This window comes from Nomascus leucogenys, chromosome 10 (genome assembly GCF_006542625.1).
Source record: "Nomascus leucogenys isolate Asia chromosome 10, Asia_NLE_v1, whole genome shotgun sequence".
NCBI lineage: Eukaryota > Metazoa > Chordata > Mammalia > Primates > Hylobatidae > Nomascus > Nomascus leucogenys.
In genome coordinates, this window is record NC_044390.1 from 1,559,470 (window position 1) to 1,631,558 (window position 72,089).

A 72,089-nucleotide genomic window follows, 5' to 3' on the forward strand; every position below is an offset into this window, starting at 1 on the left:
GAGACAGGGTCTTGCTATATTGCCCAAGCTGGTTTTGAACTGGTCTGCTCAAGCAGTCCTCCCACCTTGGCCTCCCAAAGTGCTGGGATGACAGGCATGAGCCATGGTGCCCAGCCGGTTGACCATGCTTTTTTCTCTCACTGTCCGCCTGCGGGTATGCTGCAGCACTCTCTAAGTTCCCCCCAATAAATGCTCCGGACTGATCCCTCTGGTGTTTAGTGCTTCTTTCTTTGGAATCCCAACCGGCCCAATCTCAGAGTGGTTTTGGGCACTCTCTTGTTGGAATTTCCCTGCTGCCACTTTTGGGGTGACTCTATCTAGTCTTAGGTTCAGTGACACAAAATAAAGGAGTGCAAAAAATTTAATGAAAATCATTTATATAACATAAGCAATCCATATCAACAGTAGCAAAATACACCAAGATACTCCACACATTGCCAGTGTTCTTCAAACTTTCATGAGCACTAGAATCTCCATCTGATTGCTGGCTCACACCTCCTGTTTCTGCGTCAGTTGGTCTGGAGGGTGACCCAAGAATTTGCATTTCTAATCAGTCCCTAGCTGCTGCTGTTGCTGGTTGAAGAACAACATTTTGAAAACGTTTGTCAAAACGTGAAGAGCACCATTCTAATCTTGCAGGGAAAATATGCATATGCGCCTGAGTTCTGGGATCTACGTGTCTGAAGCAGTTAAAATAGATATTCCCCCAAAATAAGTATTTTTCATTGAGCTTTCATCCTGAGATACTTGTTCCTTCATTCCGAGTGAAGTACAGGATTCTCTTTGCAAGGATGAAGTGAGGCTGAGTGAGGCTGTCAAGCAGGTCTGTACAAAGAGTCATCTTCTTATTCCCCCTGAGGGATCACCCCTGCCTGTGTGCTAAGTAGCCGAGAGTTCTCTGCTTTTCTTAACAGCTCCTCAAAAATCCCATTGTGCATGTAAAAGAAGATATACCCAGAGTGAAGCCTCGCCTCCTGCATTTTGGTCTCTGAGATTTCTGATACACGTAGATCGTTGTATGTGAACCAGGCCTGCTTCTGAAAGTCATACACATCGCTGATGTAATGGCCTGAATTTGGGGAGCTCCCAATATGGCTGACAACACTGATGAGTCTGTAGGCCTGGAGAGGATCCCCCATCTTCACGTTTCTTGTGAGTTCCTTGGCTTCACCTCTTGTGTTCTCTGGATCTAAAATGTTTTTGTTTCCTGGGTTATCAGAACCCAGTGCCCCAAGGTGATTCAGGTCAGCCTTTTGAAGTCTTAATTCTGTAGACTGATTGAGGGTCTCCTCTGTATGTTCCTGGGCATTCAGCATCCTAACACCTGGAGGTGGTGCCTGCTGAAGAAATTCCTCTATGATGCTCTCCTCAATACACTGCTGGAGCTCTTCAGCCATTCCTTGGGATCCTTCTGGAATCCTGTTTTCTTTACACTCATAAAAGCCATTGGTAGACTCAGTGACACTGTCAAAATTGAACTCTACGAATGTATTGGTTTTCTCATACTTCTGAAGTTCTGGATGTTGAGGCACCTCTTGAAGATGAACCTCGGCAAGCCTTGTGTCTGGGCTGCTGATCGGCTTCCCTCCATTTTCATAGATCACAGGAAGAGAAATGTCTCCCTGGTCCATCAGTGAGTCAGCCACTGGAGGCTCCTTTTCACCGATTGCCCTATCTCTAAAGTGGACCACTTCTGACTCTAGTGCAGAGCCATTTTCCAGGTCTCTCTGATGCTGCTCTTGGCTTGCTTCTCCACAATCTCTCTGGAATCTTTGTAGGTCGGCATTCTTGTCTGGTTCAATGGGTAGAACCCGGGAATCACTGGATTCTGAGGTCAGCTTCACTGATGGTGTCAATGGGCTGGTGATCTCAGAAACCATCTCCTGAGAGACTTCCAGGACTTCACATTTCCCAACAGGTGCACTACTGCTCAAGGGAAGAGGTGGTTTGGTGCTTTCATTGCAATAAGAAGATAAACTTAAATATCTGGGAATATAAATTTGCTTGTTATTCTTCACCAGCAACCCAGCATTGTTGAAGCTATAGCGTTTCAGATGAATGATAAGGACCCTGGAGAGCCTACTAAATGTATGCCTTGCAACACAACTCTTCTGCTTACACATCTCACAGTTATATTCAAGCTCTTCTTCTCTAAAGAAAAGATCTAAAGAATTCTGAATGGACAAAGGAAGTGGTTCTGCTTCTTGGTGCAGGTTGATGGAGAGATAATTATTAGGTTCTACCTTGAGAGCAGCATGACCACAAGCTTTACAAATAATGGAGAGCTGCAATTCAAACTCAAAATTAGCAACGACAGGGCAAACAACCACTTTGGTGGCAGCACTACCAACATGCATTTGTGGGGATGAATTTTCATCTCCACATTCTTTCCCAGTATTCAAAATGGCATTTAAGTTTCCCATGTCTTCTTTCAGCTGGTCTAAACACTGACCTAAAAACTCATGAGCATCATTCTGCATGTTGCCAGAAAATATTTCTGCAACTGCTGAAATGACTTTTTTAACATTCCCAAGTAATTCTCTCTTGATCGCTGTACTACAGAAATCTTTCAAAGCAAGCAGCTGGGTCAAGGTCATAATAAGAGCCTCAAAGGGAATATATTCCCATGGGACATCTTGAGTGAGTAAGTCATCAGCAAAAGATGGAATTGCAAATAGCGATTGTAAAATTGCATTCATGTAACAGGTGTTTCCCAAATTGGGGAACCCTTGCTGCAGTTGCTCTGAATGAGAGTCAAGAGGCACCTGGGCTTTGTTGCATCTTGGGTCATCCTGGCTGTGCTCTGGTTCCAGTGGAGATGCCAAACCATTTTTGGCATCGAGAGTCTGAGGTGCAAGAACAGTCTCATCTAGGTTAGGATTTCCATTACAGTTGGTCTTAAATGAAGGCCCGAGTTTCAAACCTCTATCTTTTTCTAAATCCTCTAAACTTGATGGGTTCTTCCCATTGCTTTGTATATATTTCAAGGAATCTGTCTTATATTTCTTGTTTGGTACAGGGTTATATTCCTTCAGAATGTGCTCATTTGTCTGTAGATCAGATGATAGTGTGTTTTTCCCCTTCCCACCTTGATTTTCTAATAACCCCTTTTTCACATGTGTTGGTGATTTTGACATAAACAAAGGCATCTTCTGATAACTTGGTTGGTTACAAATGCTGTAAAATGAAGTTTTGTCAATTTCCTTCAGCATATTCCTGCTTTCAAACACACTCCAATCAGCATCAGATTTCATGGGTTGCTGACATTTGTTTTGCTGGATTATGTCCAGGAACATATTCAACTGTTTAGCATCTCTGTAGGATAATTTGTCAATAAACAAGAACACATTGTTTTTCAAAGTTAAATGCAGGTGACTTTGTCTATTTTTACAATGTCTAAGGACCACACTTCTAATGTTATTACTCAGCTGAAAAACTCTTATAAATTGTCCAGATTTGAAAGTGACCACCAGTTTAGTTTCCTTTTTTCTTTGCACTGTTTCAATGAGAGCTTCTTTCAACTTAGTCATCCCAGTCCTCTGGCTCCAAATTTGGATGAACCCATGTACCTTTAGAGATATCATCCTTTCTTTATGTAACCTAAAGAAGAAAAGCACACATGCATTTTAACCAAGAATATATTAACGGTTATATTTTATGAAAAACCTCATCCACATATAATAATGATTTATTTTTAGTCTTCTTATGCACTAAGTAAAATACTCTTTTGGAGTACTACTTATATCTGAAGCTATGCCAGTTCTCTAGAAGACATAGACTGAGGCACACACATTTTCAAGGGAGCTGTTAGGCGAGAAAGAACATACAAATGGCCAACAGAGATATGAACAGTTGCTCAGCGTCACTGCTCATCGAGAAAATACAAATTTGGTTAGGCATGGTGGCTCACGCCTGTAATCTTAGCACTCTGGGAGGCCAAGTGGAAGGATCACTTGAGCCCAGGAGTTCAAAACCAGCATGGCATCACAGGGAGACCTCATCGCTACCTAAAATTTTTTAAAATTAAAAAAGGGGAGGGGCCGAGATGACCAAATAGGAACAGCTCTGCTCTGCAGCTCCCAGCGAGACCAATGCAGAAGGTGGGTGATTTCTGCATTTCCAACTGAGGTACCCAGTTCATCACATTCGGACTAGTTGGGCAGTGGGTGCAACCCATGGAGGGCGAGCAGAAGCAGGGTGGGGCATTGCCTCACCTGGGAAGTGCAAGGAGCCGGCACCTCCCTCCCCCAGCCAAGGGAAGCCATGAAGAACTGTGCTACTTGGCCGGGATGCTACGCTTTTCCCACAGTTTTTGCAATCTGCAGATCATGAGATTCCCTTGTGTGCCTACACCACCAGGGCCCTGGGTTTCAAGCACAAAACTGGCCAGCTGTTTGGGCAGACACCGAGCTAGCACCCCAGTGGTGCCTGAAACCCCAGTGAGACGGAACCATTCACTCCCCTGGAAAGGAGGTTGAAGCCTCCCCATTCCCATGGAGCCCAGCAAGCTAAGAACCACTGGCTTGAAATTCTCACTGCCACTGCAGCAGTCTGAAGTTGACCTGGAATGATGAAACTTGGTTGGGGGAGGCGCATCCGTGATTACTGAGGCTTTAGTAGACAGTTTTCCCTGGATGGTGCTAAGGAGGGTGGGAGGTGTGGACTGGGCAAAATTCACCACAGCGTGGCAAAGCAGCTGTGGCCAGACTGCTTCTCTAGATTCCTCCTCACTGGGCAGGGCATCTCTGAAGGAAGGGTAACAGTCCCAGTCAGGGGCTTACGGATAAAATTCCCATCTCCCTGGGACAGAGCACCTGGGGGAAGGGGTGGCTGTGGGCACACAGCTTCAGCAGATTTAATCTTTCCTGCCTGCTGGCTCTGAAAAGAGCAGCTGATCCTGATAAGAGGGATTTTCCCAGCACAGCACAACAGCTATGCTAAGGGACAGGCTGCCTCCTCAAGTGGGTCCCTGACCCCGTGCCTCCTAACTGGGAAAGAACTCCCAACAGGGGTTGACAGACACCTCATGCAGGAGAGCTCTGGCTGGCATCAGGCTGGTGCCCCTCTGGGATAAAGCTTCCAGAGGAAGGAACAGGCAGCAATCTTTGCTGTTCTGCAGCCTCTGCTGGTGATACCCACGTGAAAAGGGTCTGGAGTGGACCTCCAGCAAACTGCAGCAGACCTGCAGAAGAGGGGCCTGACTGCTAGAAGAAAAACTAACAAACAGAAAGCAACAACATCAACAACAACATCAACAAAAAAGACCCCCACACAATAACCCCATCCAAATACCATCAGCCTCAAAGATCAAAGGTAGATAAATCCACAAAGATAAGGAAAAACCAGCACAAAAACGCTGAAAAATACAAAAAACAGAATGTCGGCCGGGCACGGTGGCTCACGCTTGTAATCCCAGCACTTTGGAAGGCCGAGGCGGGCGGATCACGAGGTCAGGAGATCGAGACCACAGTGAAACCCCGTCTCTACTAAAAATACAAAAAATTAGCCGGGCGTGGTGGCGGGCGCCTGTAGTCCCAGCTACTCGGAGAGGCTGAGGCAGGAGAATGGCGTGAACCCGGGAGGCGGAGCTTGCAGTGAGCCGATTGCGCCACTGCACTCCAGCCCGGGCGACAGAGTGAGACTCCGTCTCAAAAAAAAAAAAAAAAAAAAACACAGAATGTCTCTTCTCAAAATGATCGCAACTCCTCTCCAGCGAGGGCGCAAAACTGGACAGAGAATGAGATTGACGAATTGATAGAATTCAGAAGGTGGGTAGTAACAAACTACTCTGAGCTAAAGAAGCATGTTCTAACCCAATGCAAGGAAGCTAAGAACCTTGATAAAAGGCTACAGGAACTGCTAACTAGAATAACCAGCTTAGAGAGGAACATAAATGACCTGATGGAGCTGAAAAACACAGCATGAGAACTTCGTGAAGTATACACAAGTATCCATAGCCAAATCAATCAAGCAGAATAAATGATATCAGAGATTGAGGATCAACTTACTGAAATAAGGCATGAAGACAAGATTAGAGAAAAAAGAATGAAAAGGAATGAACAAAGGCTCCAAGAAGTATGGGACTATGTGAAAAGACCAAACCTACGATTGATTGGTGTACCTGAAGGTGACAGGGAGAATGGAACCAAGTTGGAAAACACACTTCAGGATATTATCCAGGAGAACTTCCCCAACCTAGCAAGACAGGCCAACATTCAAATTCAGGAAATGGAGAGAATACCACAAAGATATTCCTCGAGAAGAGCAACCTCAAGACACATAATTGTCAGATTCTCCAAGGTTGAAACAAAGGAAAAAATGTTAATTGTCAGATTCTCCAAGGTTGAAACAAAGGAAAAAAATGTTAAGGGCAGCCAGAGAGAAAGGTCAGGTTACCTACAAAGGGAAGCCCATCAGATTAATAGTGGATTGCTCCAGAAACCCTACAGACCAGAAGAGAGTGGGGGCCAATATTCAACATTCTTAAGCAATTTTCAACCCTGAATTTCATATCCAGCCAAACTAAGCTTCACAAGCAAAGAAGAAATAAAATCCTTTACAGACAAGCAAATGCTGAGGGATTTTGTCACCACCAGGCCCACCTTACAAGAGCTCCTGGAGGAAGCACTAAATACGGAAAGGAAAAGCTGGTACCAGCCACTGCAAAAACACACCAAAATATAAAGACCAATGACACAGAAGAAACTACATCAACTAATGTGCAAAATAACCAGCTAGCATCATGATGACAGGATCAAATTCACACGTAACAACATTAACCTTAAATGTAAATGGGCTAAATGCCCCCAATTAAAAGATACAGACTGGCAAACTGGATAAAGAGTCAAGACCCATTGGTGTGCTATATTCAGGAGACCTATCTCATGTGCAGAGACACACATAGGCTCAAAATAAAGGGATGAAGGAATAGTTGCCAAGCAAATGGAAAGCAAAAAAAAGGATGGGTTGCAATCCTAGTCTCTGATAAAACAGATGTTAAACCAACAAAGATCAAAAAAGAGAAAGACGGGCATTACATAATGGTAAAGGGATCAATGCAACAAGAATAGCTAACTATCCTAAATATATATGCACCCAATACAGGAGCATCCAGATTCATAAAGCAAGTTCTTAGAGACCTACAAAGAGACTTAGACTCCCACACAATAATAGTGGGAGACTTTAACAACCCGCTGTCAATATTAGAAAGATCAACAAGACAGAAAATTAGCAAGGATATTCAGGACTTGAACTCAGCTCTGGACCAAGCAGACCTAATAGACATCTACATAACTCTCCACCCCAAATCAATAGAACATACATTCTTCTCATCACCACATAGCACTTATTCTAAAATCGACCACATAATTGGAAGTAAAACACTCCTCAGCAAATGCAAAAGAACGGAAATCATAACAAACAAGCTCTCAGACCACAGTGCAATGAAATTAGAACTCAGGATTAAGAAACTCACTAAAAACCACACCATTGCATGGAAAGCCCGGCTTCACCACTTACTGCTTTTGTAACACTAAGGCTGAAACTCAACCCTCCTGAGTCTTGCTTTCACATAAGTGAAAATGGGATGGCAACAGTAATAGCGACTTCTTAGGATAAGTCATTGGGTTAAAACGGCTCAAAATTAACTGTCAACATCATATTCCTATTGCTAATTCTAGGAATATATTAAACTACAGGGATATCTCATATGGAGAAAATTAAGGCTCCATCATGGGAGGAAAGGGAGTTTAGTGACTTTTATTACAGGTTGATTGTTTGTTGTACTACATCACTCTATATGATGCTCCTGAATGACTACTGGGTAAATAACGAAATTAAGGCAAAAATAAAGAAGTTCTGTCTGGGTGCGGTGGCTCACACCTGTAATCCCACTTTGGGAGGCTGAGGCAGGTGGATCACTTGAGGTCAGGAGTTCAAGACTAGCCTGACCAACATGGTGAAACCCCGTCTCCACTAAAAACACAAAAATTAGCTGGGTGTGGTGGTGCATGCCTGTAATCCCAGCTACTCTGGAGGCTGAGGCAGGAGAATCGCTTGAACCTGGGGGGCAGAGCTTGCAGTGAGCCACGATTGTGCCACTGCACTCCTGCCTGAGTGACAGAGTGAAACTCTATCTCAAAAAAAAGAAGGAAAAATAAAAATAAAAATAAAGAAATAAAGAAATTATTTGAAACCAATGAGAACAAAGGGACAATGTACCAGAATCTCTGGGACACAGCCAAAGCAGTGTTAAGAGGGACATTTATAGCACTAAATGCCCATATCAGAAAGCTGGAAAGATCTGAAATCAACACCCTAACATCACAATTAAAAGAACTAGGGAAGCAAGAGCAAACAAATTCAAAAGCTAGGAGAAGACAAGAAATAACTAAGATCAGAGCAGAACTGAAGGAGATGGAGACATGAAAACCCTTCAAAAATCAATGAATCCAGGAGCTGGATTTTTGAAAAGATTAACAAAATATATAGACCATTAGCCAGCCTAATGAAGAAAAGAGAGGAGAATCAAATAGACAATAAAAATGATAAAGGGGATATCACCACTGATGCCACAGAAATACAAACTACCATCAGAGAATACTACAAACACCTCTGTGCAAATAAACTAGAAAATCTAGAAGAAACGGATAAATTCCTGGACACATATACCCTCCCAAGACTAAATCAGGAAGAAGCCGAATCCCTGAACAGACCAATAACAAGTTCTGGAATTGAGGCAGTAATTAATAGCCTAACAACCAAAAAAAGCCCAGGACCAGATGGATTCACTGCTGAATTCTACCAGAGGTACAAAGAGGAGCTGGTGCTATTCCTTCTGAAACTATTCCAAACACTAGAAAAAGAGGGACTCCTCCCTTTATGAGGCCAGCATTATCCTTATACCAAAACCTGGTAGAGACACAACAAAAGAAGAAAATTTCAGGCCAATATCCTTGATAAACATCAATGTGAAAATCCTCAATAAAATACTGGCAAACAGAATCCAGCAGCACATCAAAAAGCTTCCACCATGATCAAGTCGCTTCATCCCTAGGATGCAAGTCTGGTTCAACATATGCAAATCAATAAATGTAATCCATCACATAAACAGAACCAATGACAAAAAAACCATATGGTTATCTCAACAGATGCAGAAAAGGCCTTCGATAAAATTCAACATCCCTTCAGGCTAAAAACTCTCAATAAACTAGGAATTGATGGAACATATCCCAAAATAATAAGAGCTATTTATGACAAACCCATAGCCAATATCATATTGAATGGGCAAAAACTGGAAGCATTCCCTTTGAAAACCCACACAAGGGTAGGTGTGGTGGCTCACGCCTGTAATCCCAGCACTTTAGGAGGCTGAGGTAGGCTGATCACCTGAGGTCAGGAGTTTGAGACCAGCCTGGCCAACATGGTGAAACCTGGTGTCTACTAAAAATACAAAAATTAGCCGGGCATGGTGGCAGGCGCCTATAGTGCCAGATACTCGGGAGGCTGAGGCAGGAGAATCGCTTGAACCCTGGAGGCAGAGGTTGCAGTGAACCGAGATCTCGCCACTGCACTCCAGCTGGGGAGACAGAGCAAGGCTCCGTCTAAAACAAAACAAAACAAAAAAACAAAAAACAAAACAAAAAAACCCCCCAAAAAACAGGGAGTAAGGAAAAGGAGTAAGATGGCGAGTTGTTGTGCTAGCTAATTAGCAAAACCGAGGTGGGGAGAGAGACAGAGAAAGGTAAATATGAAGAGTAAAAAAAAACCATGAAGGGAAATACATCTCAAAACACAAACAGGTTTCAGAAAAAATAAAAAATATCTCTCTTAATTTGCTCCCTCCCCTTACTCATTTGCCCATTTCTCTCCAGGCAGTGAGGAATGCCTACTTCCTTCCAACATTCCAGTTTCAGGAAAAGCAGTGAAATCCCAATGAAACCAACAGAAAAAATTGCCCTTTGCCTACTCACAGTTCTTTCCGAAGAAACTTGAGTCAATTTATGGAAGTTTAAGCTTTGGAGAGCTGTCCATGGTCACAACTGCAGGCAGAGCCCTGACTGCCACGGCTGTTACTAGAAAGAAACAAAAAGGTCAGACTCCTGAAACTGAGCTTTATTTAAAAAGTCTGCACATAATCCCAACCATCTTTCGTGTTAATTTATTGCATTATATCTTAGAAACTGGGAAAACCAACCTTCCTCCAAAGTCTTTTACGTTAATTCAATCAGGGAGAAAACCTGGTATGTTAATGGGATTATCTCTAAATGCATTCCTAAAATCGCCCCTCCCCAATTACACAGATTAGATTAATATATCAACTGACCTCACATTCATTGGTTTTCTTGAAACTCTGCCACAACCAGACCTTCTAACAACATTTGTTGCTTGAGAAACCCTATACTTTATGGGTCTCTAATTTAAAGACTAGTTCTGACTTTGCTCACCTAGAACTTTAAGCATCTTTATTTTTTTCTTGTTACAAAGAGGCACTACAGAGAGGATGCATCGAGATCACACATTGTACATTCCAACTTCCAGGATTCCAAGCCCGGCTTTACCACTTACTGCTTCTATAACACTAAGGTTGAAACTCAACCCTTCTGAGTCTTACTTTCACATAAGTGAAAACGGGACGGCAACAATAATAGCGACTTCTTAGGATAAGTCACTGGGCTAAAACGGCTCAAAATTAATTGTCGATATCATATTCCTATTGCTAATTCTAAGAATATATTAAACTATAGGGATGCCTCATATGGAGAAAATTAAGCTCCATCATGGGAGGAAACGGAGTTTAGTGACATTTATTATAGGTTTATTGTTTGTTGTACTACATCACTCTATATGATTTACATGCCTTAATACAATTTAATTCTGCAAGTGACCATATGATATTCAATTTTATTACATTTAACGTAGTAAGAAAACTGAGGTCCAAATACATTATTAATACATTAAGGGACTTTTAGGAGTCACTCAACTAAAGAAACAGGGATGTGTAATCAGAAATGGCTGCTGTTGATGGGTGCCCACATTTCTTCAATGTAGGGCATGAGCTACACTATGCCAAACCCAGCAAACCATGTGGGAAGCAGAAAATCTTCCATGATTATTATTAATGTGTCCTCAGTTTCCTGAGAGATCCTAACATCATATCTAGAGTGTCCAGAAAAGCCCCTCCATTTCATCCTGCTGCTGCTGATAAATTAGTGCCTCTTTAGGGAAACTTCACCCTCACTGGGCCTTAAATTTAATGAAAGGAGGAATCACAAAAATTAGAGATCATCAGCTTTTCCCTGAGCTGAGTTCAAAAGACAGATAGGCTTCATCATTTTCATTTTGAATGCATGCTCTTTTCTGAAAATGCCAATATCCAATGCCACAGAAAACAGAAAACTATCCCTCAAAATAAAAACCCAGAATCAGGATTTTCGAATTTACAATTCAACCTCATAAAGGGTAGAAGATGAAATTCCCCTCATCACGATATCTGACAATATCTTTAGGGCATTAAGTTTAGACAGACTCCTTCCAACACTTGTACACAAACACACACACACACACACACCATCACCCAAACAAGCAAACCTTGAATGCAACTTACAGTTTGAAGAGCTGTTCCCGGTGAGTGGATGATAATTCTTTTTTCAGAAATGAGATCTTGCTATGTTGCCCACGGTGGTCCCAAACTCCTGGCCTCAATCGATCCTCCAGCCTCAGCCTTCGAAAGTGCCTGGATGACACTCCATAGCGGCTGGAGGCGAATGATGAAAGTTGAGTCTGACAGTGATTATGATGTTCCGACCTTTTATTCCCAGGTGGCTCCACCCATATCACGGGTTTTTCCAGGACATTCGTTTCTTGATTAACTTATCTCTGCGTAAGAGTTTAAACTATTTGTCTAGAAAAGGCTAGCTAGTGACCTATTTTACTTTATTTCAATTTGTAATTTAAAACTTTTATTTAGAAATTATTGCAAATATACATAAGAATTGCAAGATTAGTAGAAATAACTTATATTCCCTTCACCCAAATTTACCAATTGTGTATATTTTGCCACATCTGTCTGCTTTCTCTCTCCCTCTTTTGATGTTCGATCTATCTATCTATCTATCTATCTATCTATCATCTATTTTTTAATAGAGACGAGGTCTTGCTATGTTGCCCAGGTCTCGAACTCCTGACCTCCAGTAATCCACCTGCCTCAGCCTCCCAAAGTGCTGGGATTACAGGCATGAGCCACCATGCCCAGACAGATGGTCAAGTCCCTTTTATAAAATGATATACTTTTACTCCAATTAATGTTTACCTGTTTTCCTTGCAGTAACCATGCTTTTTGTTTTATATATATATACACGTGTATATATGATATATATAAGTGTATATATAACATATATAAGTGTATATATGATATATATAAGTGTATATATAACATATATAAGTGTATATATGATATATATAAGTGTATATATAACATATATAAGTGTATATATGATATATATAAGTGTATATATAACATATATAAGTGTATATATGATATATATAAGTGTATATATAACATATATATGTGTATATAACATATATAAGTATATATATAAAACATATATAAGTATATATAACATGTATAAGTATATATATAACATATATATAAGTATATATAACACATATAAGTATATATATAACATATATAAGTATATATAACATATATAAGTGTATATATAACATATATGTGTATATATAACATATATGAGTGTATATATAACACATATAAGTATATATAACATATATAAGTATACATATAACATATATAAGTATACATATAACATATATAAGTATACATATAACATATATAAGTATATATAACATATATAAGTACATATATAACATATGTATAAGTACATATAACATATGTATAAGTATATAGATAAGATATATATATAAGTATATAGATAAGATATATATATAAGTATATAGATAAGATATATATATAAGTATATAGATAAGATATATATATAAGTATATAGATAAGATATATATAAGTATATAGATAAGATATATATATAAGTATATAGATAAGGTATATATAAGTATATATATAAGATATATATAAGTATATATATAAGATATATATATAAGTATATATATAACATATATATCCTACATTTTCAACAAGTGTAACAAATGTGGATAGTTTCAAAAAGATCATTTTACGTTCTAGTAGTTACCCTGTTTGACCAGAGTGTAGTACTTTTATTTTTCTATTTTATCTTTTTTATTTTTCTATTGCAGTGCATTTTCTTTTTTTTTTTTTTTTTTGGCGGGAGGCGGGGGAGGGGAGCGGGGACTCCCAGGGTGGAGTTTAATGGCGTGATCTCGGCTCACTGCAGCCTCTGCTTCCTGGGTTCAAGTGATTCTCCTGCCTAAGCCTCCTGAGTAGCTGGGATTACAGGAGCCTGCCACCACGCCTGGCTAATTTTTTGTATTTTTAGTAGAGACGGGGTTTCACTATGTTGCCGAGGCTGGTCTCGAACTCCTGATCCGCCTGCCTTGGCCTCCCAAAGTGCTGGAATTACAGGCTTGAGCCACCGTTCCCGGTCTTTTTTCTTTCTTTTTTTTTTGAGACGGAGTCTCTCGCTCTGTCACCCAGGCTGGAGTGCAGTGGTGTGATCTCGGCTCACTGCAACCTCCACCTCCAGGGTTCAAGTGATTCTCCTGCCTCAGCCTCCCGAGTAGCTGGGATTATAGGCACCCACCATCATGCCCAGCTAATTTTTGTATTTTTGGTAGAGACAGCATTTCACCTTGTTGGTCAGGCTGGTCTCAAACTCCTGACCTCAGGTGATCTACCCGCCTCGGCCTCCCAAAGTGCTGGCTTGACAGGCGTGAGCCACCGACCCAGCCCTTTTTTCTTTTATATACTTTTTGAGACAGGGTCTTGCTCTGTTGCCCAGGCTGGAGTGCAGTGGTGCGATCATACCTCACTACAGCCTCGATCCTCGAGGCTCAGATCATCCTCCAACCTCTGCCTCCTGACTATCTGACACTACAGGCATGCGGTAATGTTTAAATTTTTTTGAGACATAGTCTCACTTTGTCGCCCAGGCTGGAGTGCAGTGGCGCGATCTCAACTAGCTAATTTTTAAATTTTTTTTTTTTTTTTTTTTTTTTTTTTTTTTTTGAGACGGAGTCTCGCTCTGTCACCCAGGCTGGAGTGCAGTGGCGTGATCTCGGCTCACTGCAAGCTCCGCCTCCCGGGTTCACGCCATTCTCCTGCCTCAGCCTCTCCGAGTAGCTGGGACTACAGGCGCCCGCCACCACGCCCGGCTAATTTTTTGTATTTTTAGTAGAGACGGGGTTTCACCGTGGTCTCGATCTCCTGACCTCGTGATCCGCCCGCCTCGGCCTCCCAAAGTGCTGGGATTACAAGAGTGAGCCACCGCGCCCGGCCTAATTTTTAAATTTTTTGTAGAGATGTGTGGGGGGAGGGTCTCACTATGTTACCCAGGCTGGTCTCCAACTCCTGGGCACAAGCGATCCTCCCGCCTCGGCCTCCCAAAGTGCTGGGATTACAGGCATGAGCCTGGCCAGCATTTTCTGTTTGGATATTTTTACGTAACCGGAGTCGTCATGATGGAGGTACAGTTCTTTGGACTTCCGGCTCCCCTGGCTCTGGAAATCTCAGCTCGGACCTGCCCCTTCCGGCGCCGCCTCCCCCGATTCTCCCGGGAACATGAGAGTTCCGGGCTCCACACGCTGTGTCTGTGCAGTGCCAGGCGCAGGCCTCCCGACCTAGGGGACTCGGTGCGGGCTCTAGCGTGGCCGGGGAACATGGAGTTGCTGGCCTAGAGCGGGTGGGGCCTAAAGGCAGGAGTTAGGGTTCAGAGAAAAACAGCCCAGGGGCGGGTTCACCCCGCTACCCATTCAGCCTCAAGCGAGGTGGGGTGTGGTAGGTGGGCTGGTGCCAGAAACCACGCCAGGAATTGTTAATAACAGTCATCCCGGCCGGGCGCGGTGACTTAGGCCTGTCATCCCAGCACTTTGGGAGGCCGAGGAGGGCGGATCACCTGAGGTCAGGAGTTTGAGATCAGCCTGACCAACGTGGTGAAACCCCGTCTCTACTAAAAATACAAAAATTAGCCGGGCGTGGTGGCAGGCGCCTGTAATCCCAGCTACTCGGGAGGCTGACGCAGGAGAATGGCGTGAACCCGGGAGGCAGAGGTTGCAGTGAGCCGAGATGGCGCCACTGCACTCCAGCCTGGGCGACAGAGCGAGACTCTGTCGCAAAACAACAACAATAAAACCCCAAAAAATGGTCATCCTCCAGGTAGAAGAGACAGAAGAGAGGGTGCGGAAGAGACTTAAAAGTCTCAGGCCTTCAAGCGTGTTTGTTTCAGCCACCCGTGAATCCTACAGGAAAACTAAAACAACATGGCGACAAGCCCCTAAGTCTTGGGGAAGCGGACGGTTTTCCAGCCGAGCTTTAGGAGGAGGCGCTGCGGGACCTCACGGGTGACGTCGTCCCCGGGGGTAGTTTGCGCAGAGGGTCGCTTTGGGCGCGTGTAGAGTCGCGTGGCGCCTGGGCCGGCGAAGCCCAGGTGCAGTCATTTGTGGCCCTGTCCCAGCGTGCGAGGGGCCAAGGCTGGCCAGGGACTGGGTCCGCGCGGTGGCGACTGCATCCTGCCCGCTTCCATCTCTCCGCCTGAGGGCCTGAGCGGCTGCCAGAGTCAGATCTCCAGGCCGGGCGCTCACGCGTCTCTTCCCAGTGAGGCCCCAAGATGCTGGTGAGGCCTCGACCTGGACTGGTGTCCAGGCTCTTGACACCGCTGTGAGAAGGAATTCATGGATGAGCAGAACAAAGTGTGGAGATTCATTGCGAAGGGAATACGTACACACTGAAGAAAAAAAAGTGCAGACATACCACAGTGCATCACGCCCAACGGGGTTTGGGGCTGCTACCTTTAAATATTTATTTAACCAAGAGGTGGAATATTCATGAAGGTTCTTGGAAAAGGTAAACATTTCTTGGTACTGTGGTACCACTCATTTTTGTACTAAATATGGGCATTCCCCAGAACTGTCACAGTGGGTGTGTGACTTAGTATGTTAATGAGCACATAATGAGAGGTCCTAGGTGAAACGGGTCAAATCCAGCACCATGTTGGGTCCAGTTGGCTTTAGCCAGCTTGGCCCACACCCTGTTTTCAGAGTCTTATCCGCTCCTAGCTTATGCAGCTATTTCAACGGTTTCCTTTGCTAGTCATGTGAAACGGTTGCCTGGAACTTTCCGTTCTCCTGTGACCACCTTTATTATTCCTGTCTCAAGGGGCACCCCATTTGTGCCTATAAGGAGGCTGCATTGGGACCAGGCTCCTGGCTGCTCATGGAGCCTCAGCCAGATGGTTGTGTGCCCGAGTCCTGTGTTCATTCCACAAACATGCAGCAAGGCTGCGTGGGTTCGAGCCCTGCCTCCAACGCTTCCCTGCTGCATGACACTGGCAAGTTGCTTAAGCTCTTTGTACCCCATTTCCTCCTCAATAAGGCAGGGATGGTGATCGTACTCGTTCCAAAGGATTATTGTGAGAATTAACATAATACATGAGTTAAGATGTATAAAATGCCTAGACCCTTGTCTTTGGATTTCCTCAAACATCCAGGGTGTTTGTACACTAAAGGAAGACACCCAACTTAATTTTGGATCTACAGACCTTGCATTATCTGCAAAATACCACTGGCTTCTTGACACTGAAGTTATACAAATGTGCCATAATTTCCTTCACAAGTTTCTGGTGTATGTTGATGTTGCTTGAATTAAAACAACCCTGTGACAAGTGGCCTTGTGGAAGTCTTTGCACATGGTCATGCTTGTCTTCTGTGGCTGAACTTGTGGAATTTACCTGAATCACCTGTAGGCAAGGTTGTCCCTACCTCAACATGGTCCCCTCTACCTTTCACAAGACTTCAGTGTGGCCGCATGTCAGCTAAGGCAGAGATTTGGGGCTATATTACTGGGTAGGGCATAGAGCCAACCTGGATTCTCACATCTGTTTGTCCTTCCCAAGATCTGCTCCTCAGCCCGATGCCCTTCCTCAGGAGGTGCAGGAAATGACCAAAACCCAGATGAGTTTGCATCACTTTTTTTTGTTTGTTTTTGAGATGGAGTTTTGCTCTTGTTGCCCAGGCTGACTTGCAATGGTGGGGATCTAGGCTCACTGCAACCTCCACCTCCTGGGTTCAATCTATTCTCCTGCCTCAGCCTCCCTAGTAGCTGGGATTACAGATGCCCACCACTACGCCTGGCTAATTTTTGTAATTTTAATAGAGATGGGGTTTCACTGTGTTAGCCAGGCTGGCCTTGAACTCCCAACCTCAGGTGATCTGCCCACCTCGGCCTCCAAAGTGTTGGAATTACAGGCATGAGCCACTTTGCCTGGCCAGTTTGCATTACTTTTTAACTGTTCCTACATCATTTTCCAGCTGTGTAATACATTTAACAAGCACTTATTGTGTATTGAACGCTCACTTTTCTAGGTTAGTGATTCCCACTTGGTGGCAGTTTTGCCCCCTAGGGGACAATTGGCAATGTCTGGAGTCAGTTTTGGTTGTCACATGGATGCTTCTGCCAGGGTAGAGGCCAAGGACACTACTCAGCATCCTACAGTGCAGTGGATGGCACCCTCCCCACCCACCCCAATCTCCTACAAAAAGAGTTATCCAGCCCAAATGTCAGTAGTGCCCAGGCTGAGAAACCTTACTCTAGGTACGGGAGATGTGGAAGTGAACCCAGCCAACAAAAATCCCTGACCTCATGTAGTTCATGTTCTCCTGGGCCACATTCTAATGGAAGTATTTACATGTATTATCTATTTATCCATCCAGCCTTCTGTATATTTGCAGAGAAAAAATATCTGGGATTGGCCAGGCGCGGTGTCTCATGCCTGTAATCCCAGCACTTTGGGAGGCTGAGGCGGGTGGATCACGAGGTCAGGAGGTTGAGACTATCCTGGCTAACACGGTGAAACCCCATCTCTACTAAAAATACAAAAAGTTAGCCGGGCATGGTGGCGGGCGCCTGTAGTCCCAGCTACTCGGGAGGCTGAGGCAGGAGAATCGCCTGAACCCGGGAGGCGGAGCTTGCAGTGAGCTGAGATCGTGCCACTGCACTCTAGCCTGGGTGACAGAGCGAGACTCTGTCTCAAAAAAAATAAAAAAAACCTGGGATTTTATTATTTGCCTACTGTTAAAGATAGTAACCTCTGGGAACTAGGATCTGGAGTGATTACTTTCATCTTTGTCACTTTGGTGCAATGTGTAATTATTTTCATAAGCATGTGTAATTTTTACCAAATAAAAGTGATTTTTCTCAAAACTAAAAAACGTTGGGATGTGCGTCTGCAAAACTGTTAAGGGTGTGGTACACGTGTTGTGACACAAATGTGTGTAAAAGGTACATTAAGAGTTGGGTGCAGTGGCTTGCACCTGCAGTCCCAGATACTTAGAAGGCTGAGGTGGGAGGATGGATGGCTTGAGCCCAGAAGTTCAAGTCCGGCCTGAGAAACATAGTGAGACCCCATGTCTTGAAAAGAAAAGAAAAAGGTACAACAGAGCATCAAAGGCACAAAGAATGGAATGTCTCTCCTGCCCAGGTATTTTCACTCAATCAAATTCTTTTTTTTTTTTTTTTCCATGAGACAGAGTCTCACTCTGTCACCCAGGCTGGAGTACATTGGTGCTATCTGGGCTCACTGCAACCCTGCCTCCCTTGTTCAGGCAATTTTCCTGCCTCAGCCTCCCAAGTAGATGGGATTACAGGTGTGCGCCACCACACCCGTCTAATTTTTGTATTTTTAGTAGAGATGAGGTTTCACGATGTTGGCCAGGCTGGTCTCAAACTCCTGACCTCAGGTGATTCACCTGCGTCAGTCTCCCAGAGTGCTGGGATTACAGGTGTGAGCCACTGCGCCTGGTCTCAGTCAAATTCTTAATGGAATTATTTTTGGCAATTTGGAAGAATATTTGAAAATTTAACTTAGATAAATAAAGGGGCTAAAAGAAAGCCAGAGGAGGAAAAATTAGAGAAATTACCCAAAAGAAATGAGTGGGATGATCCAAAGAACAGTAGGCTGGCCACCGCGTCTTCTAAAGCCAAAGGCACAAAAGACCATGAACCCATTTTTAAGACTGCCGATTTATCTCTAGTGGGAAATCTGGGAGTATCTGTTAAAGTTTCAGATCCATACTGGTCCAGAAAATCTGCCTCTAATGTTCTTTTGAAAAAGAACATTAACCCTGAGTGACTTTGACATCATAGTATACATACAAAGTGTGTTATGATAACTGCACAATATCCCTGTATGTATAGACCGTAGACTTAGCCAGACGTTCCTTGGTGAATATTTAGGTTGTTTCCAATCTTTCACCATTAGAAACCATTCTTCAGTAATTAATCATAATACTCAGTCCTTTTCCATCTTCACAAGTATATCCTGGGATACATTCTTAGAGGTAGACTTGCTGGATCAGTCTCGATCTGAAGCTTTGATAGGTACTGCTGGATTGTCCACTAGAGATAGACCAGTGGACTTAAAAATGGAGTCCACAGTCATTCTTGCCTTGGGCTTTAGAAGATGTGGTGGCCAGCCCGCTGTCCTTTGGATCATCTTGCTCATCTTTTTTGGATGATTTCTCTGATTCTCTGTCCTCTAGCCTTTGTCAGCCTGGCTCTCAGCCCCCTGCCCTTACACCTTTAGATATACATAAGTAAATATGCTTTCTTTAAGGATGACTGTTGGACACCCTTCTTCCTTTTGTTAAACTTCCATTTTCTTTTTTTTATTTCCTCTGAAATGCCTGGCATCTCATTTAATTTCCTGTCACATTCTGACACATAATATGCATTTAAGTGAGTCAAGACTCCAAAACATTTAATAAAAATCAGTGACATTGCTACTTCATACTTCTCAGAGGAGAGGAAAGTGCTGATCTTGTGATGAGATAAAGAAATATTTAAAGTGTTAATATGTTAGAAATTCAAGGATGTGATTATAACTCAGGTAACTAATTGTTGAGTAAGGCACCTAATGAGAATGATTAATGCAATAATTTCTGGAGTCTGAGTGCTTTTCAGGGTTCTTTTGTTCCAATAACTTTTAAGAGTTGGTTTATATTAACGGAGAGCATAACAGATTGCTGACAATTACAAATATTCACTGAATTTTGGAGAGAAGAACAAGTTTATGGTCCCATAAATGTTCTTCATTGGATACCTTATCAGATCGGATTATTTAAATCATATTATTGAACTATAGCTAAAGAGGAGAGAGGATATCTTTTCTTTCTGAGATTTTTCCAGTGCCTGAAAGATATATTTCTTTGACAAGATTCTGTAGTGCCATTTTAATGAGGTGAAAGCCTATGAAACTCAAATTATACTAAGGGATGATAAGTGACATAAGCCAGACACAGAAATAAAAATATTGCATGATTTCACTTACATGCGAAAATTTAAAAAAAAATTTTAAACTCAAATTTGTCTGAATATATGTGAAATTAAAACAACAACAACAACATCAAATACAGAATGGTGGTTACCTAGGTGGGTAGGAGGAGGAAGTGGGGAGATGTGGTCAAATGGTACAGAAGTGCAGTTATGTAGGATGAATAAATCTAGAGATCTAATGACAGCAGGAGGACTACAGTTAATAGAAATTTGGTCCTTGTCTTCAGTTTGTAACCCCCAGACCCCAGCATTTCCCATAAAAATGGCGTCCTATTCCCATGTCAGGTGTGATCTTTTTTTTTTTTTTTTTGAGATGGAGTTTCGCTCTTGTCGCCCAGGCTGGAGTGCAATGGCACGATCTTGGCTCACCACAACCTCCGCCTCCTGGGTTCAAGCAATTCTTCTGCCTCAGCCTCCCAAGTAGCTGGGATTACAGGCATGCACCACCAAGCCTGGCTAATTTTGTATTTTTAGTAGAGACGGGATTTCTCCACGTTGGTCAGGCTGGTCTTGAACTCCCGACCTCAGGTGATCTGCCCGCCTTGGCCTCCCAAAGTGTAGGGATTACAGGCGTGAGCCACCGTGCCTGGCACATATGTGATCTTTAATTTAGAGTGAGGAGAAGAGCCATGGATGTTGGGAACAGGATCCCCATATCAGGGTAGTCCAGGTGAGCCCCTGCACATCCGCAAACAGGGCACAAGAAAGCCACACATCCCTGATGATCAGTGAGGGGTTGGCACTGTGCATGTTTCACTCATAGAGTTTGAAATATTGTTTATGGAACTGAATCTGAACAAGACCAAGAATTCCATCATTTGCCTGTGTATTAGCGTTCTCTAGAGGGACAGAACTAATAGGGTAGATGTATATATATATAGCAGAGTTTATTAAGGAGCATTGACTCACACACACACAAGGTGAGTTTCCACAATAGGCTGTCTGCAAGCTGAGGAGCTTGGCACCCTGGTTTGAATGGAGCAGAAGGTTATTTCTTGGAAATACCTTGGCCAAGCATGGAGGCACGTGCCTGTGGTCTCAGCCTCTTGGGGAGCTGAGGTGGGAGGATGGTTACTTAAGCCCAGGAGGCAGAGGTTGTAGTGAGCCACGATTGTGCCACTGCAATCAGCCTGAGTGATACAGCCAGACCTTGTCTCAAAAAAAAAAAGTATATTATTAATTGCATGGTGTGGATCCAAGTGACAGGAGATTGGGTGCCAGGCTGGCATTTACTTCATCTTTCATATTTGCTGTGCTTTTGTGGGCTAGAGGAATCGTAGGTTTGTGCTGAAGAGCAAAGTTATTGTACATGGTTGTCAGCAAAGGAAAACAGAAGTAAGAAAAAAACCCTGAGGTCTAGAGCTAAGATCCTGGTCTCTGAAGTGCTCGCAGTTAATGAAAGTCAGATGCAAAAACCAGTAAGTAAAAAAAATTTGATGTATGGAACAAAATAAGAGTATATACCCACCAAGGGGTATGTGTAAAAAAGTTTAATTCCACAGTGTGATAATGGGAATATTCACAAGTGATAAATTCTCTCTTCCCTTTTAGGAAATGACTAGGAAGTTGGTAACCAAATAGAGATGCACTAAGAAAACGAAGAGAGACTTTTGTTTTTCTTTTTTTTTTGAGATGGAGTTTTGCTCTTGTTGCCCAAGCTGGAGTGCAATGGTGCGATCTCGGCTCACTGCAACCTCCACCTCCTGGGTTCAAGTGATTCTCCTGCCTCAGCCTCCCATGTAGCTGGGATTACAGGCATGCACCACCATGCCTGGCTAATTTTGTATTTTTAGTAGAGATGGAGTTTCACCATGTTGGCCAGGCTAGTCTGAAATTCCTGACCTCAAGTGATCCACCCGCCTTGGCCTCCCAAAGCGTTGGGATCACAGGCGTGAGCTACCATGCCTGGCCAAGGGGAGACTTCTGAATCAAATTAATTTCATCTGTGAGAAAACATGTACTGAGCAGAAAGTCTGTGAATGTGAAGCTTTTGTAAACAGTATCCCCTCAAGACAAAAACTCCATGAGCATGTCTTAAGTGGAGGGGGCTTGAAGCATAATTTTGATTTACTTAATTATAGAAGAAATAACCTTTATGGATTTGATGGAGATGAAAAATCATTCAGTTATAATTCATCTTAAATAAAGCATGAGAAAATTCATACAAGTCAGAATGTAGTGAAAGTGAGGAGGTATTCAGGCAGAAGTTATACCTAATTGGACATCAAAGAATATGCACTAAAGACAAACCCTGTGGATGCAATGAGTGTGAGGAACCCTTTACTGATTACCCATCCTATGCTAGACACATAAGATTCCATACAGTTGAGGAACCCTAAGAATGCAATCTCTGCCTGAAAGCCTGTAGCAGAAAAGCACACCTTATTATACACTGGAAAATTCACATTGGAGAGAAACTTTATGATTATAGTCAATGTAGGAAAGGCTTTATTGACAGTTCATCTCTTTTTCAACATATGAGAACTCATACAGGAAAGAAGCCCTGTGAAGGCAATCAATGGGGAGAAGCTGTCAAATGCAGCTCAGCTTCCTTGCAGCGTGGCAGAACTGATGTAGGAAAGAAAACCTGTGATTGTAAAAAATGTGACAAAGTGACAAGAAGCAAGACCTCCCAGCTCATCCTACATCAAAAAACTGATACTGGGGGAAAACCCTATGAATGTACTGAATGTGGGAAGGCTTTTAGTGAGTTTTCCTCCTTAAGGCAACATACTAGAGCTCACACTGAAGAGACACCCCACAAACATAATACATGTGGAAAAGCATCTGTCGCGTGACTCACATTATTCAACACCAGGAATCTATAGTGGAGAGAAACTGTTACGTCTCTAATGCATGTGAGGAAGCCTTCCAAAATAGTTTAGCCATTACTCTACTTGAGAGAACTCATACTGAAGAGAAGCCCTATACATTTAATAAGTGTGGAGAAGCCTTTGCTCACAGTTCTTCCCTTAGTGAATGTGCAAGAACTCATATAGGCAAAAAATTTTGTGAGTCAAGCCTTCAAAATTAGCTCAATATTTATTAGAAACTAAAGAGTTCATATTATACGTTAGTAATTTTTTTTTTTGAGATGGAGTCTTGCTCTTGTTGCTCAGGCTGGAGTGCAACAGCACGATATCAGCTCACTGCAATGCAACCTATGCCTCCCCGGTTCAAGCGATTCTCCTGCCTCAGCCTCCCGAGTGGCTGGATTACAGGTGCCTGCCACCGTGTCCACCTAATTTTTGTATTTTTAGTAGAGACAGAGTTTTGTCATGTTGGCCAGGCTGGTCTTGAACACCTGATCTCAGGTGATCCTCCTGCCTTGGCCTCCCAAAGTGCTGGGATTACAGATGTGAGCCACCATACCCAGCCTATATGTTAGTGATTTAATGGAATTAAATTAAATTAAATTTAAAATTTAATTTAATTAATTTTAATTTAATTTAATGGAACTTACACATTTTCCAACTCTGTTATATTAGAAATTACTTTCTAGACCTAAAAGCCAACTTATTATTAAAGGTTTATGGAAAAAACTGGCTGGGTGCAGTGGTTCACACCTGTAATCCCTGCACTTTGGGAGGCTGTGGTGGGCCGATCACTTGTTCCCAGGAGTTCAAGACTAGCCTGGACAACATAGCAAAATCCCATCTCCACAAAAAATACAAAAAAATTAGCCAGGCATGGTGGCACGTTCCTGTGGTCCCAGCTATTTGGGAGGCTGAGGTGGGAGGCTCATGCGAGCCTGGGAGGCGGAGGTTGCAGTGAGCCATGATCATACCACTGCACTCCAGCCTGGGTGGCACAGCAAGACTGTCTCAAAAAAAAAAAAAAAATGAGAAAAAACTTATGTTAGGCCTGTGTTTTGTATAATATAAAAGTTTAGACATAAAAAAGTAAGAAAAAACAAAAAAAATCAAAATAATATATGCAGTTAAATGGTGTATCTCATATTGTATACAACTTACATAAAGTCAATTATGACATCTTTTTAGATTTTTCTAGCAGTTCGATGAGTATCTACCTTTTTTTTTTTTTTTTTTTTTTTTTTTTTTTTTTGCGACGGAGTCTCGCTCTGTCTCCCAGGCTGGAGTCGTGTCCAATCTCGGCTCACTGCAAGCTCCCCTCCGTTCACGCCATTCTCCTGCCTCACCTCTCCGATAGCTGGACTACAAGCGCCCGCCACCACACCCGGCTAATTTTTTTATTTTAGTAGAGACGGGTTTCACCGTGGTCTCGATCTCCTGACCTCGTGATCCGTCCGCCTCGCCCCCAATGCTGGATACAGCTGAGCCCCGCCCCCTACCTTATTCTTATTAAAACTTTTTTTAAAGACAGAGTCCCTCTATGTTGCTCAGGCTGGTTTCAAGCTCCTGGGCTCAAGCCATCCTCCTGCCTTGGCCTTCCAAAGTGCTGGGGTTACAGGCATGAACCACCACACCTGGTTGATGAATACTTACGTTGATTTTTAAGAAATCAGAAGGAAATGTGTATATTTTTATAATTATTTATTTAGAACATTACATGTAAAGGTGATTCAGTGGAGAAATGGAGATGTTTTGCATTCCTGTTAGCAGTTGTGTGAATATCTCATTTTAAAAATGCCTAATCCAATACAAACTAAAATGTTAATTGCTTTCTTACTACAATGTCACTTGATATTATGTAAAAGCAGAATTGAATCTTCATAAGCATAGATCACGATGAAGCACTGATGCATACTACACTGGCTTTTATCAGTTTTCTCAAGTACATTTCATTCATTAAAACAGTTAATTGTATTCATGTTCTAAATATTTATTTTAAATGATGTTTGGGGTCATAAGTTGAAATGACCATAAAATAAAAGTCATTTTATGGGTCACAGGTCTTATCCTTCAGAGTTGTCTTCTGTATCTATATCATTTTATTCAAGCATGAGAGGAATTTTTAATATTCCTTTTACATTTTATTTATTTATTGAGACAGAGTCTCCCTCTGTTGCTCAGGCTGGAGTGCAGTGGCATGATCTCGGCTCACTGCAACCTCCGCCTCTCGAGTTGAAGTGATTCTCCTGTCTCGGCCTCCCGAGTAGCTGGGATTACAGGCACGCACCACCAAGCCTGGCTAATTTTTGTATTTTTAGTAGAGACGGGGTTTCATCTTGTTGATCGGGCTGGTCTTGAACTCCTGACCTCAGGTGATCCACCCGCCCCAGCCTCCCAAAGTGAGTATTGTTTTTTTTGAGTGATGTTCAGAACAATGAACACTATTTTATGGTCACGGCACTTCCTTACTAAGCTATCTTTTCTGTCTCATCTGCTTTGCTTTTCTCTTCTCTTTCCCTCCCTATATCTGCAGTGTCATCTCAGGAACTGCCAAGTTTCTGCCTAGACATTGAGGCTCGAAGAAGAAAGCTAGTATATGTCAGGTTCAGGGGAATCATTTCATGAGCTATACTGATGTATTTAAAGTTTTACTCTGACTTATAAAAAATTATAAAAGTAAGTAAGAGTCGTTCATTTTAGTGAATACTTTTCTAGGGACAATTTCTTTGGCAAGAATGCTTCTAAAACTTGCTTTTTTTTGATACAGGGTTTCACTCTGTCACCCAGGCTGGTGGGCCGTCGTGCAATCATGCTCATTGCAGCCCTGAACTCCTGGGCTCAAGCGATCCTCTCACTACAGTCTCCCAAGCAGCGGGGACTACAGGCACACACCCATACCCGGCTAATTTTTTTTTTTTTTATAGAGACAGGGTCTCACTGTGTTGTCCAGGCTGGTCTTGAACTCCTGGGATCAAGTGATCTTCCCACCTTGGCTTCCCAAAGTGCTGGGATTACAGGCCTGAAACTTAGTTTTTCTCTTCTCAATCTGTAGCGGTTAAGATTCTTTGTGTTGGAAATGACAGAACACACAAACTGATATAAACAACAAAAGAAAGTTTATTGGCTCATATCACTGGAAAGTCCAGTATACCTAGTGGACAGGAAGAAAGATATGTCGTAATTTTTACAGAAGAAATGACTGCTTAGAAAACCAAAAAGAAACAAGAAAAAATAATTGAAAAGTCATACATTTAGTAACATGACCAAGCACACAGGAATATTTTAATCAATAACATTTAAATCAATAATATTCCAGAATAACTACCATTAGAATGAAATGGGAAATTATTCCATGTGAATAGTTTAATAAAATGTAAAGTGCTTAGGAATGAGTATAACCAAAAAGTATGGTCTCTACGTTATTGGAGGAAACAAAATATTGTGTTGAGTTCACATAATATGTTAGAAATAAGTTGAAAATGACCTGGAGAAAAAGAGCCTTGTGAAAACATGATAAGCATGGTGAGGGGCGTGTGGGGAAGCAGACTATTTCAGCAGCAACTGGTCTTCATAAAATACTATAGAAATTAAACGTCTTGGCTGGGTGCAGTGGTTCACGCGTGTAATCCCAGCACTTTGGGAGGCCGAGGTGGGTGGATCACGAGGTCAGGAGATCGAGACCATCCTGGCTCAAAAGGTGAAACCCCATCTCTACTGAAAATACAAAAAAGTATTTGTATTTTTAGTAGAGATGGTGGCGGGCCCGCGTGGTGGTGGGCGCCTGTAGTCCCAGCTACTTGGGAGGCTGAGGCAGGAGAATGGCATGAACCTGGGAGGGGGAGCTTGCAGTGAGCCAAGATTGTGCCACTGCACTCCAGCCTGGGCGACAGAGCGAGACTCGGTCTCAAAAAAAAAAAAAAAAAATAAATAAAAAAAAAAAAAATAAATAAAAAAGAGAAGAAATTAAATATCTCCTTTCCATATTTTAACTACAGGTACATGAAGTGGTTTGCACACATTTTCAAGAAAATTAACCAACGGTAGTGTTGTCATCACTAAGGAAGGCCGAGAAATGTCAGACAAGTTGGTAAGGAAACCCCCAAACTATGGAAATATTAGGAGATGGAAATCCAAGCCTCATTTGGGTATGGAAATAGTCACATCCTGGTGCCACCCTGGGAGTGGACGGCTCCCCTGCGCGCCGGCCCCCACGATCCCCCCACGCGGCCCGCCTATCCGAGCTCTGGGCAGGACGCGGTGCCTCTGCTCTCTCCACGGCAGCCCCCGCAGGGGTCCAGAGTGTGGCACGTCGAGGCGGCCCAAGACCGCCCGGAGGGGTCGCGTCCTCTCCGGGCTCCGCCTGCGCCTCCGCCTGGTGGTTAAACGCGGGGCCCCGGCCCTGAGCTCGAGGGCGACCAGGCGAGTCCTGCGCCCGCCTAGGCCAACGTCCGCTGCAGAGCTGAGGGCGCACGGGGCCGGGAGTTCGGTTCGCGGAGTGGGCCGAACCCGCAGCGGCTCTACGCGCCCCCCCGCCCCCAACAGTGACAGACCTTGAACAGGGGGTGGAGGGGGTGGCAGCAGGAGAAGGCGGTCACCGCTGCCGCACAAGGCGGGGATTGTGGCTGCAGGAGGAGCGAGGGAAGCGTGTGCGCCTGGGCGCGCCCAGGAGCTGGCGACGCAGGCAGGAGGGAGGATGCACGGGAAACCGACGGCGAAGACGTTTAACAGCGCGCCAGTGACGCCCCTTCGCTGCTTCAGGGGAGGAGGAAGCTGGACCCAGGCCCTTTTCGAGTCCTGCAGGCTGGAATCTAGCCCCGCACAGCCCCGAGCAGCGCGGCCGCCGACTCCACCTGGAGCGCCGCGCGTCTCCCCTGGTGCACAGCAGGTGCCAGGCTGTGCGCGCCGCTTCCCTGCCCTTCCCTTCCCGGGCGAGTGCGGGGCGCAGGCTTCTGCAGCGCCCTCCAAGACCCAAGCGGGGGCCGGCCCTGGCAGGTCGGGAGGTACAGGCGGATCAGCGCTTTGAGACCAAGGGAACCCCCACACTTCCCTAGGGCCTTTGTGCCGGACCCGCAGGTGTCTCGGGCTCTCCTGGGTGAGTCCTCATCCCCAGTGCGCTCCGGGATGCAGCGAGGCCGGTTGCCCAGACTGTGGTCTCAGGAAGGTGGCCCTTGGGGGGACTGCAGGCGCTCTGAGGCCCCAGGTGCAGTCATGCCTCGACGGACGAGGGGGACACAGTATGAGAAACGCATCCTTAGGCGATCTCCTCATTGTGCGAATGTTCTAGAGTGACTCACAGCAACCCAGATGGGGCAGCCTGCTGCACACCTGAGCTACATGAATAGCCTGCTGCTCCTCGGCCTCGCACCTGTGCGGGAGGCTACTATACTGAGTACTGCAGGCGGTTGTGACACAAGGGAAAGTATTTGTGGACCTAAACCTGGGAAAGGTGTAGTAATGCGGGGCGCCGTGGCTCATGCCTGTAATCCTAGCACTTTGGGAAGCTGAGGTGAAGAGATTCCTTGAGCCCAGGAGCTGCAGATCAGCCTGGGGGCGTGGAGAAACCCCATCTCTGCACACACACACACACCCCAACATCCCCCGTCCCCCGCCAACATTAGCTTGGAGTGGTGGTGCGTGCCTGTAGTCCCAGCTACTTACTCAGGAGGCTGAGGTGGGAGGATCGATGGAGCCCGACAGGTCGAGGCTTTAGTGAGCTGTGATCGTGTCACTGCACTCCAGCCTGGGGGACAGAGTGAGATCCTGTTTCAAAAAAAAAAAAAAAAAAAAAAAAAAGAAAAAGAAAAAAAAGTACAGTAACCATGTGGTATGAAGGATAAAAAAATGGTCCACCTGCATAGTGCACTCACCATGAATGCAGCTTGCAGGAAGGGAAGTTGCTCTGGGTATTGTGAGTGAGTGAATGTGAAGGCCCTGGGACATTGCTGTAGACTTCATAACACTCTAAGCTTAGGCTACACTGAAGTTATCTTTTCAAAGTACAGTACTTGTGCTACGATGCTACTTTGGCTACCGCCATCACTGGGCGGTAGGGCTTTTCCAGCTTCATTATGATCTGACGGGCCCACCATCACGTATGCGGCTCATTGTCGACCAAAACGTGGCTATGCGGCACATGACTGTATTAGAAACTACTCAAGTAATAGCAGCGACGAATTTGAGAGAAAAGATAAAATAAAAAATAAAGTGTCTTTGAAAATTGCTCAGAGTAGACTTTATGTTCTCACCACAAAAGAAAAAAAAAAAAGCTATGTAGAAAATCAGGGCCGGGCGCGGTGGCTCACGCCTGTAATCCCAGCACTTTGGGAGGCTGAGGTGGGCGGATCGCGAGGTCAGGAGTTCGAGACCAGCCTGGCTAACACGGTGAAACCCCATCTCTACTAAAAATACAAAAAATTAGCCGGGCGTGGTGGCGGGCGCCTGTAGTCCCAGCTACTTGGGAGGCTGAGGCAGGGGAATGGCGTGAACCCGGGAGGCGGAGCTTGCAGTGAGCCGAGATTGCGCCACTGCACTCCAGCCTGGGCGACAGAGCAAGACTCCGTCTCAACAACAACAACAACAACAACGAAAAGAAAATTACATAGCTACATTTAGCCATTCCACAATGTATAAGAATATCGAAACATCATGTGGCATGCCATAAATATATACAACTTTTGCTTGTCCATTTAAAAATAAATAAAGATCTAAAAACCGAAAAAGGCCGGGCACAGTGGTTCATGCGCGTAATCTCAGCACTTTGGGAGACCCAGCTGGGTGGATCACCTGAGGTAGGGAGCTCGAGACCAGCCTGGCCTCGAACATGGTGAAACCCCATCTCTACTAAAAATACAAAAATTAGCCGGGCATGGTGAAGTCGCCTGTAATCCCAGCTACTCGGGAGGCTGAGGCAGGAAAATCACTTGAACCTGGGAGGTAGGTGGAGGTTGCAGTGAGCTGAGATCGCTCTACTGCTCTCCAGCCTGGCGACAGCAAAACTCCAAAACAAAACAAATCAAAACAAAACAAACAAAACAAAACAAACAAAAGCAAAGCAAAAAGCAAAGCAAAACCAAGCAAAACACACAACCCCCAAAAACCAAAAACAAGAAAAAAAGCCCCAAACTACTTTATGACTTGGCTTCCACCACCACCTAGCGGCAGCATGTGGCAACTGCTACAGAAACTCAGGCTCACTCATGCAAGGCAGATAATGAATCTTGGAAGGAGGCATTTGTGTCTTCCGGAATGCAGTTACTGTTCTCTCATAAATCACAGGGACATTAATGGCTTAGTAAAATGCGCATGTCCTGCTGGGCTTTTAAACTCACCTCCCTATGTGGATGACTTTAGTATTTATCTGCATAATGGGAGAAATCATTATTATTTAGAGCAGGATGGTGGAAGGGGTCTAAACCAGAAGTGGTTCTTCCCCTAACCAGTGGACCTTTGGCAATGTCTGGAGGCATTTTTGATGGTCACAGCTGGGTGAGGGGCTGCTCCTGGCCTCTAGTTGGTGAGACCAGAAATGCCGCTCAATACCCTACAATGCACAGGACAGAACCCAGCCCCCGCCCCCAACAGCAAAGAATCCTCCAACCCCAAATGCTGAGGGTGCCAGGCTGGGTAGCCATGATTTAGAGTGACGGTGGAGGGAGGGAGCACTGGTGAGCTCACAAGCACCCCAACAGGACGCCTGCTCTGCTCCGTATTCAAGTCCAGCTTTGACAGTTTCAGGAGTTGGGAGGAGTTTGAATCTCACTCTGAGCACATCAAATGATCCCTGGGTGAGGAGAGGCAGTTTGGGTCAGGGATGGGGATATTTAGAACTTGCCGCAGCCCAGGAGATGACGGTGGTGACTTGGTTTTCAGTGGCGGCAGAGGAGATGGGGGGAAATGGGCAGGTTGATCAGCGTCAAAGGATAGGACGTGGTGACCGACGGGAGGGGCAATGAGAAGGGCACCATTGGCTTCTGGTCAGTGTAACCAGGTGGATAATGGTGCCATTGGTGGAGATGGGCAACTCTGGAAGGTGAGCAGGTGAGGGGAAGGTGTCATAAGCTTCGTTTGAGACAGGTTGAGGCATCTCCCACAAAACATTAAGTAATGAGCTTGTTATAGGCTCAATTTTGTCCCCCCAAATTCATGTTGAAGTCTTAACTCCTAGCACCTAGAAATGTGACTGTATTTGGTAATAGGGTCTTTAGACAGGTAATTAAGGCAAGACAAGGTCATTAGGGTAGACCCTAATCCAATATGACAGATTTTTTTTTTTTTTTTAAGATGGAGTCTCATTCTTGTCACCCAGGCACTGGAGTGCAATGGCATGATCTCGGCTCACTGCAACCTCCACCTCCTCGGTTCAAGCGATTCTCTTGCCTCAGCCTCCCAAGTAGCTGGGATTACAGGCAAGCACCACAATGCCTGGCTAATTTTTGTATTTTTAGTAGAGATGGGGTTTCACCATGTTGGTCAGGCTGGTCTCAAACTCCTGACCTCAGGTGATCCACCTACCTTGGCCTCCCAAAGTGCTGGGATTACAGGCATGAGCCACCGTGCCCGGCTGATGTTCTTATAAGAAGAGTTTAGGACACACACATAGAGGGAAGACCACGTGAGGATGCAGGGAGAAGACACCATCAGCAAGCCAAGGAGAGACACCATCGCAAAACATTCTCCATCCACACAATGGAATATTATTTATCTTTAAAAAGGAAGAAAACTCTGATACGTGCCACAACATGGCTGAAATTTAAGGCATTACGCTAAGTGAAATGAGCCAGTCACAAGATGACAAATACTGTATGGTTCCACTTACATGGATGGGGCACCTGGAGTAGTCACATTCATAGAGACAGAAAGTGGAATGATGGTTGCTGGGGGCTGGGGCAAGGGTAATGGAGGGTCAATGTTTAATGGGTACAGAGTTTCAGTTTTACAGGATGAAAAGTGTTGTAGAGATGGAAGGTGGTGATGGCCATACAACATTATGAGTGTATTTAACATCCCTGAGAAGTACACTTGAAAATGGTTAAGATGGTAAATTTTATGTTATGTGAATTTTACTACAATACAAAATAATTGGAGAAAGAAAAGGTGTTTTAGTTTAGTTTTTTTGTTTTTTTTTGAGACAGAGTCTTGCTCTGTTACCCAGGCTGGAGTGCAGTGGTGGAATCTCAGCTCACTGCAATCTTTGCCTCCTAGGTTCAAGCGATTCTCCTGCCTCAGCCTTCTGAGCAGCTGGGATTACAAGCATCCACCACTATGCCCAGCTAATTTTTGTATTTTTAGTAGAGACGGATGTTTCAGCATGTTGGCCAGGCTGGTCTCAAACTCCTGACCTCCGGTGATCTGCCCGCCTTGGCCTCCCAAAGTGCTGGGATTACAGGTGTGAGCCACTGCGCCCAGCCAAGAAAAGTTTTTTAATCATTAAGAACCTAAAGTTAAGTTTCTATGGTCAATTTTCTTTCTGCAGAGCAAATTGAAGCTACTATCCCCGACTCAATTGAATGCATAAACCAGGAGGCATTCAAGCTACATCTCAGAGAACAAGTTCTCATGTTTTTCTTTTTCTTTTTTTATTTCTGAATGGTGTTGCTCCTTGTGGAGCAGGACTAACTCACGGCAGTAGGTCCGGAGTCTGCCCCACATTCTTATGCTGAAAACAAGGAACACAGGCTGGGCATGGTGGCTCACAGCTGTAATCACAGCACTTTGGGAGGCCAAGGCAGGAGGATTGCTTGAGCCCAGGAGTTTGAGACCAGCCTGGGCAACACAGCAAGACTCTGTCTCTAAAAAATATTTTTAAAAAACTAGCCAGGTGTGGTGCTGCACACCCGTAGTTCCATCTACTCAGGAGGCTGAGGTGGAAGGATTGCTGGAGCCCAGAAGATTGAGGCTGCAGTGAGCTGTGATCATTCCACTGCACTCCATCCTGGGTGACAAAGCAAGACTCTCTCCAAAAAACAAGGGACGTGACACATATTTCAAAACATCATGTTTTACACAATAAATATATACAATGTTTATCTATTAAAAATAATTTTTTTAAGACAGAGTCTTGCTCCGTCGCCCAGGCTGGAGTGCAGTGGCACGATCTTGGTTCACTGCAACCTCCCAGGTTCAAGTGATTCTCCTGCCTCAGCCTCCCAAGTAGCTGGGATTACAGGCCCCTGCCCGCATGCCCGGCTAATTTTTGTATTTTTGGTAGAGAGGGGGTTTCACCACATTGGCCAAGCTGGTCTCGAACTCCTGACCTCGGGTGATCTGCCCGCCTCGGCCTCCCAAAGTGCTGGGATTGCAGGCATGAGCCACTGCACCCAGCCTAAAAATCATTAATTTTTAAAAAGAAAACAAGTGAGATGAAGGCAGGAGCAGGCTGGGGATAAGAGAGCACGGTTTGATTTAGCCGACAGCTTGGCAGAAGGAGAGCCTGTGGCTAAGGTTAGAACCTGAGTTTAATAAAACTAAAGGAGTCAGCATTACGTGACATCACAGTTGTAGAGACAGTGGGATTCAGTGTGGCCCTTCCATTCAAGGAAGCCAGTTTATGGTAGAACATAGCATGTGGAGAGAAACACAAGTGAAAATGTTTAGAAAGAGAGGCAGCCTCGTGTAGCAGTTAACACCCTAGAATCTAGGTTCAGGCTTCCTGAGCCTAAATCCTGGCTCTGCCTCACACAGCTGCGTCTCCATGGACTTCACCTTTTGTACTCACTTTTCTCACCTTGGAAATGGGATAATAGTAGCGCCTTCATCATAGATGCTCTGTGAGGATGAAATGTTAATGCATGCAAAGTACCTAGAAGGGTGGGTAAATATTTTCTGTAAATGCCCCCAGGAAAGGGCCAGAATAGTAATTTTTTTTGTTCTTTTTGAGACGGAGTCTTGCTCTGTTGCCCAGACTGGAGTGCAGTGGTGTGATCTCGGCTCACTGCAACCTCCACCTCCCAGGTTCAAGTGATTCTCTTGCCTCAGCCTCCTGAGTAGCTGGGATTACAGGCACCTGCCAGCACGCCCAGCTAATTTTTTTTTTTTTTTTTTTTTTTTTTTTGGTATTTTTAGTAGAGACAGGGTTTCAGCGTGTTGGCTGGGCTGGTCTTGAACTCCTGACCTCAGGTGATCCGCCCACCCTGGCCTCCCAAAGTGCTGGGATTACAAGCATAAGCCACAGCGCCTGGTCAATTTTTTAACTTTTCATAGAGATGTGGAGGTCTCACTATGTTGTCTAGGCTGGTCTTGAACTCCTGGGCTCAAATGATTCTCCTGCCTCGACCTCCCAAAGAGTTAGGATTACAGGTGTGAGCCACTGTGCCTGGCCTGATTTATTTTCAACAATTTGAACACATAAAATCCATGCTTAGCCTGAGGGCCCTACAGAAGCAAGCACTGGTCCATATTTGATTTTTGCCAAACGTTGCTCTAACTCTGCAGCTGGCTTTCAGTAAGGCACACGGAAGTGCTGGATAAAGAGAAAAAAAAAAAAAACAGAGAAAAGTTCTGCCAGGGAACCCAAGACACTAAATTCCCCTGTTGACTGGGGCAAGGGACTTTAAGCTGTTCCCTTTACACCACAGGCTCCAAAGGGGGGTAGCCTGAAGCTCGGACACACTTATCCACAGACTCATTTGATTTGGTCAGCATGGTCTTTAGGAAAGAATAAATACATGACCTTCTTAAACATAAAATTTGGAAGATTTCACTTACAGGAATCCAGATTTCTGGGTTTTATGACCCACGTTCCTATGCAGCAGCCACAGGTTGGAGCAGAAGAGTAGGGAGCCCCTTTATTTATTTATTTTTATTTTATTAATTTTTTATTTTTCTGAGACAGAATCTCGCTCTGTTGCCCAGGCTGGAGTGCAGTGGGGTGATCCTGGCTCACCGCAACCTCTGCCTCCCAGGTTCAAGCGACTCTCCAGCCTCAGCCTCCCGAGTAGCTGGGATTACAGGCATGAACCACCACGCCCGGCTACTTTTTGTATTTTTAGTAGAGACGGGGTTTCACCACGTTGGCCAGGATGGTCTTGAAGTCCTGACATCAGGTGATCCACCCGCCTCGGCCTCCCAAAGTGCTGGGATGGCAGGTGTGAGCCACTGCGCCCGGGCAGGGAGCCCCTTTAGATGGGATGGGGAGGGACCTCCGATCAGGGCTGCCCACTCCCTCCCCCTCCCTCTCCTTCCTTTCCCTCTTCCATCTCCCTCCCCCATTCCCCCCATCCTTCATTCATCCACCTGAGGTGCCCGACCCGGGTAGACAAGGAAGATATTAAAAATGTTTAACAAGGGTGGGCAGTAGCCAATCCTGATGAGGCCCTGACCAATGATACACGAGCCCCAGCTGGGAGCTATTGGTACCATCTGCAGCTCCTGAGGACATTGACGTTTAAATTGATTTAAATTTTTTTTTTTTTTTTTTTTTTTTTTTTTTGAGACGAAGCCTCACTCTACCACCCAGGCTGGAGATCTCGGCTCACTGCAACCTCTGCTTCCCGGGTTCAAGCGATTCTCCTGCCTCAGCCTCCCAAGTAGCTGGGGTTACAGGCGCACACCACCATGCCTGGCTACTTTTTGTATTTTTAGTAGAGATGGTGTTTCACCATGTTGGCCAGGCTGGTCTTGAACTCCTGACCTCAAGTGATACACCCGCCTCGACTTCCCAAAGTGCTGGGATTACAGGCCTGAGCCAGCGCGCCCGGCCAGATTTATAATTTTAAAAAGGAAAAACCAGGGGCACCCCACTGCCTGGGGATCGAGGGGAACCCAGCATAGGGAGGGAGAGGGAGCCAGGGTTATAACGTCCACATTCATACAACCTCAGCCTTGACCCCTACGTGCGGATCATGGCGGTAGCGACCCGGCAGGAAACACAGCGAGCGAACTGATCTGTGATCGTGGTCAGTGCTCCGAAGAACAGACAACGAGGCGTGGAGCGCGTGCCCGGTGCGATCCTGGAAGGCTCCTCAGAGGAGGTGACATCTCGCTGGGCGTGGCGGCCCCGACGTCCAGCGGCGATGGCGGTCCACGGCCACCAGGTGGCGCCACGAGAACGTGGCTGAAGCAGCTAGGCTGCGTTCTTGCGATCTGACCGTGCAGAGTGCTGTGGCTCCAGGTTTATCTCAAACCATTTTTCTCAGCTGATGAACTTAGGGAGGGAGGCAGGAGAGCAAATTCCCCTCACTGCCCATGTGTCAGTTTTATTTTACCTTAACGGTAGTCAGTGCTGCAGCAGCCGAGAGCCCGGGGCCCCAAATTTGGGTTTACGGGCTGGCTCCAACCCAAACCAGTGTGTCCCTGCCGTGAGGCGTTTTATGTATTTATTATGTATTTGTTTTCCTGTTGAGACAGGGTCTCACTCTGTGGCTCAGGCTGGAGTACAGTGGCGCTATCTTGGCTCACTGCGGCCTCCCCAGCTTGAGCAATCCTCCTGCCTCAGCCTCCCGAGTAGCTGGGACTACAGGCCCGCACCACCACACCCAGCTAATTTTTGTATTTCTTGTAGAGAAGGGTTTTTGCCATGATGCCCAGGCTGGTCTTGAACTCCTGGGCTCAAGTGGTCTGCTCACCTCTGCCTCCCGAAATGCTCGGATTATAGATAGGCATGAGTCACCGCACTTGGCAATTATTTATTTTTATTTTTATAATTTTTTAGAGTCAGGGTCTCACTCGTTGCCCAGTCTGGAGTGCAGTGGCACAATCTTGGCTCACTGCAACCTCTGCCTCTTGGGTTCAAGCAATTATTGTGCCTCAGTCTCCCGAGTAGCTGTGACTGCAGGTGCTCACCACCACGCCAGGCTAATTTTTGTATTTTTTAGTAGAGATGGGGTTTCACCATGTTGGCCAGGCTGGTCTCAAACTCCTGACCTCAAGTGATCCACCTGCCTCAGCCTCCAAAAGTGCTGGGATTACAGGTGTGAGCCACCGTGCCTGGCCAGTTCATTAATATTGAGATAAATCATACTCGTGTAAGATGCTACTAACAGGGGAAGCCGGGTGCAGGAACAAGGACAACTTTCTACTATCTTTGCAACTTTTCTCCAAATCTAAGTCGATTCTAAAATAAAAGTTGATTCTTTTTTGTTATGTATCTGAAATCCATATTTAACCAGGCAACTTGTATTTTTATTTATTAAATTGGGCAACCCCAGTGCAGAGCTAAGGGAGGCAGGTGGATTCTCTAACCCAGACACACGTTTTTGAGCCATCAGCAACCGTGATCCAAGCCGGGAGCCAGCATGTGATCCCGAGTGAGGGAGAGTGATGGAGACTGCGGTGTCTGGAGCCGGAGATGCAGGGAGGCGAGTGAGAGCTGTCTGAGCAGTGGCTGAGGGTGTTCACTGCTGGGCAACTTAGTCTCTCCACACCTCAGTACTCTTCTCTGTAAAATGGACACTAGAATCACACCTGCCTCGCGGGCTTTTGGGAAATGCGATGCCTTTGATAGAACATTTATTGCTACATCAGGTGCACAGGATGCAGACAGAGTTAACTTACTCCCATCCAATTTCTTCATGGACGTGTGTCCACAGATACACATACAGACATGTGCCCAGGGAGACATAAGTAGAATATATGATGCAAGTTTATGTTCATAATTATAATTTAATGTTCAAATATATTCATACATTTATATAAAGTATAGATACACAGTTAATTCTGTATTTAAATATATCTTGGTATAATTTGATCAATACGGCTTTTTTTTTTTGAGACAGCCTCTCACTCTTTCACCCAGGCTGGAGTGCAGTGGTGCGATCACGGCTCATTGCAACCTCCACCTCGCGGGCTCAAGCGATCCTCTCACCTCAGCCCCCTGAGTAGATGAGACTATGGGTGTGTGCCACCACGCCTGGCTAATTTTTGTATTTTTTGTAGAGATGGGGTCTTGCTATGTTTCCCAGGCTGGTCTCAAACTCCTGGGCTGAAGCGATCCAACCTCCTCAGCCTCCCAAAGTGCTGGGATTACAGGCATGAGCCACCAAACCCAGTACATCTTTATATATAATGTATTTAATATCTTTTTATGTTTAATATATGTTACATAATATATAATTTTTTATACATTTAATGTATATAATATAATATATCTCTAAATTTTTGAAGAAGAGAGCACAAATTAGGTAATGTGGAATGTTTTGTTCCTTTATTGACTATGTCAGGAAATATGATTTCACAAAATTCCACTGAGCAGTTATTGTGTGCCAGACACTACGCTAAAAACTTGTAAAGACACAAAACCTGCAGATTATAAAATTAAATGTTGTCAGCTCTCAAAATTTGAGTGAAAATTGTGGAGGACCGAATCCAGGAATAATTTGTGAAACAGATGGCTATTTAGAGAAATGTGATTTTAAACAGACGTCTCTGCAACACTGTCCACATTGTTTAGTGTCTAAGAGAAAAATCTTCCCATCCTTAATTACATGGGGATGTATATAATTCTTGGAATTCCTCCTGGCCTTTAGCTCGGTGGAAAATTCCGTTGCGGACTTGAGAGCTGAGGTTTCATCTGGCCGCTGGAGAGATGGTAAACATCCCAGCTGCTCTTTCTCCTTGAGCACAAGCTCTCTGTACTTTCATTCTTTTCACGTCACCTCTCACCAATTCCTCTCCTGTTCCTTCTCCTTTCCCAGTGCCCCCATCACATACCCTGCAGACGGTTACAGGAACCTCCTCCATTTCTCTCTCTTGCCTTTCAGGCGGGCCTGTCTCAGCAAATGCTGTCAGGTTGCATCCAGTTCTGAAGACAAAAACCTACGAGTAACTCCTCATGTACTCCCCTCTCTGCAAGTCCCGTGGAGTCAACTTTATCTTCCCCTGTTGCCTACATATTTCTCAAAAATATGGTGCACATATTTGTGTTTATCTGCCCTAGACCAGATCACTGTTAACTTAGGCCTCTGTAATCAGTCAGAGTTCTCTAGAGAAACAGAACCAATAGGTTCTCTCTCTCTCTCTCTCTCAGAGAGACAAGGCTCAAAAATACAGTCTACATACTTATCTCTCTTTCTGAATAGGTTTTCTGTCTATATTAATGGTGACCTGGAGAGAGAGACAGAGAGAGAGAGACAGAGAGAGAGAGACAGAGAGAGAGAGAGACAGAGAGAGAGACAGAGAGAGAGAGAGACAGAGAGAGAGAAAGACAGAGAGAGACAGAGAGAGAGACAGAGAGAGACAGAGAGAGAGACAGAGAGAGAGAGACAGAGAGAGACAGAGAGAGAGACAGAGACAGAGAGAGAGAGACAGAGAGAGAGAGAGAGCCTCTCCAAGGATGTTGGTCTCCCTTGGAGAAGGAAATGTGCATGTCTGTATATATCTGTATCTATAGAAAGATAATTATCCATCTATCCATCTATCAACATTTATTTTAAGGAATTGGCTCCTGTGATTGTGGGGCTGGTAAGTCCAACATCTGTAGAGCAGGCTGGCAGGCTAGACGTTCAATCAGGATTTCTGTGTGACTACAGCCTTCAGGCAGAATTTCTTTCTCTCCAGGAAACCACAGTTTTTGCTCTTTCAACCTTCAGCTGTGACTGAGGCCACCACATTGTGGAGGGCAACTGTCTTACGTGATTTACTTTATTTAAGTGATTGTAAATGTGAATCTCATCTGAAAAATACCTTCACGGCGACACCGAGGCTGGTGTTTGACAAAAGAACAGGACATTCCGGTGGACACCTGAAGTCAAGCTTCACAGCCTGGGGCACTGCAGAGACTCTGATCCACCTCTTTCCACCCTGGAAAACCTCAGCAGGGCTTCCACCCTTGGGATACATCCCCCTGGTGTTCCCTAAAAGGACTTTATTTATTTTAGGTGGAGTCTTGCTCTGTTGCCCAGGCTGGAGTGCAGTGGGGCAATCTCGGATCACTGCAACCTCCGCCTCCTGGGTTCAAGCGATTCTCCTGCCTCAGCCTCCCGAGTAGCTGGGATTACTGATGCCCACCACCCGGCCAATTTTGTATTTTTAGTAGAGACGGGGTTTCACCATGTTACCCAGGCTGGTCTCAAACTCCTGACCTCAGGTGATCCATCCGCCTCAGCCTCCCAAAGTGCTGGGATTACAGGTGTGAGCCACCATACTCAGCCCCTAAAAGTACATTAGAGCAGGGGTCAGCAAACTCTTGCCCACTGGCCAAATCCGATGGCCACATGATGTCATAAATACCACGTTATGGGCACATGTCCACAACCATTTGATTACATCTTGTCTGTGGCTGCTTTTGGCCTACAGCGGCAGAGGTAAGTAGTTGCAACAAAGACCTTAAATGTTTGCTTTGTCGCCCTGTACAAGATAAGCTTGCCACTCCCGGTGCAGATCGGTGGTTCTGCGGGGCGATTCTGAAAACTGTGGAGGCATCTTTGATTGCCACACAGATTAGAGGGGTGCATGAAGCTCTCAGGATCCCTGGATGTGAGGGCTCTGTAACCTTGAAACAGTCTGTCCTGGCAGAGTGCCCTGAGTCCTCTGGAACTCGTCAGCCTCCTGCTAGACACGGGTGCAAGTGAAAAACCTGCTTCTAATCAGGTACATTATGTTATATCAGCAATTCACTTTGCATGCACATATAAAGGATTCTTTGCCAAGTTTAATACGCGCAGAATTTCTCAAAACTTCGATACTCCAATAGATCAGGAGGAGATATCTCTTTGTTTAGTTCAGGATTTTGGCAAGAGCAGTTCACATGGTAAAAATCACATCACGTGCGGCAAGGCTGCTGGTGGGTATTTGAGTCATCGACCTCATGCCTGTAGCAGATGGATCACGTGTCACATTCACAGTGATCCTACACACAGATAAAAAAAATATATGCACGTGACTGGGCACGGTGGCTCACGCCTGTAATCCTAGCACTTTGGGAGGCCAAAGCAGGCGGATCACGAGGTCAGGAGATCGAGACCATCCTGGCTAACACGATGAAACCCCGTCTCTACTAAAAATACAAAAAATTAGCCGGGCATGGTGGCGGGCGCCTGTAGTCCTAGCTACTCGGGAGGCTGAGGCAGGAGAATGGCATAAACCCGGGAGGTGGAGCTTGCAGTGAGCTGAGATTGCGCCACTGCACTCCAGCCTGGGTGACAGTTCAGACTCTGTCTCAAAAAAAAAAAAAAAAAATATATATATATATATATATATAGATATGCATGTGTGTCCCCATATACACATAAACTAATTCTAAACACATGTAAGAAGGTATGTGTGCATATATGTATATGTATATATATATTTGCACACACACAAACAGTGAATCCACACACGCATAAGAAAAAAATATGTGTGGGTCGATCATGGTGGCTCATGCCTGTAATCCCCAGCACTTTGGGAGGTGGAGATGGGCAGATCACCTGAGGTCAGGAGTTTGAGACCAGCCTGGCTAATGTGGCAAAACCCCGTCTCTACCAAAAATACAAAAATTAGCTGAGTGTGGTGGTACGCACCTGTAGTCCCAGCAACTTGGGAGGCTGAGCTGGGGAATCACGAGAACTCGGGAGGTGGAGGTTGCAGTGGGCCGAGATCGTGCCACTGTGCTCCAGCCCGGGCAACAGAGGGAGATCCTGTCTCAGAAGAAGAAGAAGGAGAAGGAGAAGGAGAAATTCACACATATCGTTTTTCTTTTCTTTTTTCCTTTTTTAGTAGAGAAGGGGTTTGTCATATTAGGACACGCTGATCTCAAACTCCTGACCTCAGGTGATCCGCCCACCTCAGCCTCCCAAAGTGCTGGGATTACAGGCATGAGCCACCGTGCCTGGCCTTTTTTTTTTTTTTTTTTGAGATGGAGTCTTGTTCTGTCACCTAGGCTGGAATGCAGTGGCACGTTCTTGGCTCACTACAACCTCCACTTCCCAGGTTCAAGCGATTCCCCTGCCTCAGCCTCCTGAGTAGCTGGGATTACAGGCTCGTGCCATCACGCCTAGCTAATTTTTGTATATTTGGTAGAGGCGGGGTTTCGCCATGTTGCCCAGGCTGGTCTCAAACTCCTGACCTCAAGTGATGCACCCTCCTCGGCCTCCCAAAGTGCTGGGATTACAGGCGAGAGCCACTGTGCCCTGCTGAATATCTTCTTTTTTATCTTTTAGGGTAGAGAAAAGGTCTCTCAAACTCCTGGGCTCAAGGGATCCTCCTGCCTCAGTCTCCCAAAGTGCTGGGATTACAGGCATGAGCCACTGGTCCTGGACTGTGCAAATATATTCTTATACACTCACAAGAATGCATACATATGTATCACGCATAAATATATATGGATTTATTCTGACATATATACAGAGATTTACACACATGTAAATTACACATGTACATATATAATAATAGCCAACAATTGATTACCACTGATGGAAGCATCATCTAATTGCTTCATTGTATCTTTTTTTTTTTTTTTTTTTGAGACAAGATCTTGCTCTGCCATCCAGGCTGGAGTGCAATGGTGCGATCATGGCTCACTGCAGCCTCATCCTCCTGGGCTCAAGTGATCCTCCTGTTTCAGCTTCCAGAGTAGCTGGGACTACAGGTGTGCATCACCACACCTGGCTAATATTTTTAAAACATTTTGTGTGTAGATGGGGTCTTGCTCTGTTGCTCAGGCTTGTCTCAACTCCTGGTCTCAAGCAATCCTTCCGCCTCAGCCTCCTAAAGTGCTGGGATAATTGGTGTGAGCCACTGTGCCTGGCTTCATCGTATCTTCTAGAGTGATCTAACTGAGCATTTATTGACTGAATTACATATTGTTTTATAATAGAGTATGTCTCCCTTATTTCTCATTTAAATTACAGATAAGTTTTTACATTATGTTTACAGAATTTTTTTTTTTTTTGAGACAGAGTTTCGCTGTGTTGGCCAGGTTGGAGTGCAGTGGCACTATCTCAGCTCGCTGTAACCTCCGCCTCTCAGGTTACAGCAATTCTCCTGCCTCATCCTCCCGAGTAGGTGGATTATAGGCATGTGTCACCCTGCCTGGCTAATTTTTGTATTATTAGTAGAGACAGGGTTTCACCATGTTGGACAGGCTGGTCTTGAACTCCCGACCTCAGGTGATCCATCCACTTTGGCCTCCCAAAGTGCTGGGATTACAGGCATGAGCCACTGTGCCCAGCCGTTTTTGTTTTTTGAGACGGAGTGGCATGATCTCGGTTCACTGTGACCTCTGCCGCCTGGGCTCCAGCGATTCTCCTGCCTCAGCCTCCTGAGTAGCTGGGATTACAGGTATGTACCACCACGCCCAGCTAATTTTCGTATTTTTAGTAGAGACAGGGATTCGCCATGTTGGCCAGGCTGGTCTCGAACTCCTGACTTCGTGATCCACCTGCCTTGGCCTCCCAAAGTGCTGGGATGACAGGCGAGAGTCACCGCGCCCAGCCAAAATTTCACCACATTTTCATATCTATGAATTTCATTTCAGGAAGGTCAAAAGGGTCTTAATAAAATATTTGTTTGAAAAGGAGCATTCAGCAGACTTGGAAAGTACTCACAGGACTATGCACAGTAGGATAGATATGCAAATGCATAGCGGGTCCACCCCATGAGATTCTAGAGCGTTGAGAAGGAAGGATGCATGGCTACAGCCAACCACAGGGCTGAACCTCACAGACCCCAGGTGGAGCAGATGAAGCCAGACACAGAAGTAAGTATAGTGTTTGTATAGTGTATGTTTCCACTTAGAGGAAGTCCTAGAACCGGCAAAGCAATCAGTGACGACAGAAATCAGAAAGACGTTGCATCAGGGGCTGAGGGAGCACAGGGCTACAGCACGGGGAGGGGTAGATGGAAATTGGTGGGGTGCTGGAATGTTCTGTATCCTTATCAGCTGGTCGTGACACAGGTGTATAAAATGTAAAGAATCAACACTGTGGATTTGAGACCACTAGTCCTCAAAAGAGTATCTGTGACACAGAGCAGATAAATACATGGAAAATACATTCATGCCGGGGAAAGATACACAATGAATCAAACGGTCCCAAAGACGTGGAACAACGCCACAGCCACACACAATCACATGCGTCAATTTCTTTTTCTTTTTCTTTTTTTTTTGAGATGGAGTTTTGCTCTTGTTGCCAAGGCTGGAGTGCAATGGCGCAATCTAGGCTCACCACAACCTCTGCCTCCTGGGTTCAATCGATTCTCCCGCCTCAGCCTCCCGAGTAGCTGGGATTACAGGTACCCACCACCATGCCTGGCTAATTTTGTATTTTTAATAGAGACGGGGTTTCTCCATGTTGGTCAGGCTGGTCTCGAACTCCCAACCTCAGGCGATCCGCCCGCCTCGGCCTCCCAAAGTGCTGGGATTACAGGCGTGAGCCACCATACCCAGCTGCATGCATCAATTTCACAAACATAATTGTGAGCGCAAGGCACCTGGGCTCAACAGAGTACACGCTGTGTGATTTTGTTGCCCGAGAAAGGGGTCTTGATCCAGACCCCAAGAAAGGGTTGGTGGATCTGTGGTGGGAAAGTTCAAGGTGAATCTCAGAGTGCAGTGAGCGGAGATTGTTTATTGAAACCTGCTCAGTTACAGGTCAGGGCATCCTCAGGAAACAAGAGAAGGAACTCGCCATCTTTGTTTTAAACTCTTCTTGTGTAGCAGCCTTGTCTAAAAGCGAAGCTATGTCTACATGCATGCAGGTGAGCTGACAGTGGGACAAAATTATTATTAAATACTTTCTTGATTTAAAGAAAGCTATCCTTGGCATTTTAGTGTGAAAGCACATCAAAACATAACTATAATCATCTTTTTTTTTTTTTTAAGCCCAGGTCTCACCATTTAATCACCTTAAAAGCAAATACTGTTATGTGATATCAGGACATCTGGACATTTTGTTGTGGAAGACGTTTGTCCTTGCAGGTATTATTAAGCTGCTAGCTGCTCCCTTAGCTGTAAACATCTGAGGACCACGGCTCATGACTGGCAAGGAAGGTGCCCTGTTAGTTTTAAGGTGGGGTTGATTTTAAAATGGTGTCCCTCTGGCTCTCCTATGCTCCTGTTTCCCTTACAATTTTATTTCTTTCTTTCTTTTTTTTTTTTTTAGATGAAGTCTTGCTCTGTTGCCCAGGCTGGAGTGCAGTGGCATGATCTAAGCTCACTGCAACCTCTGCTTCCCAGGTTCAAGCGATTCTCCTGCCTCAGCCTCCCAAGTAGCTGGCGTTACCAGCACCTGCCACCATGCCCGGCTAATTTTTGTATTTTTAGTTAAGATGGGGTTTCACCATGTTAGTCAGGCTGGTCTCAAACTCCTGACCTTAGGTGATCCACCCGCCTTTGCCTCCCAGAGTGCTGGGATTACAGGCGTGAGCTACCGCGCCCGGCCAATGTCTGTTGTTTATAAGCCATCCAGTCTATGGTATATTTTTCCTTCCTTCCTTCCCTCTTTCTTTCCTTCGTTCTTTGCTTGCTTGCTCTGGGTGTTGCTGTTGCCCGGGCTGGAGTGCGGTAATTCAATAATGGCTCCGTGCAGCCTCGACTTCCTGGGCCCAAGCGTTCCTCCTGCCTCAGCCTCCTGGGGAGCTGGGACTACAGGTGTGTGCCACCATGGCCAGATAATTTTTTAAAAATTTTTGTAAAGATAGAGTCTCCCTGTGTTGCCCAGGCTGGTCTCCTGGGCTCAGAGGATCCTCCCACCTTGGCCTCCGAAAGTGCTGGGATTATAGGCTTAAGCCACTGCTCCCAGCCTGGAATTTTCTCGTAACAGCCTGAATAGACTGAGATGAGGTGCTGAAAATGCTTTGGAACTAAATGGTGGTGATGGCTGCTCAACACTGTGAATGTACTCAATGCCACTGAGTTTACAAATTTAAATTTGTAAATGGTTACTGGAGGCTGGGTATGGAGGCACACACTTGTAATCCCAGTGTTTTGGGAGACTGAGGCAGGAGAATCACCTGATGCCAAGAGTTGAAGCCTCCAGGGAGCTCAAACTGTTTTTCTTTAAGGTACGCCTTTGCAAGAAATAGCTCAAGTTAAGTTTCACATATGTGTGCACATCGAGTGGGGCTGCCATGACTCAAGAGGCCTGGCTGGTGTGCTCTGCACAGGGATTCTTCAATCCTGGCCTCCGTTTTGATTGACTTAAACACTGCTTATATCTGACTTTATCTTCTTTCCTTGCCACTTACTTTTTTTTATCATCTCTCTCCCTCACCAGACCCTTACCTCCATGAGTGTTTATCCACCAAGTCTCTGGCATATATTTAGTGCCCAGTAAAGAATTCTTGGCCGGCATGGTGGCTCATGCCTGTAATCCCAGCACTTTGGGAGGCCAAGGCGGGTGGATCACCTGAGGTCAGGAGTTCGAGACCAGTCTGGTCAACATGGTGAAACCCCGTCTCTATTAAAAATACAAAAATTAGCTGGGTGTGTTGGCTCACGCGGGTAATCCCAGCTACTTGGGAGGCTGAGGCATGAGAATCGCTTGAACCTGGGAGGCGGAGGTTGCAGTGAGCTGAGATCGTGCCACTGCACTCCAGCCTGGGTGACAGAGTGAGACTCCATCTCAAAACAAAAACAAACAAACAAACAAAAAACTAAAAATACAAAAACAAGAATTCTTGCTAGGGAAATACAGACACTCATAATTATTTGATTGATGAATATGTGGTCTGCTGACCCCAATTGCTTGGAGGGTAAGAGATGGTTCATAGATTTAATCCCAGAGCCTGGAATTCCTTTGGAGGGAATCTTGGACCCGGGATTCAGGGAATGAGTGTGTCCGCAGGGAGAGAACGGGTTATGCCCTTGCCGGACGTGGGTGATTTCTAAAGGCTTTACCCAGACAACCTTCACTCTTCTGCAAAGACCCTATCTGAGGATGCATTTTAATTGGATACAAGACACAAAGGGCCAGGTGACATGGCTCGCACCTGTCATCCCAGCACCTTGGGAGGTGGAGGCAGGAGGATCACTTGAGCCCAGGAGTTTGAGACAAGGCTGGGCAACACAGGGAGTCCCTGTCTCTATTGAAGAAAGAAAAGGTAGGAGGGAGTCTATTAATGGAGGCAGGGGATAGGTGGCTGTCCTGCCCCTGTCCTCCCCATCCCCGGGCTGGCTCCTTTGCTTTTTGTTTTGAGACAGAGTCTCGCTCTGTCGCCCAGGCTGGAGTACAGTGGCGAGATTTGTTAAGCTGTTTGTCCTTGCTTCTTCAAGAGGACTCATTTGAGCATTGCCCTGTAGCCACGGAAATCAAATCCGGGGAGAGAAGGCGAAAAGCTGCCCATGTGAGTCGGGAAAGCCGCGGAGACAGGAGACGTGATTCTTCACCCACCTACCCCAGCCAGGGGCCCTCCCTGCAGTGGAGCTGTAAGGTTCCCATTAGTTTCTGAAGACATTGAGTCCAACCTCCTTGCTTTACTGATGCACGAATAAACACGTGTGAGTGCATTCCTATTGGTAGCTGTACATAATTGTATGAAAATATACATTGATATAAACACAGAGTGGATATTGGTTTGCCCAGCTGCCTTAACAAAGCCCCACAATCCATGTGGCTTAAACAAAAGAAATACATTTTCCCACAGTTTTGGAGGCTGGAAGTCCAAGATCTGGGGCTGGCTCCCCACGAGGCCTCTCCCCTTGGCTGGCAGACGGCCGTTTTCCCTCCATGTCCTCCAAGGTCTCCCCTCTGTGTCTGTCTGTGTCCTCATCTCCTCTTCTTATAAGGACACCAGACAGCTTGCATTAGGGCCCACCCTAGTGGCCTCATTTTACCTTCATCACCTCTGTAGAGACCCCATCTCCAAATACATCCTGAGGTACTGGGGCTTAGGATGCCAACCTACGGATTGATGGGGTGGGAGGAGAAACAATTCAGCCCATAACAGAGACAAAAACAGAAAGCAAAATGCTCGTTACTTTGCCTGAATGTGTTAGGCAAATCACTCTGGCAAACCGACTTCTTTGGACACTTCCTTTTTTTTTTTTTTTTTTTTTTTTTTTTTAAATTGAGATGGAGTCTCACTCTGTCACCTAGGCTGGAGCGCAGTGGTGCTATCACAGATCACTGCAGCCTCCGCTTCCCGAGCTCAAGTGATCCTCCCACCTCAGCCTCCCAAGTAGCTGGGACTACAGGCATGTGCCACCGTGCCTGGCTAAATCTTTGGACACTTTCTGTGTGCTTGACACCATGATAGGAACTTAAGAAGAAAAGGTAATATACAAAAAACTGCTGGGCACGATGGCTCACACCTGTAATCCCAGCACATTGGGAGGCGGAGGCAGGCAGATCACCTGAGGTCAGGAGTTAGAGACCAGCTTGGCCAACATGGTGAAACCCCGTCTCTACTAAAAACACAAAAATTAGCTGGCTATGGTGTCAGGTGCCTGTGGTCTCAGCTACTCAGGAGGCTGAGGCAAGAGAATCGCTTGAACCTGGGAGATGGAGGTTGCAGTGAGCTGAGATTGCGCCACGGCACTCCAGCCTGGGCAACAGAGCAAGACTGTCTCAAAACAAACAAAAAACCCCTCAAACCACTGCCCCCACTGCTTTCAGTTTAGGGAGAAGCAAGTTAAGAAGAAAAACTAGGGTTAATAATGTGTAAAACTGGCCAATATTACTCGGGCGTTTTAGGTGTGGAGATGGCGCCTCCACTGTCCTGCGGCCTTCCTTAATTACAGGGATGTATGCACTGCCCGGAATCTGCCTGGCCTTCCACTCTGGAAATTCCATGGGGTCTGGAGGGCAGAGGGTCTGAGCGGCCACTGAAACTTGTGTCAGCTCCTCATGGCTTGTATTCCCTGCACGCATGCTCACGCAGAAATGAGCTTCTAACCCTCCTGTCTTTATCAAGCTCTACCCAAGTCGTACTGTCTTCCTCCACTAAAAAACCTGTTCAGCCTGTTCTCCAAACCCTCTGCCTTCTCCCGGGTCCAGCCCACCATTACACCCAAGGATGACCATGGACACCTCCCAGGATCCCACCCAGCTTCCCTGCCCTGCCTGCCTCCAAAGGCCACCCCCACCTACCAAGTTACTCAGGTCCAAGTCCCTCCTGCCCACCTGCTCGCCTAAGCGCCCAATCCCATCCCAGGTCCTGCGGACTTCACCTTCCCAAGCGCTGCCTGCAGCTCCCTCCACGTTGCCCCCTCTCTCTGCTCACGTTCGGGACTGAATGACTCAATGAATTCTTAACTTGCCTTTGCACCTCTTTCCAGGATGTGACCTGTCCCCATGGCTGCTCTCAAGAGATTAAATTAGGATGCCAGACAGATGGCATTAAATCATGCTCAAATCACAAAAGAACAAAGAAACCTTTCCCTTCTCTTCCCTTCCCTTCCCTTCCCTTCCCTTCCCTTCCCTTCCTTTCCCTTCCTTTCCCTCTTTCCCTTCTTTCTCCTCTCTTCTCCTCTCTCCTCTTCTCTTTTTTTGAGACAGAGTCTTGCTGTCGTTCAGGCTGCAGTGCAGTGGCACGATCTTGGCTTGCTGAAACCTCCGCCTCCCGGGTTCAAGCGATTCTCCTGCCTCAGCCTCCCTAGCAGCTGGGACTATAGGTACCCGCCACCATGCCCGGCTAATATTTGTATTGTTGGTAGAGATGGGGTTTCACCATGTTGGCCAGGCTGATCTCGAACTCCTGACCTCAGGTGACCCACCTGCCTCAGCCTCCCAAAGTGCTGGGATTACAGGCATGAGCCACCACGCCCGACCCCTTTTCAGTATGTTTTGAACCATTGTGTTTCATAAAGGATAATGTCTTGGTGTGGTCTGAACGTCTTTAACGGTATTGCCGACATCCTCTGTGAACCAAAACAAAATGAAACAAAATTTAAAAAAACCCCACAAAATCAAAAGAGGTCTTGGGCTCAGAACCTTGGCTGGCAGCAGCATTTAATCAATATTAAAAGATATTCTTGGCTAGTTGAGGTGGCCAATATCTATAATCCCAGCACTTTGGGAGGCTGAGGCGGGAGGATCGCTTGAGCTCAGGAGTTTGAGACGAGCCTGGGCAACAGAGCGAGAACCTAACTCTACAAAAAATTTTTTAAAAATCAGCCCAGCGTGATGGTGCACACCTGTGGTCCCAGCTCCTTGGGAAGCTGAGGTGAGAGGATTGCTTGAGCCCAGTAAGTTGAGGCTGCAGTGAGCTATGATGGTGCCACTGCACTCCTGCCTGGGTATTGGAGTGATACCCTGTCTAATATATATATATATATATATGCCTAATATAATGTGTATATATATAAAATATATATATTAAAAATGTGTATATATATACACACACACACACATTTTTGTGAGTTTTTTCTCTTGTGTCTATTTTTATTTTCCACTTATGGTAAGTGAAACTAGTGTTTCCATTCATGATAGTGATTTTTAAATTCCCTTCATCACAGAGACTGATTTTAAAGGAAAAAATATTGTGTCTAATATCCTAGTAAAGACAACCAATATGGCAAAATTCATCAAGGTGGGACACGAAGTGCCATATATTCATATTTTTAATAAAATAAAATTTTATTTAAATACAATTTTAATTTCCTTTTATTATTTATTTTTAATTGACAAATAAAAATTGCGCATATTTATGGTGTACAACCATTATGTTTTGATATATGTGGACGTTGTGGGATGACTATGTCAAGCTATTTAATGTATGCATTACCGCAGGTATTTGTCATTTTCTTATGTGTGGTGAGAACGCTTAAAATCTGCTTTCTTCTGAGCACTAAGGTATAGGGAACAAAAAAAGTCTACTTGCTTAGTAATTTTCAAGAATGCAAAACATTGTTTTTAACTATAGGCACCATGTTGTATAATAGATTTTTTGAACTTATTTCTCCTAACTGAAATTTTGTACCCTTTAACCAACATCTCAACCCGCCCCATCTCCCAGCCTCAGGTAACCACAGTTCCACTCTCTGCTGCTGTGAGTTCAACCTTTCGGATTCCACATAAAAGGGAGATTATGTGGCATTTGTCCTGTGTCTGGTTTATCTCACTTGGCGTAATGTTCTCCAGGTTCATCCATGTTGTCGAAAAATGACCGATCTTGAAGGGCTGTATTTCTGGAAACACTGGGCTTTCCAGTCCATTTTCCACACGAGCTGCTGGAATCGTCCTTTAGAAATGCAGGTAATGGCCAGGCGCGGTGGCTCATGCCTGTAATCCCAGCATGTTAGGAGGCCGAGGCAGGCAGATCACCTGAGCTCAGGAGTTTGAGATCCGCTTGGCCAATATGGTGAAACCCCATCTCTACTAAAAATACACAAAATTAGCTGGGCATGGTGGCGGGTGCCTGTAATCCCAGCTACTCAGGAGGCGAGGCAGGAGAATCACTTGAACCCAGGAGGCGGAGCTTTCAGCAAGCCAAGATTGTGCAACTGCACTCCAGCCTGGGCGACAGAGGGAGACTCCGTCTCTAAATAAATAAATACGTTTTTTAAAATACAGATAATGATTATATCACTCCTCTAGTTAAAACTTTGCTGTCTTCAGGATAAAGCCTACTTTCCCAAACATAGCTCATGAGACAGCACACTTAGAGGTCTGATGCTGGTTTCTAAATGTGATTCTCCACTCAGGGGAGCCAGGGCTCCTTGGAGAAGTGGCTGATTTCTGGGCTGGGCAGGGAAAGGACATTAGGAGACTGGGACGTCTTATTGTACCTGAAAGTAAGAAAAGCTTTAAAAAAAATGTCTAAAAGATACAGAAGCCAGCTTGAAGGGATTCCCACTTCAAAACCAGAACAGTTTCAGGGAAAATAAATTCTGCTCGTAACAAATTATAACCCATAAACTAAAGTCAGAATCCCTAAAATCAACACTGAATAGATAAATGTGTGAGAAAAGGAAGCAGAGCCTCACAGAAGAATTCCAACAGGCTGGGCGCAGTGGCTCATGCCTGTAATCCCAGCACTTTGGGAGGCCAAGGCGGGTGGGTCACCTGAGGTCAGGAGTTTGAGACCAGCCTGGCCAACATGGTGAAACCCCGTCTCTACTAAAAATACAAAAATTAGTCAGGCGTGGTGGCTCACCTGTAATCCCAGCTACTTGGGAGGCTGAGGCAGGAGAATCGCTTGAACTCGGGAGGTGGAGATTGTAGCGGGTGGAGATCGTGCCGCTGCACTCCAGCCTAGGTGGCAAGAGCTAAATTCCGGCTAAGAATTTCAACAAACAAATACAGAAGGAGGAGTTGAGTTAAAAATTCAGCACATAGCAACCACCACAGTATTAACTATCTCAAGCAATAATGATTAAAGGGCAGAGCACAGTTGTGAGTGACTCATGACTGTAATTGGAAAATTTTGGGAGTCTGAGATGGGAGGATTACTTGAGCCCAGGAGTTTGAGGCCAGCCTGGGCAACATAGCAAGACCCCATCTCTACATTTTTTAAAAAATAGCTTGGGTGTGGTGGTGCACACCTGTAGTCCCAGCTCCTAGGGAGGGAAGGTGGGAGGATCGCTTGAGCCCAGGAGTTTGAGGTTACGATAAGCAATGATCACGAACTCACTGCATTCCAGCCTGGGTGACAGAGTGAGACCTGTCTCCTAAAAAATAGAGAGAGATCACGCCTGTAATCCCAGCACTTTGAGAGGCTGAGGTGATGGATCACAAGGTCAAGAGATCGAGATCAGCCTGGCCAACATGGTGAAACCCTGTCTCTACTAAAAATACAAAATTAGCCGGGCATGGTGGCAGGTGCTTGTAATCCCAGCTACTCGGGCGGCTGAGGAATGAGAATCACTTGAACCGGGGGGGTGGAGATTGAGCCAAGATCGCACCACTGCACCCCAGCCTGGGTGACAGACAGAAACTTTGTCTCCAAAAAAAAAAAAGAGAGAGAGAGAGAATTATTAAAGGGCCCTAGACCCTAGACCCCGTGGACATAAGCATGAGGAGAAGCAGGGCATTGTCATAGTTTCAAAGGAGTTCCCCACGGATGACTAGCTACAAGGGGAAATGAGAACCTCACAGTGGCAGACACCACGGTAAACAAGTGATCAAAGCTGACATCATCACTATTGGAACCAACTGTCATCACGAGTTGAACATAGTGCTGAGAAAGAAAAAAGTCACTGGTGAACCAAAATGCAAATCTGAAATAAACAACAGGGAAGTATCAGACAAATGACCTGGATTGGGGAGACCTTCTCTGGAATCTCTGTATTCCTCAAAAACGCCAGTGTTGGGAAGATGAGGAACAGCTGAGGTTTCAAATCCAGATTTAGAAAGACTCAAGAGACAAGATGGCTAAACAGAATGCATCATCCTGGATCTGATCCAGGACCATCAAAGGATCCAAGAACCATCAAAGGATCCAGGCCTTGCGGGTACAAGCATGAGAAGACGCAGGAGCCGTCCATAGCCTCAAAGCAGTTTCCACAGACAATTAATCCTGAGGGGAAATAACTTCACAGTACCAGACGCCACTTTAAACAAGTGGTGGGTTTGATCCAGGATCGGGGGAAAATGCTATCAAGTAAGTTGTTGAAATAATTTGTGTGTGAACATGGGCTATGCATAAAATAATTATAATGCCTCAATATTATTATAATTATTATTATTTTGAGACGGAGTCTCACTCTGTCGCCCAGGCTCAGCTCACTGCAAGCTCCGCCTCCCGGGTTCACGCCATTCTCCTGCCTTAGCCTCCCCAGCAGCTGGGACTACAGGCGCCCGCCACCTCGCCTGGCTAATTTTTTGTATTTTTAGTAGAGACGGGGTTTCACGGTGTTAGCCAGGATGGTCTCGATCTCCTGACCGCGTGATCCCCTCGCCTTGGCCTCCCAAAGTGCTGGGATTACAGGTGTGAGCCACCATGCCCAGCCAATATTAAATTTCCTCAATGTAATCATTGTACTGTGGCTATGAAAAAAGAATGCCTTTATTCTTAGAAAATATACACGGAAAAATTTAGGGGCAGAGGGACATGATATCTGCAACTTACATTAAAGAGATAGAAAAAGAGTGAGAGAGGTCGGGTGTGGTGGCTCATGCCTATAATCCCAGCACTTTGGGAGGCCGAGGTGGGCGGATCACCTGAGGTCAGGAGTTCGAGACCAGCCTGGCCAACATGTTGAAACCCCGTCTCTACTAAAAATACAAAAATTAGCTGGGCTTGGTGGTGCACGCCTGTAATCCTAGTTACTTGGAGGCTGAGGCAGGAGAATCGCTTGAACCCGGGAGGCAGAGGTTGCAGTGAGCCAAGCTCTCACCACTGCACTCCAGCCTGGGAGACAGAGCAAGACTCCATCTCAAAAAAAAAAAAAAAAAAAGTGAGAGAGAGAGATAGCAAATGTGGCAAAATGTTATCAACTGGTGAATTTGGGTGAAGGTTAAATCAGAGTTATTTGCATCATTCTTGAAATTGCTTTTATAAATTTGAAATTTTTGCAAAATAAAAGTTTATATCATCTGTCCCCCCAAACCGTATCTTAACTCAAATCCTCCTTTTCCTCACTCTACTCCCTCCTCACAGTCTTCAACCTACCCTAATTCCAAATTTATCAAAAGAATATTTAATACAATAATAAAATGTATGGAAAAGCATCTGTGATGGTTAATTTATTGTGTCAACTTGACTGGACCACAGGATGCCCAGATATTGGCTAGGCGTCATTTCTGGGGTGTCTGTGAGGATGTTTCTGGTTGAGATTGGCATTCGAGTCTGTACCCTGACTAAAAGAGATGGCCTTCCCAGTGTGGGTGGGCCTTGTCTCATCAGTCAAAAGCCTGAATAAAACAAAAAGCTGAGTGAGAAAGGATCCTTCCTCTCTTCCTGACTGCGTGAGTTGGGACCTCAGACTGCCCCTGCCTCGGGATGAAGATGCATACTGGAATTGACACAATTTGCCCTCTTGGGTCTGGATTTCTCGGCCTCTGTAATTGCAAGAGCCAATTCCTGAGAATGAACGAATGAATGAATGAATAAATGTCCCATTGCTTCTATTTCTGTAGAGGACCCTGACTCACATGGTCTCTTTGTTTATCCTATCTCGCCCGCAGCTAAGCCATGAGCTGGACCTCAGGGAGGGGTTTCTGGAGACGGGGACTTGATTTCCTGGTGGAGTTGCCCAGGAGGTCTCTGCCAGAGCCTGTTGGCCTCCCTTTTATATTTTATTATTATTTGAGACAGGGTTTCAAATAATGTGTGTTGGGATGCGGTAGGGCCTGTCATTCATTCACTTAGTGCATGCCCCATTGTGGGAGGGGTGCCCTGGGCATCGTGTGTGTTTGTTTACAACAGCTAATGCATGTTTTTCACTTTAAGATGCCTTAGCTTTCTTCCCCACTTTGCTCACTTTTTTCCACTCGCTACACAGTCTCAGGAATTGGGCTGCCTTTTACAGTCAGTAGCATTGGTTGACCATGCTTTATTGTTCTTCCTGGCATAGGAAATAATGGTGCCTCCACAGTGGACAGCATCGTCCGTCGGATGAAATACAGGACTCCGTTCAGGGGGAAGGAAGTTTGAAATTCTGAAAGCACATACACAGGGATGCCCCAACCCCACTTGGGTAGGCAGTGTGGGTGTGGTGCAGCTAAGACCTTGTCCTCTGAAGAGCTGCCCCTGGAACCACCTCATCCGCAGACACCCGAGAGGTTACCTCATCCCTCCCCACAATTAGGGGCAGCCAATGTCTGACGTTAGGAGCTACAAAATCTGACCCCCTTGCCTCATGGAACTGTGATTTATGGTCCAGGTTCCTTCTGGACCAAGTCAATATAATTATTTCTCTTTTCCTCCTTTTACACAATCATAGCAACCCTTCTCATTATTATATATCCTTTCACTGTGTATTTTGCTTGTTCAGCCCCTAAAGAACTTCTTCAGAATTTTACACAGTTGCATAACATTCCATCAAATGCATTTATCAGAACTTAGTTGGCCAGCCCCCTCTGGAGGGAAATTGAGGTTTTTTTCCCCAATCATTTGCTATTACAAGACATGGTATTATTAAAACACAGAGCTGGCAATGTTTTAAGTTTGCTTGTGCCCAAGCAGAGGGATGCCAGAAGCAATAAACAATGTGGCCCAGGCTGGTGCTAACTCCTCTATACCCTGTATATTTCTTTTCTCTTTCCTCCTCCCCTCCCCTCCCCTCCCCCTCCTCCCCTCCTCTTCTCTCCCCTCTCCTTCCCTCTCCCCTCTCCTCCCCTCCACTCCCCTCCCCTCTCCTCTCTTCTCCTCTCCTCTCTTCTCCCCTCCTCTCCTCTCCCCTCCCCTCCTCTCCCCTCCCCTCCTCTCCCCTCCCCTCTTCTCCTCTCCTCTCTTCTCCCTCCTCTCCTCTCCCTCTTCTCCCCTCCTCTCTCTCCTCTCCTCTCCTCTCCTCTCTCCTCCCCTCCTCTCCTCTCCCCTCTTCTCCCTCCTCTCTTCTCCTCTCCTCTCCTCTCCTCCTCCTCCCTCCTCTCCTCTCCTCTCCTCTCTTCTCCTCTCTTCTCCTCTCTTCTCCTCTTCTCCCCTCTCCTCTCCCCTCCTCTCTTCTCCTCTCCTCTCTTCTCCTCTCCTCTCTTCTCCCCTCCTCTCCTCTCCCCTCCTCTCTTCTCTCCTCCTCTCCTCTCCCCTCCTCTCTTCTCTTCTCCCCTCCTCTCCTCTCCTCTCCCCTCCTCTCCTCTCCTGTCTTCTCCTCTCCTCTCCTCTCTGTTGCTCAGGCTGGAGTGCTGTGGCGTGATCTTTCTCTGTTGCCCAAGCTGGAGTGCAGTGGCGCAATCTCGGCTCACTGAAACCTCCGCTTCCCAGGTTCAAGTGATTCTCCTGCCTCAGCCTCCCGAGTAGCTGGGATTACAGACACATACGACCACGCCTGGTTATTTTTTTAAATTTTTTTATTTTTTGGTAGAGACAGGGTTTCACCATGTTAGCTAGTCTAGTCTCGAACTCCTGACCTCAGGTGATTCACCCACCTGGGCCTCCCAAAGTGCATGGATTACAGGTGTGAGCCACTGCACCTGGCCTATATTTCAGAACACCTATCTGTGTGGGTTTTTGTCAGTCTCTTTTAATTCTTCAGCCTGTGTTCATTCTGTTAGGAGTAATGACATCAACTCTCTCTGAAGACAAACACCTTAAGTTTATTCTCCATGGCCCTTTGCAGAAACTCTCCCTTCTAAACTGCCACCATCTGTTGAGGACTGTGAGCCAGGATGGTCATGCTTTTGAAAAAAACATAATCTATGAAAAGGCCCGTAATCATTAGAAGAAAACATTGACAGTTTATGCAGTTTCATGGAAAAGAAAAAAGACACAAACATTTGCTCAAGCAGATGTTCAGTGCTGCGTGTTCCATATACCATCTGCTGCTTTTTCTGCCATACACAATTATTGAGAATCTCCCCAACCATCAAAAGTTCAACTGGGAAGCACCTGTCCTGAGATTTTTGAGTTGGGATGAATCATCGCAGCATCTTGCAATCAACAGTAGTTAATTTCTGAATGCATCTCCCTTAACAGTCTCCACCGGCCACTTTCCCCCACTCTGCTGATCTCCAAAGTAATGTAATTTGGGTCCTGGGTGATGGCTGAGTCTTGAGTTTCATTCATTTCCTCTTAGTTCCTCCAGGTGTTTGGGGTTCCCAGGTGCCAGAAAACAGGGGCCCCACATCTTTTGAAATGAGAGTAAGAGGACCCCATGCATTTGTGTTTTTTTGGGGAGACACTTGAGGCTTTTGGAGACCAGTTTTTATTCATCATAGCAGGTTTTTGAAATTATGCTCAAGGGCCTAACATCGTCCCTGGCACATGATATGCTCTCTGTCAACCCGTGTTGGAGGAGGAATGAGGCGCGACTGAAAGGTGGCTATAGATGCTGGGGGTGTCACAGGCACCTGCGGCAGCTGCTCCTTGGAGAACCCGGGATTTCTATTTGTTTGTTTTTTTTGAGCCGGCAGCCACTTGCACGCCCAGGTCCTTTTTCGTTCTTCTACGAAAACCCCATTCGAGGAGACCTTGAAGGAGCCCTAAAGGCTTGAGTGAACCAGGAATATGGGGTGGGGTGGGAACTGCAGAATTCAATCCTTCCCCTCGTCCCACCACCCTCAGCCCAGGCTATTCCAACACCAACCACTCCTCCTTCCCTTCAGGGGACTCAAGGGATGTTTGCGACCAAGACTGTTGCTATGGAAACCACTGCAGTGTGGGGGACGGGATGGGGCAAGCAAGGCTTGCAGGCTGGAATTTTCCATGCCCTTGAGCACACGATGCGTGGATGTAAAAGTCCCGTGTGGGTACAGAGCAGGCGTTCAATAAATACCTGTATTTATTGTTTGGGAAGAGATGGAGAGGCACAATCTGATCTTTGGTCATTGCTTTCCCCTCTGAAGCCTCGGTCCACTCTTCTGCAGCAGGTGTGATCACCATCCCTAGCTAGCAGGGCTGTTGGGAGGATCCGAGGACTCCCTGCCTGCCTGCCTGGGGTACCAAGGTGGTCACCTGGTTCAGGTGGGGGCTTGTCGAAATGTCAATTCCTGGCTACGACCTGGACATCCTGAAGCAAAATATTTTGTGCAAAGTATTCATTCACCATCACAATCTGCTGCTGTTTTTATTTTTACCCTGATATATTTTTTTCTTAGTAGTTTTTAGAGCTGTGCTTTCCAATGTCAAAAGACAAAACTACAAAAAATTTTGTTCTATATGGTGCTACCTATGTACATACAGATTATGGTAAAATACGTATGCACATACGTGTGTGTCTCTATCCTCTCAACCTAAAAGGAAGACGCTGAGACCGAATTGATTTAAGAGTTTATTTGGGCCAAGCTTGAGGATTACAACCCAAGAGCACAGATTTGACTTCCCCTGATTCACACTCTGATTAGCAGCAGTTACAAGTGAATTGTAATTTTTATTTATTTTTATTATTTATTTATTTATTTATTTATTTTGAGACGGATTCTTGCCCTGTTGCCTCAGCTCACCATAACCTCTGCCTCCCAGGTTTGAGGAATTCTCCTGTCTCAGCCTCCCAAGGAGCTGGGACTACAGGTGCATGCCACCGTGCTGGCTAATTTTTGTATTTTTAGTAGAGATGGGGTTTTACCATATTGGCCAGGCTGATCTGGAACTCCTGACCTCAAATGATCCACCTGCCTCGGCCTCCCAAAGTGCTAGGATTACAGGCATGAGCCACTGCACCCGGCCACAAGTGGATGTTTTTCTTTTTTTTTTGAGATGGAGTCTCGTTCTGTCACTCAGGCTGGAGTGCAATGGCGTGATCTCAGCTCACTGCAAACTTCGCCACCTGAGATCAAGCAATTCTCCTGCCTCAGCCTCCCGAGTAGCTGGGATTACAGGTGTGTGCCACCACGCCCAGCTAATTTTTGTATTTTTAGTAGAGACGAGGTTTCACCATGTTGGGCAGGCTGGTCTTCAACTCCTGACCTCAGGTGATCCTCCTGCCTTGGCCTCCCAAAATGCTGGGATTACAGGCTTGAGCCACCACGCCTGGCCTCAGGTTAACTTTGGAATGTCCTTGGCTGAGGGGAGGGTCCATCAGTAGGTTGGGGGGCTTAGAATTTTATTTTTTTGTTTACAGTTTACAGAAATAACATTGGTTAGTGATTAGGTGTGCATTGTGAGGACTCCACGACCTCTTTCTCTCTTACCTAAATTCCTATCTAGGTGGCCTAGGGAGTCACTCTACAAACCATAAAATCTTGTTAAACCAGGTGGCTGACTTCCAGCCCATCTCTGGTATAGCATCGTGTGATGGGGACCAGGCCCCTTAACTTCAGCATTTCTTTCTACTGAGTTGCTTTAGACAAAGTGTAACTCTTTCAAATTGCCAACTAGAGAATGCTTAAGGCCAGGCTCAGTGGCTCACACCTATAATCCCACCACTTTGGGCAGCTGAGGCAGGCAGATTGCTTGAGCCCAGAAGTTTGAGACCAGCCTGGGGAACACATCGAGACTGTGTCTCTACAAAAACTAAAATGAAATTAGGCGGCGGTGGTGGTGCATATCTGTGGTCCCAGCTACTTGGGAGGCTGAGCCGGGAGGATCAGTTGAGCCTGAGAGGTCAAGGCTGCAGTGAGCCATGGTCATGCCACTGCACAACAGAGTGAGACCTGTGTTAAAACACACACACACACACACACACACACACACACACACACACACTCCAAGAAACGTTTTCAGTATGCAGGAGGGAGTGAAAAAAGAAAAGAATCCTTAAAACCTACTATGACTTGTAAGCCCCCTACTTCAAGACGTCCACGGGTTCAGGCTGAACTCATGTATGCCCTCAGTGTATTGATTTATGATTTTACCTGCAATTCCTGTCTCCTCAAAATGTGTAGAACCAAACTGGAACCTGACCACCTCAGGCGTACCTCCTCAGGACCTCTGGAGACCCTGTAACCCCAGGCTTCGATCACTCGTCCTGGTTCACAATAAACCTCTTTAAATATTTGACGGAATTTGGTTTTTACTGCCGACAATTGTTAAGCTATAGGGTATGGGTTTTAGTGTCCGACTGGGGATTGTTTAATTTATAGCTACTTATGGCAATAGCAAGCAGTTTCAAGAGATTCTGAAAGCTGGGAGTAGGGTGTAATTGCTGCGTCATTTTAATGCTTCTCCGGGCCCCGATCATTTGAAAGCCCTCACATTCCTCAGACAGAAGTTCTTTTCTTTCCTCAATCTCCAGCCCTATCTCTATAGCTATATCCACTTCAATATCTATTTATTATCTGTCTCAATAAGTTGTCAACTCCAGTGGGAACAAAGACTACATCTGTGTTGGATGCTGCCGCCTCACACACAAGGTCTGGCCAACAGTAGGCAATCAACAAATATTTGTTGGTATAATCAGTCAATCAAATGACTAATCTTTAGACAACAAAGGCTGTATCATCGGTGCTGGCGGCTGCCACGGAACAGAAACCTGTGATTTCCATGCCTGTTGGCAAAGGCACACATGGCTGGGTTTTGCCCTTCGTCAAGGACATCATTTTAAATGTGCACGTTTTAAGTTTTAATATGCCCAACCTGAATCCCCGATGGGGTACAGTAGGCCTGCTCCCTCCCCCTACTCGGCTTCTCCCCCATCGCCCTGCCCTGGTCCTTAGCAGCCTTCGCTGGGGGTCTGGGATGCAGGCAGGCTCTGCCTGTTGCCATGGAAACTGCATTGAGGAGATGGGGAGGAGGCTGAGAGGCATTCGGAGGATGGAACTTTCCAGGCTGTGTGTGGGTTAGAATCCTGAGCTGCCATATGAATGAGTGCCCATAACTATTTGTGTGTGTCTGTTTGTGTGTGTGTGTGTGTGTGTGTGTGTGTGTGTGTTAGGAGATTGAATGAAAATACGGCTGGGCATGGCGGGTCATGCCTGTAATCTCAGCACATTGGGAGGCTGAGGCAGGAGGATCACCTGAGGTTGGGAGTTCAAGACCAGCCTGGCCAACATGGTGAAACCCTGTCCCTACTAAAGATACAGAAATTACAGAAATAACCTGTAATTCCAGCTACTTGGGAGGCTGAGGCAGGAGAACTGCTTGAACCTGGGAGGTGGAGGTTGCAGTGAGCCAAGATTGCCCCACTGCACTCCAGACTGGGCAACAGAGCGAGACTCTGTTTCAAAAAATAAAATAACATAAAACAAAACAAAACAAAACAAAACAAAAAATACGGGATCATGGGAAAGTGACTTCACTCTTCTGAGCCTGTTTTCTCTTCTAAAACTGGGTAAACTTTTTTTTTTTTTTTTAAATCTGTAGGTTGTGGTGAGGATGACAGTGGAATGCTGCTTGTGAATCACTGGCACTATGCCTGCCACAGCATAGCCAGGATTTTTTTTTCAATGTGTCCCCAACTTCACTTGCATCAAATGGGGAGGATTAGGGAGATGAATGATTGAAAATGCAAAGCTGGCTGAGTGAGGTGCCTCATGCCTGTCATCCCAGCACTTTGGGAGGCAGAGGTGGGAGGATCACTTGAGCTCAGGAGTTTGAGAACAGCCTGGGCAACATATGAAGACCTTGTCTCTACGAAAGAAAGAGAAAAAAAATTAGCTGGGCGTAGCTGTACATGCCTGTATTCCCAGCTACTTGGGAGGCTGAGGCAGGAGAATCGCTTGAACCCAGGAGGCAGAGGTTGCAGTGAGCTGAGATCGCACCACTGCACTCTAGCCCCGGTGACAGAATGAGACTCCATCTTAAAAAAAAAAATTAGCTGGGGGTAGTGGTACATGCCTGCAGTCCCAGCTACTTGGGAGGCTGAGGTGGGAAGATTGCTGGAGCACAGGAGTCGAAGGCTGCAGTGAGCTATGATGGCATTCCAGCCTGGGTGACTGAGCAAGACTCTGACAAAAAAAACAAAAAGCAACTCCTGGTTACTCCCCAGACGCGGGAAGGTAAAGAACCCACCCCTGCCCCAACCTCCTGCCCACTGTCTTGCCTTACTTAGTATATGCATAAATTCCCCCCAGTATCTGAAGTGATCTTCATTCTTCCTTATCGTTCTCCTCCTCTCACTACAGGGTAAGCTCCACTGCATGCAAATGGAGACTCCGTATTTCGTGGTCTCCTCGGCTCCCCTGGCTCACCCAAGTGCCCAGCACATACTAGGCGCTTTACGTGTACGTGTTGGATGGATGGGTCACTGAGCTGTTGGGGGAAGGGAAAGGTTCTGAAAGGCAAAGCCACCCAGGAAATGCAAACGGGGCAGACGGTGCTTTTATGGAGAAGCAAAGCATTGAGGGAGGAAGGCTGGGTGAGACTGCCGTCCAGAACTCAGAATCCAGGTAGTAGGAGAATGTCTGTCTAGAACCAGAATCAAGGGAAGGGAACAGTCAAGTGGGAGGAGCCACCCGTGGGGACATGACTTACCTGGATGAAGAGCTCACTCCCGTGTCTCAGACATTTCTGAAGCCCAAGGCAAAGACTTCCACCCCAGAGGCTGGGCATGTCCTGCAGGGGGAGACGGTGGGCGGGGCTCGTGTGTATTCAACAACGTGGAATGTCTCCATTTCCATAAAGATACAGCCTCCCCTCCTTGGCTCATTTTTCTTTTCTTTTCTTTTTCTTTTTCTTTCTTTCTGTTTTTTTTTTTTTTTTTTTGAGACAAAGTCTCGTTCTGTCGCCCAGGCTGGAGTGCGGTGGTGCGATCTCAGCTCACTGCAACCTCCTCCCCCCGGGTTCAAGCAATTCTCCTGCCTCAGCCTCCTGAGTAGCTGGGACTACAGGCGCCCGCCACCACACCCGGCTAATTTTTTGTATTTTTAGTAGAGACGGGGTTTCACTGTGTGAGCCAGGATGGTCTCGATCTCCTGACCTCGTGATCCACCCGCTTCAGTCTCCCAAAGTGCTGGGATTACAGGTGTGAGCCACCACGCCTGGCCCAAATGCAAGTTGTTTTTTTTTTGTTTTTTTTTGTTTTTTTTTTTTGTTTTTTTTGACACAGGGTCTCGCTCTGTCACCCAGGTTGGAGGGTGGTGGCACAATCTCAGCTCACTGCAGCCTCCGCCTCCCAAGTTCAAGTGATTCTCCTGCCTCAGACTCCTGAGTAGATGGGATTACTGGCACCTGCCACCACACCCGGCTAATTTTTGTACTTTTAGTAGAGACAGGGTTTCATCATGTTGGCCAGGCTGATCTTGAACTCCTGATGGCAAGTGATCCACCATTGCACTCCAGCCTGGATGACAAGAGCAAAAGTCTGTCTCAAAAAAAATGTTTTTTTAATAAAAAATAAAATGGTGGGGAGGGCAGCTGACAATATGATGTGCTCAGAATTATTCATGAAGGAATGTGTAACAGATGTGGCTTCTAGGAGGGGTGTCGGGTGCCTTGGGATGAGGGCATGATGTTTAATTTTCATTACACAATGTTTCCCCCAAAATTATTCCAGTCACAGAGTTAAAATCATATCTTAAAATGTCATTTTGACTCTGCGAATGTATCACCACTTCAAAATGAAGGAAATGAAATCCAAAACAATACGGGTTGCTTTACTTGTCTCTGCAGAACTTATCAAAGCCTGTCATCATAATACATATCGGGGTCCGCGGTGTTTTGTGCGGCAGCCCCATCTAAACCAACCCTGCTAAGGAAGCACTGCAGGTTTTTTCTTCATCAATACTGTCTCCCTAGAACAATGCCAGCAGCTCGAAATAGATACAGCATTAATATATTAATAAAACTCTCTATATTAATCATCTATATTGATCGAATTGATATTTGTGCAAAAATTAAGTGGTTTAATGAATGAAGGAGTGAAAGGGAGGACAGATATCATTTCTGTCACTAGTCATTTCTGGCGATCTGGGATTTCTACCAGAGGCTGCTTGGACCTGCATGGGCCTGTTTTTCTGCTCTGTTCTGCAGAGACCCCTGTCTGAGGATGCGTTTAACTGCATCAAAGTCAAGAGTGGACTGTGAATGCGCCCGGCCCTCCCCATCCCCACCTGGCTCCTGGGAGGCTCAGTCCCCTCAGAGATCGCACCTGGCGACAGCTGTTGCCATGGAAACCGCGGGGAAGAGGAGGGGCTGCGCCAATGCTGGAGGGATGCGGGGCCTGGAATTTTCTAGACTCAGGGCTTAGCCTGTGCATGCCTGCGGGTTCAGATCCCAGCCTGGCCTCACCGCGGGGACTCCCTAAAGACTTGGGGGGTGGGTATGCAGAAGAGGGTCTGGGGGGAGGCCACTTCTCCTCCACCCTGAACCCCCCATGGGCCTAGGGGGCTAACCCAGGCTGGGTCCAAGGCAGGGTTTGCCAAGGACGCCCTAAGCCCCTTCCCTCACTGCAGAATAACCCGCAATGCGGATTAAACATGTGACTCCCGGGAGACACCTTAGAAAAATGTTTCTGGAGTCTTTCACGTCTGTCCTCACACTAGTCATTTCTCTGTCTTATTTTCTCCAAATAACTTGCCTAGGCCTGAAATGCTTTTATTAATAAATTAATTAATTTTAAATTCCTTTTTCTGTGGTTCCCCACCTTGTTCAGCGTCAGTGAGTTTCCCGAGCAGAGCTGTGTTGTTTTCTTCAGGGCTGCACTCTCACTGCCTTCAGTAGACCTTGGCATATAGCAGGGCCTCCATACACATGACCTGACTGCAGTGAATGAATGAATGGATTCCTGCTTTCCTGTTCTTTTTTTTTTTTTTTTTTGATATGGGGTCTTGCTCTGTCTCCCAGGCTGGAGTGCAGTGTCTCAATCTCGGCTCACTACAGCCTCCGCCTCCCGTGTTCAAGCTATTCTCCTGCCTGTAGCTGGGATTGCAGGTGCACACCACCATGCCTGGCTAATTTTTGTATTTTTAGTAGAGATGGGGTTTCACCGTGTTGGCCAGGCTGGTCTCGAACTCCTGACCTCAAGTGATCCACCCTCCTCAGCCTCCCAAAGTGCTGGGATGACAGGTGTGAGCCACCGTGCTGTGCTGTGCTTTCCTGTTCTATCATAATTCCACAGGAGGGGGGTTGGAATGGAGCCTATTTTCTGGTTTCTTTTGGCCACCAAGGGAGGTAAAGTTAATCGTGACTCCTACCCACTTATTCACCTTCCTCCCTGAAGGGAGGACTCAGGCTCCAGGTCAGGGATGGGGCACTCACTGGAGATCTGGGTTCTCTCTGTGGGTCTGCAGGTGCCAGGCACACGCTCGCCTCTCTTACACCGGTGACGTGGCCTGGATTTGGGTCTGGGCTGGGCCACCCGTTAGCAGTGCATCTCAGGGCCAGTCACTTAACCACCCTGTGCTTCAGTTTCCTCATCTGCAAAATGGGCATAATGATAATGTCCACCCTGAAGGGTCATTATGAGGACTGAGAGGGAAACACAGGTGAGCACGCAACACGGAGCTCACACAGGGTGGCGCTCTGTAAGAGTCAAAAGTCCTTAGAGTTCATGGTTTTTCATTTCATCAATATATCTTTTTCATATACATATATATTTCAATGATTCTAGATTGGGAGTGATTTTGTGCCCCAGGGGACATATGGCAATGCCTGGAGCCATTTTTGGTTGTCACAATTGGGTGGGAGGCAGGGACATTCGCTTTTCATAGGTAGAAGCCAGGGTTGCTGCTCAACATCCCACAAACGCACAGCACAGAGCCATCACCAAGAGTTATCCAGCCCCAAATGTCAATAGTGCCGAGTTTGCGAATCCCTGGTGTGTATACATTACATTTAGAATAGTCTAAAGCAGGGGGATATAAATAAATATCATATGAGCCACAAATGTCATTTAAAGTTTTATATCTATGTTAATAAAGTAAAAAAGAAACAGGTAAAAATAATTTGAAGGCTGTATCTTGGCCAGACGTGGTGGCTCATGCCTGTAATCCCAGCACTTTGGGAGGCTGAGGCGGGTGGATCAACCTGAGGTCAGGAGCTCGAGACCAGCCTGGCCAACATGGTGAAATCCTGTCTCTACTGAAAATACAAAAATTAGCTGGGCGTGGTGGCGTGCGCCTGTAATCCCAGCTCCTCGGGAGGCTGAGGCAGGAGAATCGCTGGAACCAGGGAGGCGGAGGCTGCAGTGAGCGGAGATCACACCACTGCAGTCCAGCCTGGGGGGACAGAGCAAGACTCCGTCTAAAAAAAAAAAAGAGACTGTATCTTAGCCCAATATATTCAAAATACTATGATGTAATCAACATGCAGCCATTGCACAATACTGTTAACGAGATATTTTCCAGTGCTTTTCGGTAACAGTCTCTGAGATCCTGGGTGTGCTTTTCCTTGGAGTCCACCTCAATTCCCCCAGCCCCCCTTCAAGCGTCTGTAGCCACGGTGGCCTCAGACCGCGGGATTGGACCTCACGGGGCTGGACAGCGCTCTGAGTGAGACGCACCTGGTCAGTAGAGGGCGCCACAGAGTTAGTCTAAAACCTACAACAGGCGATAAACCACAGGCAGAGCTTGAGAAAGAAACGGCGTTAGACTCAGTCCCTCCTCCATGGAAGGAGAAGGGGAGCGGAGGGGAGAGGCAGGGGTGCGAGCTCTTTTACGAGCTTTGTTGTTAGTGGGGGAGGTGGAAGCCAAGATGCTCATGCGTTGAAGGCATGGGTGCAAACTCTCCTCCGCCCAGACCTGTCTGCCCCACTGACCCAGCCGTGTCTCCAGCCTTTGCCTGGATCTCCACACAACCTATGGCATGGGTGCAAACTCTCTTTCCTCCACCCAGACCTGTCTACCCCACTGACCCAGCCGTGTCTCCAGCCTTTGCCTGGATCTCCACACGGCCTCCTCTGGCATCCAGTTGGGCCCACAGGGAGCCAGAGCTGTCTTGCCTGGACACAGAGTGTGACCCTGCCCTCCTGTGACCCATGGGGGCTCCTACCGCACTCAGGGTGGAAGCCAGGCTGCTGACTGTGGTCTAAAATAGACCCCCAGAGCCAGCCTTTACCAAACCCTCCAGCCTCCTCTTACCACTGCCCAGCCCACCTCCTGGGCTTGGGGCTGTTACGGGCGAAGCTGTGTCCTCCAAGATGCATATATTGAAGTCCTCACCCCCCAGGCCCTCGAAATACGGCTGTATTTTGAAATAGGGTCTTTGAAGAGGTAATTCAGGTAAAATGAGGTTGTTAGGGTGGTAGGCCTCATGCAATATGATTGATGTCTTTATAGGAAGCGATTAGGATACAGACACGCACAGAGGGACGACCACGTGAGTACCCAGGGTAAAGATGGCGTCTGCAAGCCAAGGGGAGAGGCCTCAGGAGAAGCCAATCCTGCTGACTCATGGATCTCAGACTTCCAGCTGTCAGGGCCATGAGAAATTTGATTTCTGTTGTAGAAGCCACCTGGTGTGTCGCACTTTGTGATGGTAGCTCTAGAAAATGAATACACTGACTCGCTGAGCCCTTTTCTGCTTTCCAAAAACACTAAACTTTGCTTCTCGCGTGCACCATCCCATGCTTATCTGTACCCACCTTATCCTTACCCACTCCTCAAGGCGTCGCTCGTTAACAACAACAGCAGCAATAATAATAATAGTTGCCTGTGCCGAGAGTTTCATAGGGTCATCTCACTTGATCTTTACAACAGCTCTCCGAGGTTGACGCTATCAATATGCCATTGTTCCAGATGGGGAAACTGAGGCACAGGGCAGTTCAATGACTTCTTATCTGAGGTCCAGTAGCAGGATGGAGTAGAACCAGGCTTTGGCATAGAGAGGCTGGTGTACTCTTCTCAGGCAACACGTGGTGTAGACGTCTTCCTAACTGGGGCTGGCGCCTTTCTCTGCGGTGGCCTGGCCTGGAGTCCTCACCCTACTAGGATGTATGGCCATTCCTATGCTATGGGGTGGAGAGTTTCTCCCTGGGCATCACTACCTCCCCAGCATCCTCAGGGCTCAGCACAGAGCACTGCTAATCACACAGATGTCATTAGCAGCACGGGATGGAGAAAAGTAGCCATAGAAATGATTACACAACCTACTCTGGGCCAGACCTGTGTTCAAGCATTTCACCATATTCATTAATTTGCCTAACAACCACATGAAGGGGGTAATTTTATGATCGTTAATTTACAGAGGTGGCCCAGGCCCAGAGAGGTTAAGTAACTTTCCCGAGAGCACACAGCTAGTAACTTGTGGAGCTGGGGCTTCAGCCCAGGAGCCTGGCGCCAGAAAACTCCATCGCAACAACTGCATCTACAGCCTGGCACAGGCCTCACTCCCTCTCCCTGTCTCTATCTCTCTGGACAACAGATCCTTCTGCTTTATTTTATGTTTTAGTGCTATTTTTATTGTAAATTCAATTCCATTCATTTTCTGAATAGGTGATACATTTAAAAGGTTCAGAAAGAGATTTCATGAAGACTCTCTTCTCAGTTTTGTGGTCACCTGGTTTCCTTCCCTGGAGGAAATACAAGCAAGAAAACAGAGGTGTCTGTGGACACACAGGAGGTGTGCTTGTGCGTTTCTCCCCGTGGTATACAATTTGGCACATTAAATCCATTGTTTTGTATCTTGTTTTTTCACAAAAATATATTTTAGAGATCATGCCATTTTGGAACTTAAGCACTCCTGTGTTGCTTTTCTGTAGCTGTGTAGTATTCCATCTTTTATTTATTATTATTATTATTTGAGACTGAGTTTCGCTCTTGTTGCCCAGGCTGGAGTGCAATGGTGCGATCTCTGCTCACTGCAACCTCCACCTCCCGGGTTGAGGTGATTCTCCTGCCTTAGCCTCCCAAGTAGCTGGGATTACAGGCATGTGCCACCACACCCGGTTAATTTTTGTATTTTTAGTAGAGACATGGTTTCACCATGCTGGCCAGGCTGGTCTCAAACTCCTGACCTCAAGTGATCTGCCTGCCCGGGCCTCCCAAAGTGCTGGGATTACCAGGCGTGAACCACCATGCCTGGCCTTCCAGTTTTTTAAGAACTGTATTATTATTATTAATCAGTGCCCCATAGATGCATGCCAATATCATATCCAATTTTTGACAAGCAAAAATTGATGAATTGATGAAATAAATAATTTTTGGTGAATGAGCGTGAAGACGGTTGGGGGTAATGATGCTACCAGGAGACAAGAGAAGCCTGCTTCTGCCGATGTGTTCAAGATCTGTGCATTTCCTGTGTAGGGGACCAGAATATGCTGTCCCCAGATGTGTCTCTTTGACATTAGGATTCTTTTGAGCTGATTCTTTTTTTTTTTTTTTGAGACGGAGTTTTAGTCTTGTTGCCCAGGCTGGAGTGCAGCGGTGCAATCTCGGCTCACTGCAACCTCCACTTAAATGTCTCAGCAGTGTACATTTAACCCAGTTTGGTGGCAAGTTCTTTAGCCTTTGCGTTTTCCAGCTTTGGCAATGCAAGCCAGGGATTTTGGACCCAGGATGTTGCCTCCCCAGTGACTACAGATCTCATCATATCTGTTAATTTAATTGGTCCTGGTAGCTTCCACTAGCTTAGCCAAAGCTCCTTTGTCTCCCAAGTTAACTGGCGTGAAGGTAACAGTGTTGCTGGTCTTCCTGTGGACTCAGTACCCCAGTCTTGCCTTCCCCTCATTAATGCAGTCAGGAACTCCCATCTTGCGACCCAGGGCAGGTAGGAAGACAGACAGCTTGCTGGGATCCATGTCACATGCAGTCACCATCAGCTGAACCTTCTTGCTGTGCATGAGCGCGGTGGTGGCAGTGTTAATGTTAACCCCGCTTGAAGGATGGGTGGTCTCTTCGTGGGGGTGTCCCCTTTGCTGACAGCTTTCTTCTTAGCCCAGGACAACAGTCTGTGCTTCTCCTTCTGCTTTGCCTCTGGTCTGTACTGGGCCAGCTTAAGCAGTTGGGTGGCTGCTTGACAGTCTGAGGCCTGGGTGAACTGCCTGATTGCAGGGGGCACTTTCAGCCACTCACAGAGAGAATGTTCTTGCCACTGCAATGTGATCTAGTGGGACCGTTGGACAAAGCGGGTGAGGTCCGTTTTGGGTTGGATGTCCTGTCCAGTGCCAAGATTCTTAGGCCTTTTCTCAAACAGAGGATTCACCAGTTTCATGGTCTCCTGCTTCTTCATGACAGCAGGGACTGGGGCCACCTTCTTCTTCTTGGCTTTTTTTTTCTTTTTGTTTTTTTTTGCATCTTATGTGACTGGAGGAGAGAGTGGGTTAGTATTTTTTAAATAAGAGTTGACTCAGTCAGGCGCACTGGTTCAAGCATGTAATCCCAGCACTTCGGGAGGCCGAGGCGGGCGGATCACCAGGTCAGGAGATCGAGACCATGGTGAAACCCCGTCTCTACTAAAAATACAAAAAAAAAAAAAATTAGCCGGGCGTGGTGGTGGGTGCCTGTAATCCCAGACACTCGAGAGGCTGAGGCAGGAGAATGGTGTGAACCTGGGAGGCGGAGCTTGCAGTGAGCTGAGATCACGCCACTGCACTCCAGCCTGGGTGACAGAGGGAGACTCCGTCTCAAAAAAAAAAAAAAAAAAAAAAAAAGAGTTGACTGGGGGGAAGAGTTTTTTTTATATCACTGGAGTTTGCAGGAACATCGCAATTTCTGATAAGGTCTATCGAGGTTTACACAGCCAAATGTGCATGCTCCTATAGCAACCCAACATGAATACACAAAAGCTGGTGGTTGCACCCCTTGCACTGTCCTCCGTCTGTCCCACTGAAGTCATTTCGGAATCACTGACCTGCCTCCAGGAGAGCTCCCATTTGGCTGGGGAACGGGGCAGGCTCAGGCTGGTGAATGGAAAGGATGGGACTGAGTATGGAGTCGAGGAGAGCCCTGGAGATGGGATTTTCCAGACGCGGCAGCCAGACGACGTGGGGATTCAAAATTACAGACCTCAGGCTGGGCACAGTGGCTCCTCATACCTGTAATCCCAGCACTTTGGGAGGCCGAGGCCAGCAGATCATCTGAGGTCAGGAGTTCAAGACCAGCCTGGACAATGTGATGAAGCCTCATCTCTACTAAAAACACAAAAATTAGCCAGATTTGGTGGCGCATGCCTGTAATCCCAGCTACTCGAGAGGCTGAGGCACGAGAATCGCTTGAACCTGGGAGGCAGAGGTTGCAGTGAGCCGAGATTGCGCCACTGCACTCTAGCCTGGGCGACAGAGTGAGACTCTGTCTCAAAAACAAAACAAAACAACAACGACAAAAATTATAGACCTCAGGCACACAGAAGATGGTCACCGAGTGCTGAAGGAAGGAATAGCTGAACATCAACGAAGAATTTGGGAATCACTGCACCGAATGACTTTCTTCTCATTTGATCAGCAGAGGTCTGTGCATTTGGAATTTGAATCTGGGGCAAATTGAAATCGTGTGGCCCTCCCTATGAGCTGAATTCTGCAGCCAAACTCAAAATCATGACACCTGAGAGCCAAGATTTAGCACCTACCGATACCAGACATTGTGCTGAAGCATTTGCATGGATTCTCTCAGTTCTTCTGCACAACACCACTGCATATAATA

At 46.1% G+C, this 72,089-nt stretch overlaps 1 protein-coding gene and 1 long non-coding RNA gene across 2 annotated transcripts; both read right to left on the reverse strand.

Moving 5' to 3' along the window:
- Window positions 1-845: 845 nt before the first annotated feature.
- On the reverse strand, window positions 846-14,581 carry USP29 (ubiquitin specific peptidase 29). The gene is made up of 4 exons (XM_003277275.4): window positions 14,495-14,581; window positions 11,606-11,755; window positions 9,972-10,073; window positions 846-3,600 (listed from the first exon to the last, which is right to left on the reverse strand). Exon 4 carries the CDS (start codon window positions 3,582-3,584, stop codon window positions 846-848), a length of 2,739 nt encoding a protein of 912 aa, XP_003277323.3. The 5' UTR covers window positions 3,585-3,600; window positions 9,972-10,073; window positions 11,606-11,755; window positions 14,495-14,581.
- A 43,851-nt stretch (window positions 14,582-58,432) lies between these two features.
- Window positions 58,433-63,087, reverse strand: LOC115836951. The gene is made up of 3 exons (XR_004031961.1): window positions 63,049-63,087; window positions 60,492-60,604; window positions 58,433-58,708 (listed from the first exon to the last, which is right to left on the reverse strand). It is a non-coding gene; the product is annotated as an uncharacterized LOC115836951 (long non-coding RNA).
- Window positions 63,088-72,089: the final 9,002 nt, after the last annotated feature.

Bases quoted from the DNA above. Each gene is read 5' to 3' on its own strand.
- USP29 (XM_003277275.4), bottom strand. From the start codon at position 3,584: ATGATATCTCTAAAGGTACATGGGTTCATCCAAATTTGGAGCCAGAGG.